The following is a 72,089-nucleotide window of genomic DNA, read 5'->3' on the forward strand; positions in this document are numbered from 1 at the left end:
AGCATCTTTACTTGACCTTTTCGGGTTACCATCTCTCTCTATCTTGTATTATACTTATTTGTGTTCATATTCTATATGCCATTGCTCTCTCCCACCTCCAGTCAAATGTAATCTGCTTTAACACAGGATATGAGTCATTTTGATCAAATCCTCAACACCTAATACCAGTGCCCTACATATAGGTTTCGTTCACAAAAGAATTTTGAAATGCATTAAAGGCCATGTATCTATGACTTTATTTATATATGACCTTTGAGAATAGATAAGATTCTTTTATCTCTTTAACAATTTGAAGTCTCCCTTCTGGAAGCCCTCCACCTTCTGCAATGCAGAGAACACAGATCCTTGGTGCTGGTGACAAGGATAAACGGCACTAACTAAACACATTGAAGGCTTGATTAATTAAAATGTGGTGGTCCTGGTAAATTGGATTGTGATTAACTAAAGTTTAACCAGACAGAAAACTCTCTCTCTCTCTCTCTCTCTCTCTCTCTCTCTCTCTCTCTCTCTCTCTCTCTCTCTCTCTCTCTCTCTTTCTGTCTCTCTCTCTGTCTCTCTCTCTCTCTGTCTCTCTCTCTCTCTGTCTCTGTTTCTCTCTGTCTCTCTGTCTCTGTCTCTCTCTCTCTCACTCTCTCTCTCTCTCTCTCTCTCTCTCTCTCTCTCTCCCTCTCTCCTTTCTCTCTTTAAACTTTGGTTGACAATTCCTCTTAGAAGTATCTGCACAAGGTCCTGTTTAATAATTACAGCTTGCCACATGGAGTTTAATCCTTGATGATTCACTGTCTCTAGGTTATTATTATGGAGCTCAGCGATGATTAAAGGATACAGTACACAGTGTTGGCCCTAGGAAAACTTATGAAGTAGGCAGAGCTTACATTTGGCACCTCACTGGCACCTATCTTGTTACAATCCTGAAGGATCTGGCTTTCAGTTAACAGTTTATGTTGAAAATGGAGTTAGGATAAATGCATTCCTGAGATGGTATTAGCTAGTTGTACCACTTTACGTTATTTAGTACTTCCCTCAGAGATACTTAGATAGCATATACACTCTTGCCCTACTCTTTCAAAACCTTGTTACATCTTCCCCTCAACATTTTTTAGGCACTTGAAGGTTTATTTGGCATGTCTTTTCTCTTTGCTAGTGGATCAAGCCCTTACCAGCTACATTCTTCCCATTTGGTAAGAGTCAGTGACTAGTAGCCTAGTTCTATTTAACTTCTATTGGTTTATACAAATTGATATTTAATTCAAAGACAGGACAAGAAAAAATACAAGCATTTATCCTCATATCTTGAGGTGGGGCGTAATCTATATCACCTTGGCCTGGGAGAAAGAGGTTAGACTGGAAACATAGCCTAGTTCCTATATAGCATTGGTCCTACCAAGTTCTTGTCCAAATGTGACATCACTGATGGTTTCCATTGAGACAAAATCGTTAAGGCCACTCCAGATAAGCTGTTCCAGTAAAGGTATGGGTAAATGAACACTATTGTTGCTTTTGCAGAGTGTTTCTTCTTGATTTTTAAATCATTTTGCTCTGGAGACAAATCTATTACCTGAAGTCAGATCTATCTAGGATAGAAATGCCTAATAGTGTCTTTTATATTAATGCTTTATTGACTACTTTTCTCAGTCTATATTCCTATACTTTCGAATTCCTGTGGTTGTCACTTTCAGACTTCAAAACTCCCAAAGTCAGAGATTCCACTCCCTGCCCCTGGAATAGAAAATAATGAATGAAAAGTCCAAGAAAGTCCCATTTCTCAGGGACCTCTCAGAGGGAAAAAGGAAGCTCCTAGGTCTTCCCCCATACTGCATGGTTTCAGTAGACACCATGTAAAGGAGGTACCTTGCTCCCCCACATATAAATACAGTAAAGAGATGGATGGAACCAGCTCAAACCTTTTTGATATCCATGACAGTTCCAGTGACATGGCTGATGGAAAAAATGTTCCTTTTCACCATGTGGTGAGTCAATTAGAATCAGTTACAGAATGTCCATGCATTCTCCAGTCATCATGATTTTCCTAGAAACAGCTCTTTAGCATTCTCTACATAAAGACACCATCTTAGCAAACTGTTAGAGTCCATATGTTTGCCAGTGTCTAAATTCACTTATTTTTTCATGTAGCATTTATGGAGATAAAACCTTTTCAATACCCAAAGAATGAATCCCTAATTATGGGATGACTGAACTGATATTTGGGAAGGGATATGGGAGTTGGTATCAGAGAGGTCCTAGATACCCTTGGAATCACTTTGTATGTACAATCACTTGATTCCCCTTTCCATAAAACCTGTTCTTATCAGAGATATAAATGAAGGGAGATTTAGGAGATTAGGTAGCATCTCAATTAACTCCAATTTATATCCAGATAACAACTCACTTTCTTGTCATAGGCACACAGATCTAGAGCAAGTAGGGATGGAAAAGGTTATTTATTATAGCTCCTTTATTTTTCAAATGAGGATGATATGGGGAACCAAGTCACTTGCCCAAGGTCATACTTATTGTGAATTTTATTGTGAGATTTCAAACCATACCCTCTGATCCCAGAGCTAATGGTCTATCCAGTGTACCATGGTGGTGTTTACCTTTTTCTCCTCAAAGAAGAATGAAGAAAAATTCCATTTAATTAAATGACCTGATTAAATGTATTAAGACACAATTTCATTCAATATTATTGTCATCATAGAATCATATTTTCAGAGCTGAAAGGGACCTTACCGGAAGTAAGCTTAACCTCTCTCATTTTACAGATAAGTAGACCTAAGCTAAGAAGACAAATGACTAACCCAGGTTCATGTAAGTAGCAAGTGTCTGAGGCAGGATTTGGACCTAGGCCTTCCAAATTTCAAACCTGGCACCTTCTTCAATACATTATGCTTGCTAGAATTTGCTTCCTTACTGGAAAATGTGTTTGACTATAGCTGGAGACAGATACTTAGAAGAGAACTAGAAACATGAATATTGTACCAAAAAGAAGTCTGTCCCTTTTTAAACATTCTATGGAAATTCCAGTTAGGGCCTTCCATTTTGATTTAGGAACAGTGTCTTATTTGTTTTCCCCTTCTAAAATCTCCTTAAAGCCAAATTTGACTAAAAAAGAATGTATTCATCCCATACAAGAGACCTAATGCTAATCTACATTGTCAAGTAAGCTGTATCCTTCAGTAGTAGCCAATGATCTGTGGTATAATGGAAGGCAGCAGGAGTATTTGGACAGAAGAGATTGCAGAAACTAAGCTCTAATTCAAAACTTCTGGACTTTTCTCTCTGTGTGTTTTTCAGGGAGCAGAAGTAGTGGGGGAAATGAACACTATTCATGGTTTCACAGAGTGTTTCTTCTGAATTTTTAAGTCATTTTACCCCACAGACAAATCTATTACTGGCAGATCGATCTGTCTGAGGTAGAAATACCTAATAGTACCTTGGACCCTGTTTCATACATGTAGCACAGAAAAGCTTAAGCCCAGCACTAAACACGGAAAGCTGACCTGAGGAACGGAGAGAGCAGGTGGGCCCTACTACAATGTGTGTATGAAGGTGGGCGTAGGGGCACCTGGGGGAGGGGAAGGAGAGTGACATGACTGACATGACTGCAGCCACAATCCTAATAGATGCTAGTCTCCAGATTCATTTTCCCCTTTTGTAGTTTTATTCGTTGCAATTACCCTGACAGCCATCAGATTGGTGGGGGAGCTGTTGCTCTCTGAAAGAAATGAGAGTCTACATTTCCAATATAATAATCATTTTTTTAAGGCTCTTGCTTTTCTTTCCTGCTGTGATTTTTTTCCCTTTCCCTTTTGCCCTTATGTTTTTGCTCCTAGGGAAGGCCTTTTCTACATTTGGAGCAAGAAATAAGGAGATCTCAAGTTACTGAAAAATAAATGGCATTTATGAATATTAAAAAAAAAAAAAGCCCTGGCTGTGAGCAGAAACTTCAGGTTTTACTTAATCCTTTTATTACTCATTTCACAGACATTCTTTAATTATGAAGGGAATGTCAAGATCTGCATGTGAATACAAACGGGCGATAATGCTAAAGTAATCAGAGCCATTTAATTTTTTTCAAAGCTCCAGGTTTGGCCTTTGCCTTTTTTCTGTCTAGATGACCACTGCAAGGCTTATTGCATGGAATCTTGTGCCATTTTTTAGGAAGGACATAATAAACATGCTGCAGCAACCAGAGTCTAAAGAGGAGGACTAGAAGTCAGGGAGAGTTGAGTTCAAATGTGTTTTCAGATATTCACTTGCTGGGGAATCTTGGGCAAGTCATTTTAACCTTTATGAACTTGTTTCTTTTTTCTCTAAAATGAAGGGACTGGATTTTGATGCCCTCTGAGGTATCTTCTATCTCTAAATCTATGGTCCTTATGACTCAGAGCTACTTTAAATTACAGTGCCAGTCTAAGACCAGTATTACTTCCATATTACAATTTTATCATACTGAATATTATTATATATGGAGATAGGATAATTACTGGACTTGTGATTTCATTTCAATAATGAACTCATTCTTCTTGGACCTAGACTCAAAGATTTTCTCTATCACGCTTCCAAAACCTCTCCATCTTGAAAGCTCCAACCAGCCCTAAAATGTACACATTGTTTGCACCCCCCTAGTTTCTTCCTAGGATTGGACATCTCCTTTCAGAAGTGAATTTGCGGTTTCATGTGCAATTTTTTTATTATTGTACTATGCTATGGAAATGCTTGTTTTACTCCATAATTAATTTTTTTAAAAAAAGAGAGTGCTCAGGCCAACCATATCTCATTCTTCTCCAGGCTTCTCTCTACCATGCCTCTTTTCTCTGCCATGTCAGGTACTTTCTGCTCCACCTTGCCCTTTTCAGTTTCTTTATTTTATTTTATTCTGAGCTTAAGAAATTCAATAAGTATTTCCATAACATAGTAGAATAGAAAAAAAGAGAAGATTGCACATGAAACTACAAATCTCTTATGTACAACTTGCTATTCCTTGTAAATAGATAATAGTTGTTATGTAATTTTTCCCCTTTTTTCTCTTCCTTGCCCCGTCCTAAAAATGGCTACCATTAGATGCCAATATGTATATATAAAGTAAAACTATCCTATACATACTTCTATTTATCAGTTCTTTTTCTGGATGTAAACAGCATCTTCCTTCATATTTCCTTTATAATTAATTTGGGAAACTATAATAGTCAAAATAGCTTCGTCACTCAAAGTTGTTTGCTGTTACTGTATACAACATTCTCTTGGTTTTGCTCATTTCACTCATTTTCACTCTTGGGTTATTTCATGCAATTCTACCTGTATCTTTCTAAGATCATCAAGTTCATCATTTCTTATAGTGTAGTGGTATATGTCACAGTCATCTACAGCTTCTTTTTTCATATTGTTTTCCACATTAGAATGTTAGCTTCTTGAGGGTAGGGTAGGTCTTTCCTTCTGCTTGTACTTGATTCCCAACACTTAGCAGAGTGCTTGATGTTTAGTAAATGCTTAATGAATGTTTGTTAGCTGAATGACTGATGAGGAAACTCCCTTCTACAAGTTAACATCTTCTCTCCAACTTAGAGACAGAGAGATACCTAAAGCATTGAAAGGTCAAGTGACTTTCCCAGGTTCACATAGCCAATATGAGGCCTGGTCTTCCTAACTCCTAACTGATTCCTCATCTACGTAATTTAATTGACAGAAGTCACTTACATATAATAATCATAATCATACTGAAATGGCTCCGTAATTTCACCAGTTTTTAAGTTCCCTCCAATGATCCTGCCATATCCTTCCATAAGTTTGCCATATAGTTTATACATATCATGCTTTAGGGTTTGCTAAGTACTTTATATATCTTACAAGATTTGATCCCCCACAACCCTGTGAGCTAGGTCTCTCTGTGGGATATCATTTTATTGAATAATCAAACGAAGAAGTTAGACTAGAAAATCTCTAAGGTCCTTCCTAAATTGAAACCTATTTTCTAGAAGTAACCAATATTATTATTCCCATTTTGTAGATGAAAATTTTGAGGCTGAGAAAGATTAAGTAATTTTATCCATGACAACCCAGGTATTAAGTGTATGAGGTAAGTTTTAATTCTTGATCTTCCTGTCTTCAATTCTGAAAAGACACAAGGGAAATGAGTTTTAAGTATATACATCTCAATTTATCAGATCATTCCTGAAAATCTATAGTCACTTCCTTCCCTAATCAAGGTCTTGTGATCTTTGGTTTTAGGTACTACCTTTACAAAATCAGGTTTGTGCTTTACAAAACCAGGTTGCAACTCTTTATCACTTAAGTAGAAGAGCTCTTATGGAAAGAAATTCTTTATTCAGTAGTCAAAATGGTGAAGAACCTCTCCAAACTGAGCTAGGTAGGTCCTTGGTAGAAAAACATATAGTCCATCACTGGATGACACTTGAAACTGTTCCAGCTTTGATAGAACCTGCCAAAGCTAATGCTTGTTTGGCACAATCTTTAAAGACCCTGGGTCACCTCCACCCACATTGCAGCATTGGAGTAGGACTTATGTAGGGAATACCCCATTGTGAGGCCAACTTTATACATTAACAAAACTTTTGACAACAGAATCAATTTTGAACTATTATATCCAACAGTCATATAGCTAGCTGCATAGCACATACATCACTATTCATTTAAAATGGTGTGCCTACACTGAAGGGCCAGAAGCAATCTGGATAGTGGATAAAAGCTCTAGTCTTCAAGACAGGTAGATCTGGGTTCAAGTTCTTCTTCTGTGATATCAGGTTACAATAATTAAATCATTTTATTTAAGTCTAGGAATCAATATAATGTCCACTTAGTTCTTCTTAGTTAATAGTTCATAAATACCAAACAGGAGAAGTGGGAGGGGTGTGGGGGAAGAGAAATGTATTCATCTTAAGGAATCATTTGGACTTTTTGCTTATTTTGTTTTTGTTGTTGTTATTTGCGTTAATGTTTGTGCTTTTAGAAAGCCCTCTGCAAAACCAGTTTTAAAACCTTCCTGTAAACTTTCAACATCCAATCCTCCCAGAACTTCAGCTTTAGGTAGTTGGGGTTTTTTTTGTTTTTTTTTATTTTTTTTATGAAAAGTTCTGAGTTCAATCAATTCTACAGAGCCTTAAGTCAGGCAAATTCTAAACATGGAAGTAAAGGTTGGCCTCTCTCCCTTACATTACATATATCTTTTCATATAGTTAACCCCTAGCCTCTTACTGTGAGCAAAATTTCAGTTTACTAAAAATATTTGGGCAAGAAAAGTAGGATTATATTAAAGTGTCTGTGGATAAACTGGCAGTAAAAGGGAAGCTGGGGAAAGAGTTGATTTTTTTCCTGGAAATTCTCTCTGCTTGGATCTTTTGCTCCTATATGCCAGCAGAACCAATGACTCTCCTCATTATCTTGTTTCTTCATCATAGCTTCAATCATCTCTTTTCTCAAGTGTACTGAAACTATGGTGCTTTCTCTCAGATCCAGACCCCAAATTTTTCTCACTGGTTGTAAGTTAACTCCTTCCTTTCCAACAAATTAAGGAATCCTTGGAGGACAACAAGTTTCTCACACAATGACTTTGATTGATTCAAGGAGGTATACAGGCCCTGTTTATTTGATTCATTCCAAAAGATTTTTTTCCTAGTTAAGGGGCTAGAGATGATAAAATAAATTATTTCAACACCACCCTAAGGTACAGTACTTGTGTGTCCATGAGAAAGTCATTTAATCTTTTGATTTCCTGAGGCAACTCCCTAAGTTAGAGGTTAGGTTTTTTTTTGACTGAAGCCCAAACCTCTCAGTCAGGTAGGTGTTAGCAGTTCCACTATTTTTCCCTCTCTCCAATCAAGGAAAAAAAAAAACATGTAAATTTATGTGTATATGCTTATATAATGTTTATATTACACATATGCTTATACAATATTATATTTTTATACATTATATATCATACACAATATGTAATGTATATATACTTATTCAATATATTTATATATTAAAAATAATAAATATTAATATAATTAATTAATTATAATTAATAATAATTATAAATAATTATAAAATAAAAATAATTTCTATAATAAAATCATATTCGTACATATATAGTAAAGATAATTTATCTTTGTACATATTGTTTCATCCACAAGAATGTTAGCTCCTTGAGATAAGGGTCTATTTTTATTTTTGTCTTTGTAATCTCAGCACCTCGCAAAATGTTTTAAAAGAGAGGAAATACTTTTGAAATGCTTGTTTAATTGAATTAAATTGCGTAACTCTTCTTCATTGGAGGTCCAATTTCCTACAACAGTGAAATTACAGGATTGAACTATACTGAATGACAGGAAAACTCCAAATATCTGAAATCAAAGTATATTAGTACTCAGAATGGTTTTACATGAATTCAGGCATGTGAAATGTGATGTAGGAGACCAAACACTGGATTTAGAATCAGAAAACTCACTGGTCACTACTACCTTTGTTAACTTTGCATGTCAGTTGGCCTTCTGTGGTCTTAATACCTCATCTTTAAAACATAAGGGTTGGACAAAAGTGGAACTGAGTTATCAAAATTTATGAATTTTGTTAATTGAGAACAAGTTCTGTCAGGTACTATCAAACCTTGAAACTCTGCATGTCAGCAGATGGATGATATGTTTGTGCTCTGAGGAGAAGTTTGAACTAGATAATTTCTTTTTTTTATAGTATCTCTTCCCCAATTATATGTAAAAAACAATTTTTAGTATTCATTTTAACAAGATTTTGAGTTCTCTCTTCCTAAAACGGCAAGCAATTTGATATAGGTTATACATGTGCAGTCATATAAAACATATTTCTATATTAGTCACAGTTGTGAAAGAGGAAACAGATCGAAAAGAAAAAGCACAAAATATAAGTGAGAAAAGTATGCTTTCATCTTTATTCAGAGTCCATCAGTTGAACTAGATAATTTCTAAGGCACCTTACAATTCTGCTCTTCTGAGATACTTTGTGACCAGCATAGCTCATTTTGGAGAGGATCATCACTACATTGGCTGCCAAGTAATATATTTTTTGATGGCAATAACTCTTAAAGATCATTTGTTAAATAATAAAATTTCGAATGTTTATATAGTGCTTTAAATTTGCCATGGTCTTTGTTTATGTTATTTCAGGTAATTATTTACTAAAATGTAGAGCATTTGTGATTTGTGTGGGTAAAGGGAGTGAGCACTTCAATTGCATTCCGTCTATTTTGTCTCTCTCTCTGATTCTGTCTCTCTGTATCTCTGTCTTCTTTCTGTCTCTCTTCTTTCTGTCTCTCTGTCTCTGTCTGTCTGTCTGTCTGTCTCTCTCTCTCATTTTGTCTTTTTCTATTTATTGATCCCTTCCCTGCTATCTTGAAACATGCCCAAATCATACCTACCCTTCAAAAAAAATTTGACCCTCTGTCTGTCATCTGTCATCCAATATCTTATACCTTCACTCCTTGAAAAAGATGTCTACATTTATTGCCTCTATTTTCTGTCCTGTTTTTGATTCTTCATCTCTTTACAAAAGAATTTATAATATCATTATTTAACTGAAACTACTCTTTCCAAAATTACCAATGACCTCTTAAATTCCAAATCTAGGGTTGCTTTTGCCATGCTTCTTCCTTTTCTAACTAACATTATTTATTTCCCTTTCCTCTTTTTTGTGTTTTAATTTATTTATTTAACTTTTAACATTCATTTTCACAAAATTTTGTGTGCCAAATTTTCTCCCTATTTGTCCCCTCCCCCCACTCCCAAAACACTGAGCATTCTGATTGCCCCTATCACCAATCTGCCCTCTCTTCTATCACCCTCCCTTCCCTTGTCCCCATCTTCTCTTTTGTCCTGTAGGGCCAGATAACTTTCTATACCCCATTATCTGTATTTCCTATTTTCTAGTAGCAAGAACAGTACTCAACAGTTGTTCCTAAAACTTTGAGTTCCAACTTCTCTTCATCCATCCCTCCCCACCCATTCTCTTTGGGAAGGCAAGCAATTCAATATAGGCCATATCTGTGTAGTTTTGCAAATGACTTCCATAATAGTCATGTTGTGTAAGACTAACTATATTTCCCTCCATCCTAACCTGCCCCCCATTGCTTCTATTCTCTCTTTTGATCCTGTCCCTCCCCAAGAGTGTTCACTTCAGATTGCTCCCTCCTTCCATTGCCCTCCCTTCTATCATCACCCCACCCTGCTTATCCCCTTCTCCCCCACTTTCCTGTATTGTAAGATAGGTTTTCATACCAAAATGAGTGTACATTTTATTCCTTCCTTTAGTGGAAGGTGATGAGAGTAAACTTCATGTTTTTCTTTCACCTCCCCTCTTTTTCCCTCCACTAAAAAGTCTTTTGCTTGCCTCTTTTATGAGAGATAATTTGCCCCATTCCATTTCTTCCTTTCTCCTCCCAATATATTTCTCCCTCACCACTTAATTTCACTCTTTTTTAAGATATGATCCCATCCTATTCCATTCACTCTGTGCTCTCTGTCTCTGTGTGTGCGTGCACCCATGCGCGCGTGTGTGTGTGTATGTAATCCCACCAACTACCCAGATACTGAAAAGTTTCAAGAGTTACAAATATTGTCTTTCCATGTAGGAATGTAAACAGTTCAACTTTAGTAAGTCCCTTATGACTTCTCTTTGCTCTTCACCTTTTCATGCTTCTCTTCATTCTTGTGTTTGAAAGTCAAATTTTCTTTTCAGCTCTGGTCTTTTCATCAAGAATGCTTGAAAGTCCTTGATTTCATTGAAAGACCACTTTTTCCCCTGAAGTATTATACTCAGTTTTGCTGGGTAGGTGATTTTTGGTTATAGTCCTAGTTCCTTTGATTTCTGGAATATCATATTCCCTGCCCTTCTATCCCTTAATGTAGAAGCTGCTAGATCTTGTGTTATCCTGATTGTATTCCCACAATACTTGAATTGTTTCTTTCTAGCTGCTTGCAATATTTTCTCCTTGACCTGGGAACTCTGGAATTTGGCCACAATGTTCCTAGGAGTTTCTCTTTTTGGATCTCTTTCAGGAGGGGATCGGTGGATTCTTTCAATATTTATTTTGCCCACTGGTTCTAAAATATCAGGGCAGTTTTCCTTGATAATTTCATGAAAGATGATGTCTAGGCTCTTCTTTTGATCACAGCTTTCAGGTAGTCCCATAATTTTTAAATTGTCTCTCCTGGATCTATTTTCCAGGTCAGTTGTTTTTCCAATGGGATATTTCACATCATCTTCCAGTTTTTCATTCTTTTGGTTTTGTTTTTGTGATTTCTTGGTTTCTCATAAAGTCATTAGCCTCCATCTGTTCCATTCTCATTTTGAAAGAACTATTTTCTTCAGTGAGCTTTGGAACCTCCTTTTCCATTTGGCCAATTCTGCTTTTGAAAGCATTCTTCTCCTCATTGGCTTTTTGAACCTCTTTTGCCAACTGAGTTAGCCTATTTTTCAAGGTGTTATTTTCTTCAGCATTTTTTGGGTCTCCGTTAGCAAGGTGTTGACCTGCTTTTGATGCTTTTCTTGCATCTCTCTCATTTCTCTTCCCAGTTTTTCCTCCACCTCTTTAACTTGATTTTCAAAATCCTTTTTGAAAAAGCTCTTCCATGGCCTGAGCCCATTGAGCATTTATTTTGGATGTTTGGGATACAGAAGCCTTGACTTCTATGTCTTTCCTTCATGGTAAGCCTTGTTCTTCCTCATCTGAAAGGATGGGAGGAGATACCTGTTCACCAAGAAAGTAACCTTCTATGGTCTTATTTTTTTTACCTTTTCTGGGCATTTTTCCAGCCTTCTTGACTTCTGAGTGTCCTGTCCACCCCCACCTCGCCTCCAGATCTGCCCAGCCAGCGCTTGGGGTCTGAGATTCAAATGCTTCTTCCCAGCCTCAGGGTTTTGGGCAGGGGCAGGGCTGCTATTCAGTGGGAGATTAAGTTCAGCTGCTCAGGTGGGGGCAGGGCTGCCACATGGGGATCAGGGGGTTTATGCAGAGACCTCCAATGCCAGACCTAGAGTCCTGTATTGGGCTACCCAAGTCTTTCTTACCTGTCCCAGGTCTTCGGTTAGCCAAACCGGATAAACGTATGAGAGAAAGGACGTTCCAGAGTCGAACAGGGGTTGAGCTTTATTACAGGGTTTCGGTTACAAATGCAGGGGGCTCTTCCTTAGGAAGAAGAGGTGGAGATTTCCTAAGGAGGCTAAGCTTAAGGGATTGGAAGTAGAAGTACAAGCGGGGAGAGAGGGGGAGGGGAGAGAGGAAAGAAAAGAAACGGAGCCCTACTATCCTCTTTGGCTCCACACGTGCTAAGAGAGAGCTTTCTGGCTTCCTCAATCCTACTTAATCTTCAGCCACACAGTTTGCATCTCAATACCGTGCTGTTAGGTAACTAGGTGTGCTCCAATCCGGGACGACCTCGAGGGCAGGGAGACTCCACCCATCACGTATCTCCAGGGGAGAGGCGGAAATACCCGAGCTAGCCGAGCTAGCTCAGTCTGACCTTCTCGAACCCCCACTGTTCATGGAGGGCCTCGTAAGACTCTAAGATTTAGAAGTCCCACTTTTACCCGCCCGAGACCGTCCACACGGAATTGAGCTTCCAATCCCAACATATCCCCTTCTTTGTTATGCGCGGAGCGCACCTGGCTCTAGAGCAAACAGTGGCTGGAGGCTGAGTGGATTAGGAAGGCCTTTAGCATATGAGTACCCTACAACAAGACTTCATTCACACAGAAATCTGCAGCTAGCACAGCTGACAAAGGGAGGCATCAAATAAAACAAAGATGAAACTAAATGGCTGAGTTACAACAGGGGAAGTGCAATCAACTAATCCCAAAGCGTATTTTAAGAGGAGCAGCTGGTGTAGACGCCTTACATCACCACTCCCTTAATCTTGCAAATGGATCTATACAGGTGGAAAATTGGTCACCTCCTCCCCACCCAAGTGTCCTGGGTTTGTGATATCAAAGTCCTCATTCAGCCGCTGAAAAAGATGCCTAGATGGAATGGGCAGCAATGTTGGGATGAGTGCTGCTTCCTCTCTGGGCAACAGGGTTAAAACTATTAGCAGCAGACTCAGGTGGTGCAAGATCCTTCTCCGGGCTCTCCGACATCGGTTCCCACTTACGGATCCTTCTAATGGGAATCCACGTATTCCCTTTTCCTGTGGAGACACAAACATACCCTCGACCCCATATTAGTATCTTAAAATGTCTCATAGCTGGAGTAGTATGTGCGCTCCTTGAGACAGCTGTATCAAGCTCTGATTATATTAGGCCTCTTGATCTTAGCTCTGATTGTATTAGGCCTCTTAATCTTAGCTCTGATTGTATTAGGGGACCTTTTCCCCTTCTTTGTTTAGCGAGGATCGCCTTTAAGGTAAAATTGATAAGAATGCATAGCGGCTGTTTACTTTGGTATAGCAGCTGCCAGGAGCTTACAAATGCTTGATTAACATCTCTAAGGAACCTGAATTTCCCGGATTTTTTCTTTATAACAAACACAGGAGCATTCCAGGGTGCTAATTGCTCCTTAACCAATAGTTGTAGTGCCTGGAGTTTTTCTGGAGTCAGGGGCCACTGCTCCACCCAAATTGGGGTGTCTGACTTCCAATTCAAGGGTGGGGACTCCAGTACAACAACAATGGCCCTTACTAAAAATTTGATAACCTCATCCCGAGGCGGCTAATAGCCATTCCGGCAATCAAGACATAATTGGAGGCTGAGTACTGTAATTGATTTCCTGTAGCCTCAAACTGCCCTGTTCCTGTAAATTGCTGATAAGCCTGGGGGGCCTGAGCCCCTAGCCCACTGGTAGTGCTCTTTACCCTCTGAGAAAATTCTGATACCCAAATCACATTCTGCCCAGGGGTAAGGCAGGCTCTAGCTAAGCTCTTCCAGTCATTAGGAGTCAGAACGAACTGACCACTGAGAGTTTCAAGCATGGCTATGACAAAGGGTGAATTAGGGCCATGCTTGGTACAAGCCTCTTTAAGAGTCGCCACTCTCTTCCACTCTATAGGTATGTGGCTCCTCCGAACCCCACCGGGGACACTGGGGTCCGCTATTTCTAACACAGGAAATGTCCCTACATCTTGTCCATTCTCTATAGCCTTTCTTATTCCTTTTTCCAAACTGGACTGTGGCCCTGAACTGTCTGACCAATGGAGCAGGTTATAAGGAGGCGCGGAGGGAAGGCACAGCGTATTCTCCCCTGCCTCGCCTTTTCCATCCGCTAGATGGAGCTCTGAGTCTATTTTTTCTTTACGCTCCTTAACTTTCCGCTTAACTTTCTGCTTGCCTGGGTCCTCCCCTCCCCTCTCTCCGCTTCCACTCTTATTCCAATCCCGCCCTGGCCTCTCCGGCCCTTCCTTACAAAATTCTCGGAGGTCGTTTAACTCTATTGTGACCCCCGCCTCCCTGCCTTCCCTGTGAAGTGTCTCAGCCCAGACCTCCTGTTCCTCTGGCTTTATTACTGGCAATTGATTCCTCATCCCTGCCCTTTTCCCAGGGGTTTGGGAAGCTTCTCTCCCCTTTCTCTCCTTCCGAATCTAGGATTCGGGACTCGCTTCTTTCACAGCCCCTTCCGGGTGTACCCCAAAAGCACCCAGGATTATGTACACTCCCAATCCCTGTTGGGGCGCCAACTGCCAAGCCTAGAGGCCTGTATTGGGCTACCCGAGTCTTTCTTACCTGTCCCAGGTCTTCGGTTGGCCAAACCGGATAAACGTATGAGAGAAAGGACGTTGCAGAGTCGAACAGGGGTTGAGCTTTATTTCAGGGTCTGGGTTACAAATGCAGGGGGGTCTTCCTTAGGAGGAAGAGGGGGAGATTTCCTAAGGAGGCTAGATCTTAAGGGATTGGAAATAGAAGTACAAGCGGGGAGAGAGGGGGAGGGGAGAGAGGAAAGAAAAGAAGCGGAGCCCTACTATCCTCTTTGGCTCCACACGTGCTAAGAGAGAGCTTTCTGGCTTCCTCAATCCTACTTAATCTTCAGCCACACAGTTTGCATCTCAATACCGTGCTGTTAGGTAACTAGGTGTGCTCCAATCCGGGACGACCTTGAGGGCAGGGAGACTCCACCCATCACGTATCTCCAGGGGAGAGGCGGAAATACCTGAGCTAGCCGAGCTAGCTCAGTCTGACCTTCTCGAACCCCCACTGTTCATGGAGGGCCTCGTAAGACTCTAAGATTTAGAAGTCCCACTTTTACCCGCCCGAGACCATCCACACAGAATTAAGCTTCCAATCCCAACACTCCAACAATGGATCCAAGCTCCTGCCTGCTTTGGGAGCCCCTGTCCCCTGCTACCTCCACTGCTGCCTCCCGAAGGGGCCTGAGTTATGGGAACACTCCACTCCCCTCTCAACCAGCCAAAGAGACCCTCTCACCAACCTTCATCACCTGTGGGTGGAGGGACCTGCTCAGCTGGTGGAGATTCTGTCCCTGGAGCCTGCTGGGATCTGCTCCTCTGGGTGCCGAGTGGCCAAGGCAGGGCTGGGCTCTGCTCCAGGTCCAGGGTGTGATGGACCTTTCGCGTTGATTTTCCAGGTCTCTCTGGAACAGAAATCTCCTCCACTCCGTTGTTCTGTGGCTTTTCTGCTCCTGAATTTGTTGGGAGTTCTTCTTTACAGGTATTTAATGGGCTGTGGGTTTCAGAGCTAGCATATGTGTGTCTTTCTACTCCGCCATCTTGGCTCCTCCCCTCCCTCTCCTCTTAAATAGTCTCTCTTCTATGGCTAAAGTTCTCCTCCTACCTGTATGACCACTCAACTTAGTCTCCTTTACTGAATTGTCATCCATATTATACTCCATTAATGTGGGTGAACTTCATAGCACAGTTCTGGGTACTCGCTACTTGCATTTTTGGTGATTTTATGAGATGGCTTTCATATACCCAACCCACATGTCTCTCCCAGTCTAACACTTCACATTATTAACTATGTATTGAACATGTAACAGAGGTAATAATGACTCCCCCTCCTTCTCCTTTTTACATTTCTACATATAATGTCCTTGGTGATCTAAATTATTTGAGGATAGCTGATTGCCCTTCTATTGCCATTTATCTTTAGTTTGATGTCTATTAACAATTTTATTTTTATCCTTTCTAATTTAAAGATAATTTTCTTTAGAAAGAGCAAAAATATAAGTGGAGACAATATAGTGGTATATTAGGAAGAAATATAGCAAAGTTCCATCCTCCTTCCCACCAACTTCTCCAAACGGATCAAGAAAATGCACCAGAGAGATTTCTAGTTTAAGGAGCTAAGATGGTGGAGTACACAGCCTCACCTGAGTTCTACAACAAATTCCTTCAGATACCTCTAAAAAGAGAATCTGAACAAATTTTAGAGTGGCAGAATTCACTAGGAGAGAGAGTGTGGCAGATTTCCAGTCCAGGTGAGCCCAGAAGGTTGATGAGAAGGATCTGTTACACAGGACTGGGGAAACACAGGCTCCAACAGAGCAAACTTTGCCATACTGGAGTAGAGCAGGAAACACTCAAGTGGACTGAACTAGAAGCAGTAGTGAGGATTCTCAAACATAACAGCCCAGGATGGGAATCCAAGAGAACTGAGTGAGAGAGAAGCTCTGGGCCCTAGGAAATAGCAACAGCCATTCCTGAGAATATCAGTCCACAGATTAAATGTTTGAAAGTCACCTACTTTAACTTCTGGGAGTCAATATGGCGGAGTAAACTGTAAGTGCTCTCACTCTCTCCTTGTGAACCTCAAAAAACCCAGAGCATATTTCCCCAGGAAAAATCCTGGAATAATGGGATCAATAGAAGGGGTACTGCAATCTATCTGTTTTGGAGGCTGAGGAGATCAAAGGGGAGAAGAGTCCCTCTTTCCATGGCTGAAAGAGACTAATGCAGGACTGAAGATGTCCCATACAGTTCCATCTCTGGGAACCAGGAGAACATCCTAAGCCCCAAGGGGGTGGATCCTGTAAGCACCAACACTAGGATGCCAGGTGTGCCTTAGCACAGCCAGGGGAAATAGGCAGAAGGGAGTTCACCAGCCACTGAACCTACCTGTGCTCAGGAGAGGAGGAAACTTCCTGCAGCCAGACCACCCCTCCCCCACATCTCATTCAGTGAGCTTCAGGGTAACCCTGGGGAAACTCAAAAAGACTTCACCTGGCCTCTGCCTTGGCATATACCAGCTAGCTCAGTACCAGGTAAGCTGCTGCATTCTAACTTCTAGTTGAAAGAATCAGAGGCCACAACACACAAAGCCTCAAATTCTCAGCACAAGAAAAGTGAGACAGAGCCCTCTGTAGCCTAGAAGCAGAGGTCCACTTTAAAAGTTAGGAAAAAGGAAATCATCATGAGCAAGAAGCAAATCATAAGAGGAAAGACCATAGAATCTTACTATGGGGACAAAAACCAAAATATGAACTTAGAAGAGGACAACATTGACACTGTACTCATCTTTACAACCTCAAAAGGAAATAAGAAGTGGTCTCAGGCCCAAATAGCATTTTAGAAGAGCTCAAGAAGGATTTTAAAAGGCAAATTAGAGAGGTGGAAGAAAAATTGGCCAGTCGTTTTAAAATACAATTGACAAAATGAAAAAAGAATTCACTGAAGAGAACAGCTCCTTAAAAAGGAAAATTGGGTAAATGGATAGGGAGGTATAAACCTAACTGGAGAAAATAACCCCTTAAAAGGAACAATTGGACAAATGGGAAAGGAGGTACAAAAGTAAACTGAAAAAATAATTTATTAAAAAATAGAATTGGGCAAGTAGAAACTAATGGCTCTATGAGACATCAAGAATCAATCAACAAAATCTAAAGAGTGAAAAAAGAGAAGAAAATGCAAAGAATCTCATTAGAAAAACAACTGACCTGGAAATGAGGTCCAGGAGAAAAAAAATCTAAGAATTATTGCTGTACTGGAAAGCCATAATGAAAAAAAGAGCCTGGACAATATCTTCCAAGAAATCATCAAGGAAAACTACCCTGAGATCTTAGATCCAGAGGGCAAAAGAGTCATCAAAGAATCCACCAATCACCTCCTGAAAGAGATAACAAAATGAAAACATCAAGGAATATTATCAAATTCCAGAACTATCAAGTTAAGGAGAATACACTACAAGCAGTCAGAAAGAAACAATTCAAATACTGAGAGACTACAGTCAGGATTACAAAGGACCTTGCAGCTTCTGCTTTAAAAGATCAGAGGGATTGGAATATGATATTCCATAAAGCATAGGAGTGTAGACTACAAGTAAGCATCAATTACCCAGCAAAATTGAGCATAATATTTCACACAAGGAGATGGACATTCAATGAAATAAGGGATGTCCAGAGCTTCCTAATGAAAAGGTCAGATCGCAATAGAAAATTTATTCTTCAAATACAAGACTGAAGAGAGGGTATAAAAAGGTAAACAGGGGGAAAAAACAAAAAACCCTTGTTATTCAACATGGGCAAACTGTTTACATCCCTATGTGGGAGAAAGATGCTTGCTGATCTTGAGAATTGTATATTTATTATGACATTTAAAAGGGATATACAAAGATAGAGGGCGTGGGTATAAATTAACTAATGTGATGATAAAAAATGTAATTAAAGCATCTGAAGGAATTGTAATGGGATGTAACAGTAAGCATCCTGAAATACACAGAGGGCCTGCTACCACAGGTTCTTTGATCTGCTTTTCTAAAAGGAAAGGCAACTTTTGAGAAGTTAACAATCTCCTTGAATCAAACACATATATCGTTCACCAGCAGAGAAAAATACAAGAAGAGAAATAAAGACCAACAGACAGGTTTCTAACTGTTCGACCACAAGCAATACATATATCACAGATCAACAGACAGGTCCAATTGTCTGACCACAGCTAACAGAGAGGGAAGCACCAACATCTGGGTTTTCAAAGTGGGGGTAACTAATGGCTACCCAGAGTCTCATCTGGCCAAATAACCTTCTTCCAATGAATGAGTCCCAAAGTAAAACCTCACCTCAGAGTATTCATATGTTTTTCAGAGTTAGAGGGCATCACAAGCCTTGAGAACTAATGCCTCATTAACAAAAGGTATAGGCCTTCTTACAAATCTTCTCCAGTCCGTTAATGGGTGGGAAAGATATTATTTAACCTCATTATTCAATCAAAGGCACTTGATTATACTAAAAAAAATCATTATCAACACAGAGAAAAGGAGGAGACAGAAAAAGGTAAATTATATCACAAAAAAGGCACAAAAATATATTATAGAAGAGGGAAAGAGGGAAGATGAGCATTGTTTGACATTTACTTTCATCTGACTTGATTCAAGGAGGGAACAACATACTCAGTTATGTATAGAAATCTAACTTGCCTTACAGGGAGTAGGAAGGGAGAAAGAAAAGGGAGTGGGGGTAAAAAGGAGGAAAGAAGTAGTAAAGGAAGGGGGGAATACAAGGGAGGGGGGCTGATAGAAGTGAGAGAGTATTGAGGGAGGTGGTGGTCAAAAATAAAATTCTATTGAGAAGGGGAAGGGAGAAGGGAGAAATAAAAGCATAAATAGGGGGAAATAAGATGGAGAGAAAGCACAAATAAGAATCATAACTGAATGGGAATGGGATGAACTCTCCCATAAAATGGACATGGATAGCAGAAAGAATTAAAAACCATAATCTTACAATATGAGGTTTACAAGAAACACATTTGAAACAGGGGAATATACACAGGATAAAGGTAAAAGGTTAGAGCAGAATATATTATGATTCAGCTGATATAAAAAAAGCAGGAGTAGTAATTCTAATCTCAGACAAAGCAAAAGAAGAAATAGATATAGTCATAGGAGTTAAGGAAGGAAATGATATTCTACTAAAAGGCATCATAGAAAATGAAGTAATATCATTACTAAACATATATGCACCAAGTGGTGTAGCATCCGAATTCTTAGAGGAGAAGTTAAGGGAATTACAGGAAGAAATAGGCAGAAAAACTATACTAGTGAGAGACCTCAACTTTCCCCCTCTGAACTTCATAAACCTAACCTCACAATTAACAAGAAAGAAGTTAAGAATGTGAATAGAATTCTGGGTAAGGTAGATAGGACAGAACGCTGGAGAAAACTGAATGAGGATAGAAAGGAATATACCTTTTTCTCAGCAGTATGTAGCATATACACAAAAACTGACCATGAACTAGAGCATAAAAACCTCACAATCCAGAGCACAAAAGTAGAGATAGTCAGCGTATCCTTTTCAGAATATAATACAATAAAAATTATTTGAAATAAAGGGCCATGGAAAGATAGATCAGAAATTAATTGCAAACTAAATAATCTAATCCTAAAGAATGAGTGGGTTAAACAACAAATCATAGAAACAATCAGTAATTTCACTCAATAGAATGACAGTAATGAGACAACCTACCAAAACTTAAAGGATGCTGTGAGCAATTCTTAGGGCAAGTTTTATATCATTGAATGCCTACATGAATGAAACAGAGAAAGAAGAGATCAATGAATTGGACATACAACTGAAAAAGCTAGAAAAAAAGCAAATTGAAAATCCCCAAGTAAATACCAAATTAGAAATACTGAAAACCAAAGGAGAGATTAATAAAAATGAAATTAAGAAAACTATTGAACAAATAAATAAAACTAAGAGTTAGTTTTATGAAAAAAAATAAAATTGATAAACTTTTGGTCAATATGATTTTAAAAAAGAGGAAAACCAAGTTACTAATATCAAAAATAAAAAGAGGGAAATCAGCTCCAATGAGGAGGAAATTGAAACAATTATTAGCAATTACTTTTTCCAACTGTATGCCCATAAATTTGACAATCTAAGTGAAATGGATGAATATTTTTAAAAATATAAATTGTCCTGACTAACAGAAGAGAAAGTAAAATACTTAAATAACCCCATCTCAGAAAAATAAATTGAAAAAGTCATCAATGAACTCCCTAGGAAAAAATCTCCAGGGCCAGATGGATTTACAAGTGAATTCTATCAAAGAATTTAAAGATTAATTCCAACACTATATAGACTATTTGGGAAAACTGGTGAAAAAGGAGTCCTACCCAAACTATTTTTATGATACAAATATGATTTGATACCTAAAGCAGGAAGAGCCAAAACAAAGAAAAGAAAATTATAGACCAATTTCCCTAATGAATATAGATGTAAAAATTTTAAATAAAATACTAACAAAAAGATTGCAGCAACTTCTCATGAGAATAATACATTATGATCAGGTATGATTTATACTAGTAAAGCAGGACTGGTTCAGTATTAGGAAAACTTTCAGCATTATTGATTATATCAGCAACAAAACTAAGAGAAACCATATGATTATCTCAATAGATGCAGAAAAAGCTTTTGACAAAATACACCCATTACTGTTGAAAACACTGGAGAGCATAGGAATAAATGAAGTCTTCCTTAAAATAATAAGTAGTATCAGCCTAAAACAATTAGCAAGCATTGTATATAATGGGGATAAGGTAGATACATTTCCAGTAAGAACAGGGGTGAAACAAGGATGTCCATTATCACCACTGTTATTCAATGTGGTACTGGAAATTTCAGCTTTAGCAATAAGAGAAGAAAAGTAAATTTAAAGAATTAGAAGAGGAAAAAAAACTAATCTATTACTCTTTGCAGATGATATGGTGATATACTTTAGAGAATCTCAGAGAATCAATTAAAAAACTCCTTGAAATAATAAACAACTTTGGCAAAGTTGCAGGATACAAAATAAACTTACATAAATCAATTACATGTCTATATGTTACTAACAAAGCAAGAGATAGAAAGAGAATTCCCATTTAAAGTTACAGTAGACACTATAAAATATTTGGGAGTCTACCTGCCAAAACAAACTCAGGGACTATATGAACATAATGATAAAACACTTTTTAACAAATAAACTCAGATCTAAGCAATTGGGAAAACATCTGCTACTCATGGATAGGCTGAGCTAATATAATAAAAATGATAATTCTACCATTTTACTTATTCAGTGTTATACCAATCAAAACCAGTAAATTGCTTTCTAGAGCTAGAAAAAAATCAGAATTCATCTGGAAGAACAAAAGGTCTAGAATATCAAGGGAACTGATAAAAAAGAAATGCTAGGGAAGGTGACCTAGCAATACCAGATCTCAAATTGAAAGGAACAGTCATCAAAACCACTTGGGAATGGGTAAGAAACAGAAGGGTAAATCAGTGGAATAATTTAGGTACTCAAGACACAGTAGTCAATGATTATAGCAGACTACTGTTTGATAAACCCAAGGACTCCAGATTCTGGGATAAAAACTCACTGTTTGACAAAAACTTCTGGGAAAATTGCATAATAGTGTGATGGAAACTGGACACAGATCAATGCTTGACACCATCCATGAGAAAAAAGTCCAAATGGGTACATGAACTAGGAATAAATGATGATACTATATATAAATTAGGGTAGCAAAGGATAGTATATCTGTTAGATTTATGGAAAATGAAGAAATTTATGAAAAAATAAGAAATACAGAACATTATGAAATGCAAAGTGAATAATTTTAATTACATTAAATTGAAAAGTTTTTGCATGAACAAAGCTATTGCAACCAAGATTAGGAGGGAAGAAGAAAATGGAGAATTTTTACAACTAGAGTCTGTGATAAAGACCCCATTTCTAACCTATATAGAGAACTGTGTAAAATTTACAAGAATTCAGTTCATTCCCCAAGTGATAAATCATCAAAGCATATGAATAGGCAGTTTTTTCAGAGGAAGAAATTAAAGCTGTCTACAGTCAATTAAAAAAATGCTTGGGGGCAAAGCCAAGATGGAGAACTAGAAAGACATACTTATGCAGGATCTCCCCAACAGCCCATAAAATACCTGTAGAGAGGGACTATCAACAGATACTGGAGCAGCAGAAGTGGAGAACAACAGAGTGGAGGAGATTTCCAGCCCACGGTGACCTGAAAGGCCCACAGAAACACTGGTTACACCAGACCAGCCTTGTCCACCCAGCATGATGAGACTCTGGGAGGAGGACACCTTGGGGACAGAATCTCCAGTCACAGCAGCAGGTCCTCAGATCCCTCAACCCACAGGCGCCAAAGGGAAGTGACAGGGGTTTATCAGCTGGCCAGGAAGGGAGAAGGGAATTCCCATAGCTTGGGCAGCAGGCAGCAGGCAGCAGCCACAGAAGCTGCACAGCAGCCCATAGACCACCCCATTGTTGGAGTATAAAAACCCCTGGGGGCACTGAAGAGTTGAGTCTTACCTCAACCCTGGTTGGAGGCCCTGGCCGAGTTGGTCTTTCTCTCATGAATGGTGGCCCTGCCCATCCAGCTTATCTGAAAATCAGCCCCAGTGCTGATTTGGCAGAACTGGAGGACAGGTGGCTGTGGAGAGACAATTGCTACGATTCTGGGCATAAAAATCCCTCTCTGAGTCCAGATCAGTACACACTTGATTGTGCCACCTTGGAGGAACTGAGATCTTACAGATTCCCAGAGTATGCTCTACTCTTCACAAAGGATGCAAAAGTCAAGTAACTGGTTGGGAAAATGCCCAAAAAAGGGAAAAAAAATAAGACCATAGAAAGTTACTTTCTTGGTGAACAGATATCTCCTCCCATCCTTTCAGATGAGGAAGAACAATGCTTACCATCAGGGAAAGACATAAAAGTCAAGGCTTCTGTATCCTAAGCATCCAAAATAAATATTCAATGGGCTCAGGCCATGGAAGAGCTCAAAATGGATTTTGAAAATCAAGTTAAAGAGGTGGAGGAAAAACTGGGAAGAGAAATGAGAGAGATGAAAGAAAAGCATAAAAAACAGGTCAACACCTTGCTAAAGGAGACCCCAAAAAATGCTGAAGAAAATAACACCTTGAAAAATAGGCTAACTCAGTTGGCAAAAGAGGTTCAAAAAGCCAATGAGGAGAAGAATGCTTTCAAAAGCAGAATTGGCCAAATGGAAAAGGAGGTTCCAAAGCTCACTGAAGAAAATAGTTCTTTCAAAATGAGAATGGAATAGATGGAGGCTAATGACTTTATGAGAAACCAAGAAATCACAAAAACAAAACCAAAAGAATGAAAAACTGGAAGATGATGTGAAATATCCCATTGGAAAAACAACTGACCTGGAAAATAGATCCAGGAGAGACAATTTAAAAATTATGGGACTACATGAAAGCTGTGATCAAAAGAAGAGCCTAGACATCATCTTTCATGAAATTATCAAGGAAAACTGCCCTGATATTTTAGAACCAGTGGGCAAAATAAATATTGAAAGAATCCACCGATCCCCTCCTGAAAGAGATCCAAAAAGAGAAACTCCTAGGAACATTGTGGCCAAATTCCAGAGTTCCCAGGTCAAGGAGAAAATATTGCAAGCAGCTAGAAAGAAACAATTCAAGTATTTGTAGAAATACAATCAGGATAACAGAAGATCTAGCAGCTTCTACATTAAGGGACTAAAGGATGTGGAATATGATATTCCAGAAGTCAAAGGAACTAGGATTAAAATCAAGAATCACCTACCCAACAAAACTGAGTAAAATACTTCTGGGGAAAAAAGGATCATTTGCAATTCTTGAAACTTTTCTCAATATCTGGGTAGTTGGAGGGATTACACATACACACACACACACACAAGTCACAGAGAGAGAGAAAGAGAGAGAGAGAGAGAGAGAGAGAGAGAGCATAGAGTAAGTTGAATAGGAAGAGATCATATCTTAAAAAAACAAAATTAAGGGGTGAGAGAGGAATATATTGGGAGGAGAAAGGGAGAAATGGAATGGGGCAAATTATCTCTCATAGAATAGTCAAGAAAAAGCTTTTCCAATGGAAGAGGAAAAGGGGAGAGGAGAGAGGGAAAAAGTGAAGCTTACTCTCATCACATTTTGGTCAAGGAAGGAATAACATGCACACTCAATTTGGTATGAAAGTCTATCTTACACTACAAGAAAGGAGGGGAGAAGGGGGGCAGTGATGATGGAAGGGAGGGTAAATGGGAGGAGTGAGCAATTAGAAGTAAACACCCTTGGGGAGGGACAAGGTCAAAAGAGAGAATTGAAGAAATGGGGATCAGGATAGGATGGAGAGAAATGTCTTACACAACATGACTATTATGCCTTCTCAATGGGGATAGATGGGGAGGGAGGGAGAAAGAGAAGTTGAAACTCAAAGTTTTGGGAACAAATGTTGAGAATTGTTTTGTGTAAAACTGGGAAATAAGAAATACAGGTAATGGGGTACAGAAATTTATCTTGCCCTACGGGACAAGAGAGTAAATGGTGATGAGGGAAGAGAGGGGTGTTAGTAGAGATGGCACATTAGTGCAAGGGGTAATCAGAATGCAAGATGTTTCAGGGTGGGGAGAGGGGAGAGATGGGGAGAAAATTGGGGACTTGGAATTTTGTGGAAATGAATGTTAATAACTATAAATAAACAAACAAACAAATAAATAAGTAGATAAATAAATAGGCAAATAAATAAACAAATGAATGAATGAACAAACAAATAAATAAATGAAGGAAAGGAATAAACACATGGAAAGTATAAATTGCACTCAATAGGGAAATGGTATGTAAAGGGAAGTAGGGAGAAGGGGGAGTAAAGGAAGGGCAAAAGAAAGGAGGGAGTAGCTCTAAGCAAAGCAAACTCTAATTGAATATGTATGTGTATGTACATGTATAGGTGTGTGTATATGTATATGTATGTATATATGTGAGTATAACTATATATACATTGTGTACATGTATATGTACACATATACATATATACACATGTGTGTGTATCTGTGAGTGTTCTTTTTGATGGGACAAAGGATTGGAAACTAAGATAGAACTCTGGAATACTATTGTCTTTTGATATGATCAAAGAGATAGTTTCAAAGGAACCTAGAAAGAATTTTATGAACTGATAAAGCATTAAGTGAGAAGAACTAGAAGAATGACTAACACAGTGATAACAATATTATAAAGATAAACAACTTCAAATATTTAGGAATTGTGATTAGTGAAATGATCAACTATGATTCCAGAAGATTACATACCTCCTGAGAGAGGTGAAAATAAAGATATATTTTTTTTTAAAAAAGACAATGCAAGAATTCATTTTGACTATCCAAATTAATAAAGGAAGGTTTGATTTTCTTTCTTTTCATTTTGGGAAAGGAGAAGCAAGAGGGAGAGAAAAGGGATTTTTTTTGTTCACTAAAAAAAATGTAACTTAGAGAAGTAGAGACAAATTGGTAAAACCAGGGACTCACCTGAGCTCTCCCCCAAACCCTTCCAAATGCCTTTAAATAATGACACTAAAATTCTAGAGTGACAGAACCTTCTAAAAGACACAGCGAAATAATTTTCCAGCCCAAGACAACTTAGAAAATTGACAGAAAATGTCTGTTGCATCAGGGGAAGAGAGGAGCACAGTCCAGAGCATGTAGCACCAATGTAGACCAGGCCCCAACAAACAAGGAGCAGGCTTTGGGGCAATTAAATCAGTGGCAGCAGTAGCAGTTTCCAATCCTCACAGACCAGAGCTACCAAAGAAAACTTAGAAGGTCAGCAGGAAAGGTCTGTTGTACCTGGCTGAGAGTGGAACATAGTCTAGGGCACGCTTCACCAACACAGCCCCAGCCCCAACAAAACAGAAGAAGGTTTTGAGAGCCACTGAATCAGCAGTGGCAGCAACTGTTTCTGGAGCTCTCAGTCCCCAGATGGTAAGTGAATCAAACAACAGGTCAGTAGGAATTACAGGGGCTTCTGCTAGCACTGAGGCAGGACTTAGTTGCTTTACCCACACACAAATCTGGGCCATAGTCTTAGGTGGCAGTCCCAGGATGAGGAAGAGCATGAGCACACCAGAGTTTGTAGCCACAATCAGTGGAGTAGGGACTCTCATCAAACTTTCAGGAAAGAAAAGAGTGCTTGTGGTCTTTCACAGACCAGAGCACAGGACAGGAGAGGAATAAACACCTCTCCTTAGATCATATCACCTTGGAAGAACTGAAAACTTCCAGGTCTCTAGAAATATCTCTGAAAACAACTGCATAGAAGTCATGAACCCTGGAAAAGGGTATCCTCTGCTTTGGATGAAGAGCCCTACTTTAACAAAAGTTAAATGTCAAGTAAGAGGCTAGGAAAATGAGCAAACAATGGGAAAAAATTTCTGACTATAGAAAGTTACTATGGTGACAAGGAAGATCAAAACATACACTCAGAAGACAACAAAGTAAAAACTCCTCCATCCAAAGCTTCCAAGAAAAATATGAATTGGTCTCAGGCCATGGAAGAGCTCAAAAAGGGTTTTGAAAATCAAGTAACAGAGGTAGAGGAAAAATTAGGAAGAGAAATGAGTGATGCAATAAAATAATGAAAAATGAATCAAAAGCTTGTTAAAGGAGACACAAAAATGCAGAAGAAAATTACAGAAAATTACTTTAAAAACAGACTAGGTCAAATGGTAAAAGTCCAAAAAGCCAATGAGGAGAAAAATGCATTAAAAAGCAGAATTGGCCAAATGGAAAGAGGAGGTACAAAAGTTCACTGAAGAAAATAATTCCTAATATATTAGAATCGAGAAAATGAAAGCAATGACTTTATTAAAAATCAAGAAGCAATAAAAACAAAACCAAATGAATGAAAAAATAGAAGATAATGTAAAATATCTCATTGGAAAAACAACTGGCCTAGAAAATATATCCAAGAGATAATTGTAAAATTATTGGACTACTTGACAACCATGATCAAGAAAAGACCCTAGACATTATCTTCTAAACAATTATCAAAGAAAATTGTTCCCATATTCTAGAACCAGAGGGTAAAATAGAAATTGAAAGAATCTACTGATTGCCTAAAAGAGATGCCAAAATGAAAATTCCCAGGAATATTATAGCCAAATTCCAGAGTTTCAAGGGCAAGGAGAAAATACTGCAAGCATCCAGAAAGAAACAATTTAAGTATTATGGAGACACAATTAGGATAACACAAGATTTAGTAGCTTCTACATCAAAAAGATCTAAGGACTTGGAATATGATATTACAGAGGGTAAAGAAGCTACAATTGCAACCAAGAATCACCTACTCAAAAAAACTGAGCACAGTCCTTCAGAGGAAAAACTGAATATGCAATAAAATAGAGGATTTTCAAGCATTCTTGATGAAAAGACCAGAGCTGAATAGAAAATTTAACTTTCAAATATAAGACTCAAGGGAAGCATAAAAAGGTAAAGAGGAATGGGAAACCATAAGAGATTTGATAAGGTTAAACTGTTTGCATTCTTACCATGGGAAGATGATACTTGTAACTCACAAGAACTTTCTCATTATTAGGGCAGTTAGAAGGTGTGAGTAGATAGATAGATAGATAGATAGATAGATAGATAGATAGATAGATAGATAGATAGATAGATAGATATAGATAGAAATAAATATATAGACAGAGGACACAGGTGTGAGTTGAATATGAAGGGATGATATAAAAAATAAAATGAAAGGGTGAGAGAGGAATGTACTGGCAGAAAGGAAAAAGGAGAGGCAGAATGGGCTAAATTATTTCATGTAAGAGAGGCAAGATAAAGCTTTTACAGGGGAGGGGAAGAGGGAGGAGATGAAGGGAAAATGAGTGAACCTTACTCTCCTCAGAATTAGTTCAAAAAGGGAATGATCTACATACTCAACTGGGTATAAAAATCTATCTTACTCTACAAGAAAGTCGGAGGGGAAGGGAATAAAGAAGGGAAGGTGTGATAGATGAGAGGGGAGTTTGAGGGACGGGGTAGTCAAAAGCAAAACACTTTGGAGGAGGAACAGGGTGAAAGGAGAAAGAAGAGAGTAAGAAGGGGAGGGAGAGCAAGAAACAGCATAGAGGGAAATACAGTTAGCAATAGTAACTGAAAACAAATTTGAACCAAGTTACCCTGATAAAACCTAATTTCTCTAACATAAAGAGAACTCAATCAAATTTATAAAAATAAGAGCCATTCTACAATTGATAAATGATCAAAATACATGAACAGTTTTAGATGAAATAATCAGTCATCTATAGCTATATGAAAAAAAATACTCTAACTTACTATTGATTAGAGAAATGCAAATTAAAACAATTCTCACACCTGTTAGATTGACTAATAGGACAGAAAAGGTAAATGACAAAAATGTTGGAGGACATTTTGGAAAAATATGAGACATTAATGCACTGTTGGTGCTGTTGCAAACTGATTCAACCATTCTGCAGAGCAATTTGGAATTATGCCCAAAGAGCTATACAACCACACATGCCCTTTGACCTAGGTCTGTACTAATAGTTATGTATCCCAAAAGAGATAAAAAAACAGAAAGGAAAAGGACATATATCTAAAAATTATTGATAACAGCTCTTTTCTGGTGGCAGAGAATTGGAAACTGAGGAGATGTCCATCAACTGGAATATGGCTAAACAAATTGTGGTATGTGACTATGATGGAATACTATTGTGCTGTAAGAAATGATGAGCAAGATGCTCTCAGAAAAACCTGGAAAGACTTACATGAACTGATGCAAAGTGAAATGTATTGTAAACAAAGTAATAGCAATACTGTAAGATCATCACCTGTGAATGACTTAGCTATTCTCGGCAATACAACAATTCAAAACAACTCTGAAGGATTTTTGAAGAAGAATGTTATCCAACCCAAGAGAAAAAAAACTGATGGTGTTGGAATATAAATTGAAGCATACTTTTTTAAAATTTGCTGTATTTTTCTTGAGGGATTTTTCAATCTTATTTTCCTTCATACCATAACTATTATGTAAAAGTTTTGCATGACTACACATGTATAATGTATTAAATTGCTTGCATTCTCAATGTGCAATGGGGAAATGTGAGAGAATTTGAAACTCAAAGTTTTAAAAATTAATGCTAAAATTTGTTTTTACATGTAACTGGGGTAAAAGAAAATATTAAATAAAAATAAATGAGGCAGAAAATAATGAAAAAATAACATTTATTTTTTTTAAAAAAGAGCAAAAGAAATATGAACAGCACAGTTTATTCATAATTCTATATTGCTGTCATCCTTCATGTCTTTCATCAGGCCTATTCTTTTTTTCCTCCTCTTGTTCCCACACCATAGCATCAACATAAACACATGAACAACTTTTCATTATGCTTCACATTTGGCATCAGCTTTCTCCTCTTTCTGAACTTTAGCATTTCTAGCCTTTACTTGTCTAGCCATATTTTTCTAAATTTGAATTGATCAGTAGGCATACTATGTAACCACATTTGTCTCTTTCCCTCTTCCTCATCCTAATCTTTATGCCTGTGTCTACCATTTCACTCTGAGGAAGGTGATATATGACTATAGTAGAGATAGTTCAGAATTAGGAGTTACAGGATGTGGGCTTGAATTTTGCCTCTGCCAATTCCTAGCTGTGCTACCTTGCACATGTTATTTCACTCCATCAAGCTTCAGTTACTTCATCTGTAAAATAATGAGTTTGTCCTTGATGATGTATAAGGTCCCTTTCAGCTCTAAGTCTATTATGCTATGATCTTGAGCCAATTTTCCCATGACAGCTTTGGGCCACTGAGATAGAACACTCTTCCTATACCTTTCTGAACTTTCAAAATCTTATCCAGAGTCTCTGCTTATCTTTCCTCTCTTCCATTGTGAACTGTATGATTGAGTACTTACTTGCCACTGCCCTGCCTCTCTCTAGGTTCTAGTCATTTTGACTTTAGCAACAAGTTCTTTCTGGTTGGAAAAAATCATGTCCAGTATAAACTATTCCTGTTATTGCTTTCTCTGCCTTATGAAGGATGAAATTATCAATAAGGCAAGTCAAAAAAATTATCAACTGGTTTTTTTTGGAGATCTATAGCAGATTTCCAAATACTTGAAGTTACTCACCACTGTAATATCATATCCCCAGGCCAAATGTATGACCCACTTCCCAAATTCCTGATCTAATTCGGTCCTTCTGCATATTATTTTATGTATCACACAGATTCCTCCACATACACATGCACCCTCACAAACAGATGCTGAATTCCCTGGCTTCTCTGTATGTGCTCTTTTTCTGTGGATATAAACTGACAACTGTGTCAACCAGATAACTACATATTGAAATGGATCTTCACAGTCCCCAAAATGATGAATCACTATGTAAGGATTGGTCTTAGGACCGCACGATCTCAGTTTCACTATCTTAATCCAAGCAGGGTGAGTCTGCCCAGATGCACTCTGCCAGGAATCTCAGTCACTACTATGATCCCCAAATGACAGTTTATCCAGGGACAAAACAAACTTTTTGGAATCTCCCCTCAAGGCTTGAATTATACCCTCAAAGTAGCCCTATCCACAAGTCAACACCAAGACATACACTCTGACTTATACCTTAATGAAAAGCACAACGCTGACAGTTCTCAGGTTTCACACAAGATCATTAACTAGTCTTTCTCTGTCTACCTCTCTTTCTCTCTCATTTTCCAAATGCTCAAACTCCACTTAAAATACACTCTATCACATATGCTCAAGGGCTGATTTCCAACTATACCTTCTTCACCAATTACCAGTGTCAAGGAAAAAGACCTGAATGTTCTCTTTATAGCCTAAGGGATAATCAAATATTTTTCTAGGCATCTTTCAATCTCCTTTGCCTCAGTCCAAAGCTGTTTGACTTTCAAATTTGCTATCTCCCTGCACCCTACTCCCTAACACCCTAATGACAATATCACTTCTGTGTCTCTCTCCATTTGGAGCTTCACTGAAATGTTCTCCATTTTTTTTCTCCTTCAGGTTCTTACATTTACTGAGGTGAGTGTATCTTTTTATTATACAATGATATTCCACTTCCCTCTTGTTCTGTTTTCTTTGAATAAGATAATACCTTTCCAGAGCTGAGCACCATTTCATCAACTCTCAGTAATATCAATTAAGTAAAATATCCCTCTTCATATAAGGATTTCTAAATTCATCCTGTGTGTTATCTATTACTTTAACCTTTGTATTTTAACCTGAGGACATTGTTAAATTTTTATTGAATGTTATGTTCTCTGAACCACTGGACCTCTCTTCTACAGTTCTTCCTATACCACACTTGCTGTATCTATGGTAGCAGTTTTGGCTTGTTTCTACACTGGCAATTTTCTTTCTTCTTCTCCCCTTTCTTTTTCAATTTAGAAAACTATTGATCAGATTTGTAACACTCCAAGTAAATAAGTTTTTACCATATGTTGGGTTCACTCTAGCTCTGGCTAAGAGCCCACCATTCCTGCTTTTCAAGCCACAGTCCAGAAATCCAAACCCCATTTCAGACACCATGTCCTTAGCCCTTTCCAGTCTTTTTTTGTTTTTCTGAATCCCTTACCCTCACAGGTGATGAAAACACCACCTGCACAGTTAAAATAATCAAATTTTTGTTTTGTTTGGGGTATTTTTTTGTCCAGAACTTTATAATTTTCATCAGTATTTCTGAGGTTCCTTAGAGCAGCATCATATGTTTTTCTGTGAATTGTCTGAAGTGAATCAAGATCCTCAGTTTTAGCAAGTCTAGAAAAATTTTTGATTCACTGTGTAGCACTGAATTGATATCTCTTACCCAAAAGGTTCCTTCAAAACCCTCAGCAGGGAAGTCATCAGGGACCATTATTTGTCTCTTTTCATATCTAGATCTCTTTCTGGATGGTCCCTATACCACCATACCATAATTTTCTGGAGCAAAAGATGTCAACTCTTCCTGTAATGGTCTAGCTTCTCCTCTCCAAGAAGAGCTTAATGTCCAAGAAGAGCTTAGCTACACATTTTCAGAAGGCATGGCTCCTTTCTTCTCTCTGTTATATCCCTTCATACTACAACGTATAGATACAAGTAAGATTCCACGTCATTTGTTTTTCTTTGTTTTCCTCTGAAGTACTTTAAAGATTCCCTGGAGAGTATATTCCTTTCATTTTCTGCATTAGGACAGAGATTCATTTGCCCTTTCTAGTAAATAGAGGGCCAGATCTAAAGGCAAGAAGACTTCTTCCAGATATGCTTCTAAATGGACTATATGTCCATATATGTCCATATATGGGGGAAGACTCTCTAGAGCAGTGATGTCAAAATCAAATAGAAGCAGCTCCCCTAAAGCATAGATAAGTATCCCTGCTGCCACACATTAACTAAGAAAATCACATGTTAACATCAGTTATCTGGCACACTTGGGAAGTGTTGCCTATTTTGCACTTCTGCTGCAGAAAAGGTAAGCACCACTCTATCCATGCTGCTCTTCTTATTATTTTTGGACTATATAAACATCCTTTGGTTGATGTCTTATTTCATCCTAAAATCAAACCTGAACGAATATGCTTCTTGTATCAGCTCCACCCCTAAAACCCTTGAATAATGGTTATTTGTACAGATGTCTTTTTCATTCTTTTGTTGTACTCAACTGATGAGCAAGGCAAGGTAAGATGCCCCTGTTCTAGGAGTGGGGGAAAACTCCTTCCTCTGTGTGAATATGACTTTCAGTTCTCTCTTCCCTCATCATCGAAGTTAGGGAGGAAAATGGAGATAACTTTCCTTTTCCGGATCCAGTCTATCAAGAATGGTGCTGTTGGTTCAGAAATGAAGCTGATCTTTATGGTGAATCCCTCTCAATCTGCAGTTCTTAGAGAGTTTTGATTTATTTCTAGGAGCAGCTAAACCCCAGCTTTTGACAGTTATGTTCTTTCAATTTGCTACAATATCTCTGAGCCCCCATATCCGCTCTTACTAGTCAAACTTTTGGCTTTCCTCTATAAGAATCATTCATTTCCTCTCTTATGCTTTTCTTTTCAGGTTTTGAGCTTAGCATTTCTTATGATCACTAGATTTTATGGTAGGCAAATGAGATCTTAATTGAAAGCAACAGATAGGGGAAGAGTTGGGAACCTAGCGCATTGGGCTAACCATCAAAGGAAAAAGGTGGGTTTTTTTTTCTCTGAAGCAGAAAATTTTCTCTAATTGCTTTCCAGCTTTAAGGTTGCCTCTTGTAGCTATATATTCCTGTTACAGCCACTCTTGCTGTGACTGTAATCTCAGCACCCTGTCAATAGAGAGCTTCCTAAACTCAGGTCTGCTCTCTAATCCTTTCTTGCTTGCTCAGCTCTCAGTTTCCTCATCCTGATGGATGGTCAAAGTCAGCCCTTCCCCCAAGTCTCTCTGCCCCAAAGGCAGGCTACATTTTTTTTTAAAATATTACTTGCTATTTCACTGATAATGGGAACTCCTGATAAGGAACTTCTGCTACCCACAAAATTTAGCATTACCTCTGCAACTTTTGGACTTAAAGGAGTTGCCTGGGGTACTGAGGGTGTAACTAATCTGTTCTGTACTGTTGCACAGCCAGTATGTATCAGAGGTAGAATATGAACCCAGTTCTTCCCAATTTTGAGGCAAGCTCTTTATTTATTACATCATGCCCTCTTCTCTAATGTCCGCCTTTATTCGAACTATTCTCCACAAGAAAATACAGTCTGTATTAATAAATGAAAACACATTTATCAAGTAATTTTCATGTTCCAGATACCATGTTAGAGATGCAAATTTTACAGTAAGATAGTCCCTCCTTTCTTATTCTTGTGGAGGATGGGGGAAAGAGGGAAAGTCAATCGGGGTTAAGTGAGTTGCTCAGCATCACACAACTAGTAAGTATCTGAGGTTAGATTTGAACTCAAATCATTCTGACTCTGGGGCTCCTGCTCTACTACCTACTACAGTACTACCTAGCTGCTTTCAAAGTTGCTGTCTGCAGTGAGCTCTCAAAGAGCTTACATAATTTATTATGTAACACATATAGAGGAGTATGAAAAGAAGGAAAGTTTTGGTCATTGGTCTTTGGTCTTTGGTCACAAAGATTGTTAGTGGAGCCACAAATCAGTTGATAGTCATACTCAGAGGAAGATAGGGTGAGGGCATACACAGTCAGTGTCAAGGCTAAACTCAAGATGCTTGAGTGAACCATGGCTGGGTGCTATGGGAAGATGTATTGTAACTATTGCCTTACCTTCAGTCTAGTACAGGGCTTTCCTCAAACCTCAAGGATCTGTAATTAGTATTTCCTCTACTGACACAGATCACATCCCCTCTACCATTTAGTAGATAGTCTTTTAAAGTTGCCCAGGCTAAAAGAGTGACCATCCTTCCATAATGTTCAGGTGATGGATCCTTGGACAACTGACATAGTCTTTCACAAGGCCCATAACTAAAGCTTCAGCATTCTGGTAGCAACTATCAGAGCCTTGTGTTCTACTAGCATAATCTTCAAGGACTCAGAGTCACAGGAACATCACAATGGGGCCCTGGAGGAGAACTTTAGTGGAGGGATATTATGTGCATTCCACACAGGAGACTCTTAGAGTTTGTTGAATTGAATAGATGAAATCCATCCTTATGTAGCATTGAGGTCATGGTTAGTATTCAGCAAATATTTTATGATACTAGAGCCTCTCAACCACTTACAAAAGCCAGGAAATACAACCAGTAAGAGAAATGGTAGCTGATAAATCCTGCTTATTCTCAGAGAATGTAGCTCAATTACTTTAAGCCATGCCAGCTGCAAATGCCCATTTATCCACAAGATATGAAGCTTAGTGTAATGGAAAGAACACTGGAGTAGAAGGAAAAGGGCCTCAGTTTCCTCATCTTTCAAATGAGATAACAAGACTATTTCAGATGTAAATAATCCCTAAGGTCCTTTCTATTTTTTAAAATCTATAATTCCACAAATCAGTTACAGTCCTCATGTGACTATCTTATTTCTTTTAATAATATTTTGTGATAAAATCACATTTAAAGTGACTTACACACTGTATTTAAAAAGGTTTGTCTGCATAAGACTGGTATACTGAAAACTGACTTTTGATTTTTTAAAAGTGATAAACCTACAAGGCTACTGTGTTTCACAATATTTCAAGAAACAAGGAATCAAATATTTGAAAAATACTAAGAAATCTCTTTCCTTTGACAGAGTAACTGCCAACCTTTTCTTTCTGAGACCCTAAAATGGATAACCAGCTAGGCTCTGGAGACTTAAGACTTATACAAAAGATGAATAAATGATGCCCTTTCACCTTTAAACTGTAGGTGCCTTTTGAACTCACAGTTTCTAGGAACTTTAGCAAGAAGCAGCCCTTAGGAGTGGTTTTCTGTGAAAAGGAGGAACAGTTCTATTCCATTTATTTTGTACATATTTTGCATTTATTTATCTGCATACATGTCAGTTCCCCCCATATCCTTGAGAAAAATCTGTTTCTCTTTTTATTTTCTTTCTAGCACATGGTATCTCAAATTAAACATGATCAAAATAGAAGTCATTATGTTTTTTCTCCCCCTCTCCACCTCATGTCTCCCTCCTTCTCAACTTTCCTATTGCTATATGAGTTACTACGATCCTGCCAGTCACTCAGCTTTTCAATCGTCTCCCTGATTCAAGTTTCTTTATATTCCAACCCAGCCTCCACACAACTGCCAAAGTGATTTTTCTTAAAGTATAGATCTGACCAGGTTACCTCACTACTCAAGAAACTCCAATGACTCTCTTTTACCTCTTGGACCAAATATAAACCCATTTATTTACTATTTAATGCTCTTCATAATCATTTCCCTACCTACCTTTCTAGTCTTCTTGTATGTCATTTGCTTCCATGCTCTGTATGGCCCAAGCAAACTGGCCAGCTTATACTTCTTGACATATTGCATTCCATCCTCCACTCTGTGCCTTCACCTTAATTGTCTTCCATGCCTGGAGAGCTCTCCCTCTTCATCTATGTCTCCTGGCATCCTTCGTCACTCAGTTCAAATGAAGCCTTATGACTTTAGGAAGGAGGCCTTTCCTGATCCTCTCAGCTGCGGATTCTCATCTCCTCTAGGGTTACTTTATGTCATCTATGCATGTATGTATGCACACATGCATGCATTTATATGTGAGTAACATGCCTGTATATATGTGCATTGCATATGTATATTGTGTATGCAGTTACTTGGGTATGTGTGCCTCTAATTACACATGTTTGTAATTAGGTTATGAGCTAGGCGAGGACTATATTTTGTCTCTTTTTGTATCCCTAGTGCTTAGCACAGGACCTGTCACATAGTGGGCACTTACCAAATGTTGATTGATTGGTTAATGTGTATCTTGTATATACATGAAGAATTTGTATTATGTTGTCTTCTTTATTAGAATACAATCTCCTTGAGAGCAAGAACTGTTGTACTTTTTCTTTGTATCCCCAATACTAAGCACAGTGCCTAGTATATAGTAAAGGTTTAATAAAATAACTTGTTGATTGATTAGTACAGGGACTGGCTTTACTGTCATTGGGGAGGGGAAAGATGGGCTGGGGGAGAGGGTTAGTGCAAGGGAGAGGAAAGGGAAATGCTCCTGGGTTGATTTTCTACATATTAACTTCATTATTTATTAACACCAGCTGGTCAAGTTGCAGTCTTTCCCCTATAAGGTCATTGCCAGTCCTTCCCCTCCCTGAGTCATTTCCCAGCCACCTGGTTGCTGCAATAGGGCATAAAATTCTCATAGCCCCTTCAAAAAGCATAAGATATATTACCCATAGTTTAGGGATGACTGTATTTCACAGGTCCTCCCACCTCTAAGTTCTCAAGGCTATAGTTTAATTTTGTTATTTGTGATTCCAGGTATATAGGTGTGAGCCTGAACCTTAGGTCTTAGAGCTTTTAATTTCTCTACTGATGGTACTTAAGCTCTATTTCTCTAATTAGTTGCTATTCACATCACTGCCATCAATAAGTTGGACAGTTCTCTTGAGTTTTCTCTGAACCTAGTTCAACTATGGCTTGAACCCAAAGGACAGAAAATTGTGAAGAGAAGAGAATTAAGGAAGGAAGACTGATTAAGACAGAGAGAGTTAACCTTTTGTCATGTCAAAAACCCCCTTTGGCAGCCTGGTTAAGTCTCAAGATCCCTTCTCAGAGTCACGTTTATAAAGGTATAAAATAAAATACATAGAATTACAAAGGAAACTATATTGAAATAAAGTTATCTATCTACATACATGCATACATACATATATATGTGTATGTAAGTACATCTACACATATACATTTACATATGTAGATACATATATATGTATATATAAGTTCAAGGACCCCACGTGAAAAACCTCTGTTTCAGGAGGCTACTGGAGTGTTTCAGTGACTGGAGAGGGGAAGAAATATGTTCCAGAAATGCTCATAAAAAAGAAATGACCCCCAATCCATGTAGTAGAGATATTATTCCTTATTTCTAGCTCCTATCTTTCAGTTCTTTCAATGTCTTTCAATTCTGTTCCCAATATCTCCACTACTCCCATATCACAAATATTTATCAAGTGCTTATTTTGTTCCATATACTGTGCTAAATCCTAGGATAAAATGTATGTGTGTGAAGGGGTAGGATTCACCCTTAAGAAGTTCACATTCTAATGGGGAAGACACTATGAAAACAATTCTGTACATACATACATATGTTGGAGGTAGCTTCAGAGAGAAGGCACCAACATTAAGTGGTTCCTTACAGAAGGTATTTTATTTGACTCTTGAAGAAAGCCAGGAAGCAGAAGGCAGAGTTGGTAAGGGGGAACATTCTTAGATAAGCATAGGAGACAACCAACTACACATGGTTGAAAGAAAGAATGAACTATATGAGAAATAGCAAAGAGGCCAACATTACTAGATCACAAAGTATATGGAGGAGACTAAAGTGGAAGATTGGAAAGCTAGGAATGGGCTAGATTCCAAAGGGCATTAAAAGTGAAAGAAATGAGATTACATTTGATCCTAGAGATAATAGGATGTCACAAGTAAGAATGTGACATAATCAGATCTGGAGTGAGGAGATGATCAAAGCAGGTATATCAACCATCTGGCTATTGTAGAAATCAAAATGTGAGGTCCGGTTAGCCTAAACTAAGATGGTGGCAGAGGCAGAGCAGAGAAGGGAGTGTAGATGAGAAATATTGAATGGACTAGTTAACAGTTTGTATATAGAGTGAGGGAGAGTTACAGAGCTGAGGTTGGAAATGAGTGACTGAGATGATCCTTAGATAATAACAGGGATGTTTGGAAAAGGGGAAGATCTGGTAGGGGGAAAGATGAGTTCAGTTTTACATGGACTGAGTTTTATATGGACAATCAAAATGTTTATGGCACATAGTGTTAAAGATGTTCAAGTCAGTTGGAGATTTGAGATAGGAGTTCTTCAAAAGATATTGAGGCTAGATAAATGGATCTGAAAATCATGTGCATAAAGCCAATAATTGAATCTATGGGAGATGATGAGATCAAGTGAAATAGTATAGAGGAAGAAGAGAAGATGTCCCAAGACAGAGCTTTGGTGGACCTCCTTAGTTAGTAGTCAGAATCTAATAAAGATCCAGCAAAGGAGACTGAGAGGGAATGGTCAGATAGGTAGGAGGAAAACCAGGAGAGAGCAATGTCATGAAAACCTAGAATGAAGAGGGTATCAAAGAGTAGAGGGTGACTGATGGTATCAAAGATGTCAGAAAGGATGAGCAATGAGAAAAGAAAGGAAAGTATAAAACAGGCATTGATTAAGTTTATTTGACATGCCAGGCTAAGTGCTTTACAAATATTATCTCATTTGATGCCCTCAACAATGCTTGGAGGTAGATAATATTTTTAATCCACATTTTACAGTGGAAGAAACTAAGGAAGAGATTAAGTGATTTGTCTAGAATCAAACAGGTAGTAAATGTCTGAGGCCATCTTTAAATTCAGGTCTTCCTGACTCCATATGTAGCACTCTGTCCTCCTAATAATAGCTTCTATGAGAGCATTTACTCATTAGTAGTTGTTTTCCTTACTTTACTCATAAGATAAGGCTAGCTTTCCCACCTTTTTTTGGCAATCAGCAACTTCATACCAAAGGCTTAGGTGAAGATCAGTTAAAAATATGGGACTTGTGGGTAAAGTGTATGGTTTCATTCTAAGAAACTAAACAGTAAGAACCTTTGTGTTCTAAGTTAAATTACCCTCAAAATCTATTGGTATTTATACCATGATTCTGAACTCCTGGTTCTCTCTGACTGCCCATTCCCTTACTTCTCCTCCATCAACTAGACTCCAATGTCCCAATCCAGATCTGCTCACCACTCCCCACCCCACCCCTGCACCCTCACTCTCTGGAATGACTGTTCTATAGTTAAGAAGCTTGCTTTCATCCTAAACCTTTGCCTTTCTCATTCCCTCTGTCTTCTTGCCTCACTGAGATCTGGGTCCCTCCTAATAACATGACATCCCTGCCCACTGTTTCCAGCACTGATTGTATATACCCTCCTAATTCAGTGATCATGTAGAAGAGTTCTTTGCTCTCCATTGTTACTTTCAGACTCTCCTACTACCATCTCTCAATAATCTCTCCTTCTTTGAGGGTCATTCAATCCATATTTGTCACTCAATAAAGATTCTAGAAGCTGTTATCTACCAACCTACAAGATTCTTTTCTTCCTCAAAGACTGCAATGCCTAGCTAACAACCTTCCTTTTCTATCTAATTTCTGTCCTCATTCTACTCCCAGGAAGAATGTGATAAAGGAACAATGTGTTTGCTTTCTTTCTTTAAAGCTCACAAATTTAACTTAAATGGCAATGGAGAGGAAATCTCATGGCAGGAGTGACATTCATGAATATCCCTTCCTCTAATGGAATCATAGGGTTATAGGATTTTGTAAGGCACCTTAGATATCTTCTAATCCAATATGCCTAAATGAAAAATCCCTCCTTCTAAGTCACCACATGATGGATGACTTGGGTCTATTTGAATCCAAGTCTAAGTACAGACTTTTATTCTCCGAGGCATTTAGAGGTTCAATAACTTTGCCATCATCATGCAGCCAGTAGGTATTACAGGAAAGACTTGAATCCAGATCTTTCTGTTTTTGAGGGTAACTCTCCATCAACTATTCAAAACTGCCTCCCATAGGCACCAATAACTCATATATAGTAATTAATTATTACTGACAGCAGAAATAGGTGACTATATTTTCTAACAATTCTGAATTCAGTAATATTACTATTAATTGTTTCCACTTAAATGTCAAACTTGCACTTCAAGTTCCATAGTCAAGACAGAGGTTATCATTTCCCCAGTCCCCAAACCATCTTCTGATTATTCCGTTAATGGCTCCCTGTTACCCTGAATTATCCAGGACTTCTCTTATCTCTAGTTCCAAATACATTTCCAGTCACTGTCATAAACAGTTCAGTTCCAAAATATCTCTCCTATTTCTCCCCCAGCACCTAATTCCCATTCTTATACTAGCATATCCTCAAGACTTGCATATCCTCATTACTTGTATGAATTAGTCTTATTATCTCCTAATTGTCCTATCTGCCAGTTTTTCCTATTTTAATCCGTCCCCCACTCTACTGTCAGATAAATCATCCTAAATTACATCTTGTATGTTACTCTACTGTTCAGAAAGCTCCAAGGCTTTCCAATAGCCCACTAATTAAAGTCCAGACACTTTAACCTAGTATAAGGAGGCGTCCCTTTAGGGCTTCAACAAAGCTGAAGGTCTCAAAGGGCAAAAACGGAGATATTGAAATGTAAAGGCAATGAAGTCCTTTCAGATGTAAAGGAAGCATTTCACACCTTAGAAAGGGCCTGGGGCTTGAATAGCTCAACTGCATATGAAAGGCCAACAGAAACAATGAACTTGCCCCTAGGGCACATAATCCCTCCATATCTTTGTCTCTAGACAGTCCTTTGTATGAGACTTCCCAGGGATCTGGGAAGTACTACTTGGGTGGCCATTTTAAGTAAAGGTGGAGTCTCTGTGACACAATATGCTGTATAAAACTAGACATTCTAGGCATCTCTCACCTCCTGCCTCCAGATGATAAACCTCAGATTTATGCAATCAAAAAGGAGAAGCTTCTGACAATCTTAGGCTGAAGGGTCATTGCCCTTACTGAAGGAGTATACTAGAACTATAGCTTAAAAGAACACAATATCACTTCAATTAGAGCACAAAAACACCCATTCAAGTCAGAAGCTGAAGGTGGTGCAGACTTCAAATGCCAATCAAAGAATAAAACTAAAGAGTCAGGAGATTGACCTATCCAATAGAGCCCCTGGCCTCTGTGAAGAGCCACTAGCCTAGTCAGACAGCAGTAGCCCAGGAGGCCAAAGAACCAGTCTAGTCCAGCCCAGCAGCTGCTGAACCCATTGAGGCATTGTCTCCACAGCTGAGTAACCTGCTTGACCCAGAGGAACAAACTGAGCTGTCCATTTGAGACACTGTCTCATCAAGGTGACAGCCCAGCTGAGTAGCAGAAAAACTTGTCAATTAGCATGATTTGTTTCATCTACCAAGAATATATTCCACAAACCCCTGAGCAATTTTTATCAATCCTTCAAAGTCCAGTTGTAATGTCCTTGAGGCTTTCCCTGACTGTGACAAATAAATCCAAATTCTACCATATCATATCTCCCAGAGAACTTTATTTGGCTTCCCACCCAGTCTCTTGTATTAAAGAACTTTAAGTTTGTGGCCTATCTCCTCTCCCCCTTTACCCTCCCCCTCCTCCCCCAAGGTCTTTGATGGAAGGGACTGACTGATCCTAGTCTAATAGCGGGTTGTAAAATGACTGGTTTTCTGGGATCACAGTTCAGACAAACAGTCTCTCAGGCCTGAAAGTGATTTTGCACTACTGAAATCCAATGACTTGAGTCATACTTGGAAGTTTTGAAAAAGATGCACACAGTCTTTGAGAGAACAAACTGAGAGGAAAAACTGGGACTTCATCAACTGAGCAACTGTAGTAGTTGGGAAGACAGTGTAATTGGCTGAGTTGGAGAGAAGTAGTGGTACAAGGGCAATGAGTAAATAGAGAAAAAGAGCTAAAGGTGCGGTGGAGAGGGAGAGATTCAGGTGGATCACAGGCATCTTGGGACAGAGCAAGGGTGAAAGCTCCCCTTTTAATTGCTTCTACAAGGGCTGAGGGAAAGCTCCAAAGGTTCACTTGTCCAACATTGTCTATCCCTTAAACTTGCAGTACTTCTTAAACTGTGGGTTGAGACCCTACATGGGGTCACATAACTGAATGTGGAGGTCACAAAATTTTTGGCAATAGTAAAAGGTTTCTGAATGTGTGATGACCAAAAAAAAATTAATTCAAAATCAAATGCATATGAATCTTAGGTGTTTCTCACAGCACTTGCCAATGTTGCATCTTGTGACTTCACTGCAGCCTGAGTTCTGAACACACAACATGCACACTTTGCATGTTATCACATGTAACACCAATAAATGTTGCCAGAAACACCTTGGCCCAGATGTGAGAGTAGTGTATGTTTTGAATTGCAGTGGTTTTACTATACATTCGAAGTTTTCTGCTCCTACAGAAGCATAATAATTTAATTACAGAAAATATTTTTAATATTTTCCTACCATCATTCTTTAATATTTAAGTATCAAATTAGTTTATATTTGGAATGTATTGTGTTGTAATGTTTGATTTTTAAAATTGCTGTTGTCTCCTTTTTTTTACAGAAACATATTTAATTACAGCAAGTAAAGACAAAAGCCCTTCAATAATATTTTCCACCATCATCACTGCATGTGCATTTAAGTGTAAGCATCAAGTTTTTAAATTAATCACAAACCAATGTAACTTCATATATTGGAGCTAGTATTTATTTGAGAAATTACTAAAAATATTTATCAATATTTTAGGACAAAATATTTTTGGTTGTGGATAAGTGGCTAAATTTAGAATGAAGAGATAAAAATACTGATGACAGTACAGTAGAATCTCTGCTACCAGTTTGTAGTATACCTAAATTGACAAGAAAAACAAAATATTTCAAATCATTTTCGCAATATGGGTATGCTTCACAAAATGATGGTAGTGTGGGAAAATGTCCTTGCTTAATGTGAAATGAAGTAGCTTCAGAGAGCATGAAACCATTTAGCCAAACTAAAATGACATATTAAAGCCAAGTATGTAGCATACTTAAATAAACCAAAGGAATATTGTAATGAGTTTTAAAATCTTCAAATAAATAGAAACAATGTTTTGAGAAATTTGTTACTGTTTATGAAATGTATTGACTTGTGTCTTATGAAATTTATTTAATTGCAAAAACTAGAAAGTTCTGTGTAATAGAAGATCTCATGCTATCTGCTGCTATTAAAATGTCAGAAATAATTCATTGGGAAAAAGTATGGTGATAAAATTCATAATATTCCTTTATCAAATGATACTATGTCCAAAAGAATTTCTGAAATTAGTAATAACCAATTCCAGCAGCTTATTACCAGGCTTAAGTGAAGCCCAAGGTTTGCAATTAAGTTACATGTAACAACTGATGTTTCTAACATGTTATAGTTTTTATTTTATGTAAGATATGTTTATGAAGGAAGCATACATGAAGAATTGTTTTGTAGCCTTTTGGAAGGGCACACAAGAGGGGAAGATATATATCTTAAAGTCAATGAACTTTTCATAAATTAAGGTTTACAATGGAAAAATTGTGTTGGAATCTATACAGGTGGTACTGGAACAACGATGGGTGAGACTATTAGATTTATGACAAAAGTTAAAGCTGGTAGCAATGAACATATCACTTTTACTCACTGCATAGTCCTTCATAAGGGATACATATATATCACCAGAGATAGATGTTGTGCTTTGAAATATACTATCAAAATCATCAACTTCATTAAAGGCCATGACCTTAAAAATTGTTTGTTTTCAAACCTTTGGAATGACATGGATTCCAGTTACAAAAGCTTATTACTACATGCAGAGATAAGGTGGTTCTCAAGACAATGAAGTTTAAATAAACTATTAAAATTAAAAGATGAAGTTGTTATATTTTTGACTGAGCAGATATCTGATGTTGTTAATTTTTTCATAATGATTTATGGCTTTCAAAGCTGTATTATTTGTCAGATATTTTTGAAAAATAATGATTTAAACATGTTGCCTCAAGGAAAAATTGTAACATATTTATGCTAAAAGACAAAACTGAAAGTTTTACTTAAAAAGTTAATATATAGAAAAATAGGGTAGAAAAATGGTTCTTTAGAAATGTTTACATCTACAGATAATTTTATAATTGAAAATAACTATTCCAAAGATTTAATTATAAATTATAATTTATCAACTAAGTTTGGTTCATGAACCTCACTTAACTGAATACCATCAGTCATTTACCATTAAGAGGTCAAGAAGAATTTGCCAAGTTATCAAGCAACACAGGTTTAAAACTTGGGTTTCCTTAAAAATTGTTAAATGAATTTTGGTTTGAGATTACAACCAAACTTCCAACAACTTCTGAAATGGCCCTAAACATACATTTTTTGCCATTTTGCACTAAGTACTTATGGAAAATGACTTTCTCAACATTGATGATTATAAAATCAAAATATCAATCAACTCTGAAAAATGCTTTGTGTTCTGCATTATCAAATATTCCATTAAGATTTAATTCTTTATGTGAAAACAAACAGACCCATCTCATTAGTACGCAAATTTACTTTCATCTTTAATAAACAGTTAAATTATATGTATACTCAAAAATTGTTTTAAAATAAATTTCTTTATGATTTATTACTAGTAAATGTTTTATTTGCATACCTAATTTATATGCCTGTATACCCAGAATCACGTAAAAATTTCTCAGAATAATAGAGATCCCAAGTAGAAAAAGTTTAAGAAACCCTACCTTAAAGGATGTTGTTAAATATTCTTCTTGTAGCTACATACTTATTACATCTTGTCTTTTCTTCATATATACAGAAACACAGGGTCTGTCATGAAGCTTGTATTACACATTTAGTCCATGCTGAGAAAATAGGAGGAGAAGAAGCCAAAAGTTAGCTGGAAATGCACAAAAATTAAATTGGACAAGAGAGCCAGTCCTCTGTGCAAATGTTAGCAATTTTCCTAACTAGAAGTTCTCAGCTATCATTCTTGACTTTTCAGTCTGTATGAACTTCATGTGGCTTTTGTCCTTCATTCTCAAAGAGGACCATAACATCAGGGAGTTGATGATATGACTTGCAACTGACTTTGATTTGAGTGAGGGAGGGTTGTGCAAAGTCACCAGCCTCACTTTTTCCTCCAGAACCACTTGAGTTTAGTGGTCAGATAGCAATCAGTACTACTGGAGACAGTCAAGGATACTATGAAAGAACTTAGCCTTTTTAAGCTAAGGTCTTTTCAAGTTTTCATTTAGAGTGAGGCAACACCCATTCAGTGAATAGGTCTCTTTAAGAAGTGAGTCAAGCAATGGCCCCTTTAATTAAAACAAAAAAATCCAACTGGGAAGGCAAGACCCTCAGGGTTGCTGGTGAAAACAGAAATAGTTAATTTCAGAAAACAGCATCTGGACCTGAGGACCGATATGTTGGATATATTGCCCTTAGGCAAAAAGGAAGCTAAGGGTTGTAACTTGATGTTGCTGATTAATTCCCCAGAGAGAAAGGGGATGAACTGAGAGGAGAAGGCAGGGAACAAAGAAGACACCCTAAGCCACCCTCCAGGGAAGAAATGGGTAAAGTTTGGAAAGTATTGAACTTTACCCATTTCTAGAAGGGAAAAGGGAACAGAAAAAAAACTGCATCTACTGTCCAACTCTACTTTTCTTAAGAATATCCACTGGCATTGCAATAGGAACATAGATTTTGAACTAGAGAAGACCTTAGAGGAGGCATGTACTAGAGTCAACTTATAGACTCCTGAGAGCTGATTGTTAAATTAAATGCTCTGGGCTTAGTAAAATGATGGAGAAAATGTTAGTAATGCAAATTAAATGCAAAAATGTGTCGTACATTTTCTGAGAGACAGTTTTTATGCATTTACTTGCATATCCCTGCCTTAGAGACACTTTTGTCCAACTCTCTCATTTTACTGAAGAAGAAACTTGTCAGAGGTAAGACTTGAACCCCAAACTTTCTGACATCAAAGCTAGTACTCTCTGAACTATAGCTTTAGTGCCTTTCTAAGTCTTTGTCTTTAGAGATGGCTCAAGAGGAGAAAGTGAGGCTGGTGATCTTGCACAGCCCCCTCCCCTAGCCCCACTCAAAACAAAGCCAAGTGCAGGTCTTGTCATCATTTCTCTAATGTCATGGTACTTTTCAAAAATGAAGGATGAACAAAACCTATGAGTAGACTGAGCTGCCTAAAGGAGGGACCTCCTTCCCTTCCCTTTCCTTCCCTTTCTCTTCCCTTCCCTTCTCTTAGCTCATGGATTGAACAGCCAAGGGGCCCTGCCCAACCTCCATTCAATGGCTAGTTTTGAACTCTCCTGGCTTAGAGTGAATGTCAATAGTAACAGCTTTTCTTTCAAACAACAACCCTGAGGCTCTTGCCCCTCCCAGCATGATTTATCTGTTTATTTTTTCTTTTCTATTAAAGGGACCACCCCAATGGGCATTACTTCACTTTACGTAAGTACCTGAAAAGGCCTTAACCTAAAAGGCCAAGGTTTCCCATTGCATCCTGGGTCAAATCCAGTCATCCTGATGAATATCTAGTCACTGGATCCAGATGGCTCAGGAGGAGAAAGTGAGACCTTGCAGAGCCTTCCCTCACTCAACACAAAGGTAAATGCAAGTCGTGTCATCATTTCTCTGATGTCATGGCCTTCTTTGAAAATGAAGGACAAACATAACAACAACAAACAGTTTTACAGTGCTTAAACCCCCTCGTGCCTCCTTCTTCCCCTTTCCCTTTACATTCTAGCTTCTTTTCATATGTTGTCTTACCCCTTTAGACTATAAGTTCCTTGAAGGCAGGGACTATCTTTTTCTAACTTGTATCCCCAATGTTTATCGCCACACAGAGCCTGACACGTAGTTTATTGAATTGAATTAAACTTTAAAAGCAAAGATTTTGAGAACCATTCAGAATCCACTGGTGTATTACTTGAATCAGAATGGCACTTCGCACTAGGGTCTCTCATTTTAGAATGCCTTATTTGGCTAGGGAAGGAAGCCTGGGGAAGCCTGATTAGATTTCTCATGAAATGAAAAAATGGTATAGGAACCCTTCAGCCTACATAGGAGGGTTTTGCTTGCTTGCTTCTTCCAGCCCTAAAGTAGTATTAAAACTTTTGACTATGATCACAAGTGAGAATCTGTGGCCTAATATTGAATATGAAGAATGCTAGCTTTTTGTTGTTTCAAAATTAATTTCAGAACAAAAGTCAGTAGGCTCATTGCTTTGAAAGGAACATGGCAGAAGAAGAAAACTTCCAACAAACAATCATTTCACTGACAATTTCACTAGGACCTCAAATTGTACACAGCTGTCCTTTTGGAACAGATGATACAATAAGTTGCAATGATAGAAGCATTAACTTCTCTTGAATGGTAACAGTTTTCTGAGCAGAGTTACTTTATTCTAGCTCAAGAGAGAAACTCAAAATATACCCTTAATATTATTATGCTTGAGCTTCCCAGGCAAAGAGTCCCTGTGGTTTGAAGACTGGTCATAACACAAAGTTGGTAATTGTAGGCAAAAATGTTGAATTCTCATCTGCTCATAGGGTTTGGGCTATCTCCTTAGAGTGTACCAGGTTAATTTTTATGATGTGAGACTGTAGTTTGGGAACACAAAACCACAGAATCTCAGCTTTGGAAATGACAGCAGAGACCATCAGTTAAAACCACATGAAAAAGTACCATGAGTCTTATAATATCCCCAAGAGGTGGTCTTTGCTTAAAAATTTTAGGGTATATGAGGTATTCAAGAAGGACTACTAGCTCTGGTGTGAGGGCTTGCCAAGCCCTTTTCAGGGATGCTTATCCACTTTTGATGTCTACGTAGCAGTCTACTTTCCTAGTGCCTCCAAGAAGCTCCAGCATGTTCAGTGGTTATACTCCAGTAATTCTTCTTAGCAAACAGGTTAAATCAGGTTGGGGGTTACTGATGAGTGAGTGAGGAGGTGGTAGCCAAGGAAAAGAAGACTTCCCCCAGAATAATGGGTAGATTTTTGTCCCAACAGCAGTGAAGGCAGATGAAGTAAGTGCTGTGGAGTACTTAGAGCTGGATCAGACATTGAAGATGCCATGATCATCCACTGCCTCCTGGGTCATTGCCAGTCTTTTTGACTTTTGTCTTACCTCTAGACTTCAATATCTCTGGAAGACAGAGTGACTCTGTGATCTCTGACTCACTTAAACACAATTCACACATGAGTCAAGACATCACCCATGATGCTACTGCTCTTCTTCAGAAAAGAAATACAAACAACAACAATGATAAATATTTCCAGTGAGGGAGACTTCACTATTTTCTGCCACAGTCCAATCCAGTTTAGATAGTTCCAACCTTTTAGGGTTTTCCCCAGTAGAAAGCTTAATTTCCCCAGTAGAAATTCCCACCCACTATTCCTAGTACTGCCCTCTGGTGCCACAGTAAATTTAATCCATGTTTCTTGTGACAGCTCTTGAAATACTTGAACACAGTTAGCATCACTAACCTAAACTTCCTTTCTTCAGGGTAACTACTCCCAGTTCATATAGCTGAACTCCATAGGCCATAATTTGGGGCCCAAAAAATCAGCTACAACAACAACAAAAAAGCAGCCTCTGAGGCTGAGATGCAATAAAATATAGACTCATTCTCTGCGGATTGTGCTAATTTTGGCCTAACAGTACCAAGAAAAAAAACACAAGTGCTCCACCATGCAGCACCATACCATCTATAAGTGGAACCATTAGCTACAGCAAATAGAGCTTTGAATATTGTGGATAAGTTCATTTACCTTGGTCATATACTTTTTAGGGATGTACATATAAAAGATGAAGTTGACACATGCATTGCCAGAGGTAGCTCAGTGTTTGGGAGGCTCCGAAGTAAAGTGTGGGAGAGAAGAGGTATTATTAGACTGACTGTCAAACTGAAAGTCTCCAGAGCTGTTGTGTTGACCTCATTGTTGGATGCCTGTGAAACACAGACACTCTACTAGCACCATCCCAGGAAACTGATTTGCTTCCATTTGAATTGTCCCAGGAAGACTGTGAAGATCAACTGGCAGGAGAAGGTGCTAGACATTGAGGTCCTTTCTCAAACTAGATTGCCAAGCATTCAAACTCTGCTTCAGACATTGCAGCTCTGATGGACTGTTTGTCTGAATGTTAAACATGTTGTTTGGTTGTTAAACATATTCTTTCCTAAAAGACTATTTTATGAAATACTCACACAAGGCAAGCATTCACATGGTGGTCAGAAGAAGTGATACAAGGACACTCTCAAGGTCTCTATGAAGAACTTTGGAATTGATTGTGTAACATGGGAGAAGCAAAGGTGTTGTGCTCTATGAGCAAAGTAGCTCAAAAGAAATGCAAAATGTGCAAAATTAGAGAATCCACTCCAAATGTTCACATGAATTTTTTTATGCTCAAACTTAGGTAGGGCATTTCAAGCCCATATTGGTCTTATCAACAGGAGTTAGACACACTGTAACTTGACTCTTAACATAGTGATGTTGTTTTGGTCTTCTTAAGAATGAAGTACAACAATCAACCAAACAATCAATTTGGAGGCTTTTCATTCTTCTGGTTCCCCTCTTCGGGATGATTTCCTTCTTCTCAGGATCTTTCCTAAAATGTGGTGCCCAAAATTCAGTGCAACAGTCCAGATGTGATACACCACATTGAAAACTTATGACCTCCCTACACTCATAATTTCTTTGGCTGCCATAGGACACTATTGACTCAAATTGACTTTGCCATTGACTAAAATTCATCAGTCTAATGAAATATTTATGAAGTGTGGATTAGTTGTCAGGTATGGTGTGAGGGGCTGAGGATGCCAATGACATAACTAAAACAATTCCTACTCACAACTTACAACCTAACACTTCTGGGAGGAGATAACAAGAACATATATAAGCTCATGCAAAACAAATATAAAGTGTATAAATGAAAATAAATGCAAACCAGTTCAATGCAAAGTGATTTAAAAGGTAAGGCAATCATGAATAAAGGGATCAGAAAAAGCTTGGTAGAACCTGAGTTGCATTTTGAAAGAAGAGAGGGCTTCTACGAGATGTAGGTGACAAAGGAGTACATTCCTAGAGTGGAGGATAGCTGACGCAGAGGAATGAAGTTGGGACATCAAATGTCACATATAAGGGATAAAGAAAACTAGTTTTATTGAATTTTGAAGTCTGTGAGCACAGTAATGTATATCAAGACTGGAAAGATAGATTGGAGTCAGGTTGTGAATGAAGAAGGGAAAAGGAAGAGAATTATTTAGTAAGGACCAGGTACTGTGCTAAGAACTTTACAAATATTTTCTCATTTGATAATGGTTTTAAAAGATAAAAAAAATTTAATTTTATTCTACAGGCAGTAGGAAGCCACTGGAATTTACTGAATAGGAAAGTGACATGGACCATTCTCTAAGGAAAATCACTCAGCAGTTGAGTGTAGAAAGGAATGGAATGGGGAGAGACTTGAGACACAGAATTTAATTAAAAGGCTATTATCACCTAGATTATGACAATAATCTAGGTGAGAGGGGAGGAGGGTGGACTTAATGCAGGAGATCTGTGTATATAAAGAGGGGGTCAGCTTTAAGAGATGTGAAAGTAGAAATGGCAAGATTTAGCAACTGGTTAGGTATGTGGGGTGAATAATAGTGGGAAGCTGAAGATAACGCCAAGATTCTAGAGCTGGGAAACTGGAAGAATAGTGGTGCCTTCTACAAAAATAAGGAAGTTTAAAAGATGGGACAGTTTGGAAAAATAAAAAATGATTCCTATTTTGGACATGTTGAATTTTAAATGTCTCCAGGATATCAAGCATGACATGCCCAATAGTAACAAGTAACATATCCCATGAGAGTTGATGGAGTCACCGAGAGAGTGAGTACAGAGAGAAAAGAGAGAGGACTCTATTACAGAATACTATGGAGTATCCAGGCTGGAAATATGGCTCTAACACCAGTATTCTCTTAGGCCAAATGCTATACCAGAATGAAATGAAGTGCTCACAAGTCACGAAACATGTAACAAAGATTTACTTTGCCATAACACAGCAAGAATATACAACAAAGATTAAGTGACCCATAGTTTCTCTGGACTGTGGCCCTACTCATCTCCATCTAAAAATGCATCTGGTCAGAAAGTCATCAAGGAATGGTAACTCATGTGATCTCCAGCACTCAGCAAGTCTGAAAGACCCAGACTAGATGTAGTTGGGACTTTTTATGCCTCTAGGAAGTTATGTTTAGGGAAGCTGTGGCTGAAGAAGTTATGTTAGGAAAAATCTGGTCCTATCACAATCTACAATGAAAAAGCAATACAATGATAGGCACAAAGAGAGAACAGCGTCCCAAAGGCCTAGAGAAGAGAGTAAACAGGAAAAGATAGTGATCCATAGTGAGGAATACAACACCTAGGGCAAGTAAGAGGAAGACTGAAAAAGAAATCAGATTTGGCAATGAAGAGATCACTGGTAACTTTAGAAAGAACAGTTTTGGTCAAGTTATGAAGTCAGAAACCATATTTCAAAGGATAGAAGAGTGAGTGAGAGGAGTAGAAGTGGAAAAGGCAGGGAGAGATAGCGTTTTCTAGGTTGCTTAGTGGGGAGAGGGGGGAAATCTAGAAGATGACAGCTTGAGGGTATGGTAAGGTCTAAGGAAGAGGTTTTTTTTCAAGATTGGAAGAGATTTGGGTATGATTGAAGACAATAGGGTAGGAATTAAAAGATAGGGAGAGGTTAAAGTTTAGAGAGAGAAAGAATGGTTGAGGTTACAATTCGCTGAAGAAGAAAGAAGGAGGTGGATTCAAAAGCATATGTGCAGGTTTTGGGCATAAGGCCATTTCATAGTCAGAGACTGGGGGGAAAGAGAAGAAAGTGGGGATATATGTCAGAGGGTTTTGAACTAAACAAAGGAAAAAGAAAGAACTCATCAAATGATCTCAGTTTTCTCTGTAAAGTAAGAGGCTAGGTAGGGGACATGTGCTAGAGGCTTAAGGGGAGAAGAGTTTTGGAAAAGTATTTGTAGGGAATCTGGTTTTTGCTTATTTAGTTGTTTTTTGTTCATGTCTGATTTTTCATTATCCCTTTTGGGGGTGTTCTGGGAAAAGATTCTAGAGTGGTTTGCCATTTTCTTCTCCAGCTTATTTTATAGTTGAGGAAACTGGGGCAGAATTAAGTGACTTGAAGCTGTATTTGAGTGACTGAGGCTGTATTTGAATTCAAGTCATCCTGACTCCAGTCCTGGTGCTTTATTCACTGGACCACTAAGCTGCCACAGCAAGTCAATTAGAAAATTTTAGTTATTCTGGGAAAGAATAAAATTGCTGAAATGAGGGACCAGAGGAAGTTGAGAGGGAGCATGGTATATGGTTAGAGTATTGGACTTGGAGTTAGGAAGACCTGGGTTCAAAATCCTATCTCAGACACTGGTGGCTGCGACCATAAGCAAAACATTTAACTTCTTCTGGACTCAGTTTCCTTCGCTATAAAATGATGGATCTCTATTTGATGATCTCTAAGATTCCTCGTAGCTATAAAGCCATGAACCTATGAAACTGAGTGACATGAATTTATGATGTCCAGTTAGCATTGATTTCTTCCAGCTTTGCATAGTAACATGTGTAGGAATAGAAGAGATAAATGGTGAGAGTAATGTAGGGCTGAGATTTTGTAAGGGACAAGTGGCAACAGGCCATGAGGGCAAGAGATTTGAGAACAGGGATCAGTGTGAAGCTAACTGGCTTACTTAATGTTAATACTAGAAACAGAGAAAAGTAAAGTCAGAGCAGATCCTGAAAAGATACTGAAGGGTAAAGAGATTAGAAGTCTCACTGAGGGTGAAGAATGACTTTAGGAGTGATGAGGCACAGGGAGAGATGAAGCACAAGAAGGTTATGGTCAGACAAAAGAATGCCAGAGCTTTTCATCAGGAAGACAGAGTTAGAGTAGGGAATGGTAAAATCCAGTTTATGTTCGCCTTCATGATTGGTTGAGGTGAAGTGAAAGAAACACATCTGCATACTAAAGAATTGAGAGGTAAGCAATTTTGAGGGAAAATCAATATGGAAATAATGAAGAATGACATGAGCAGAACCAAGAAAATAATTGTATACAATAACTATAATATTGCTTTAAGGTAGTCCTTGAGCAAATAAGTCACTTTGACTATTATAAATACCCAAAGTAATACAAAGGACATATGAAAGAAGATGCTATCTGCATCCAGAGAAAGAACTAATAAATAGAAATATGTATAGAATAATTTTATATATGTGTGTGTGTGTGACTAATGGTAACCCTCTCTTAAGTATGGGGAGGAGGGAATGAAAGGAAAAAAAGGGAAAAAAAGAAGCAAGATAACTTCCTTATATATTTAAAAGAAATAGCAAGTCATACATAGTAGCTTTGAAGTTTCATGTGAGCTTTTGATTATACTACATTATGGAAATGTTTCTTTTATTCCATAAATAGGAAATAAAATACATGTTTTTTTAAAATATGGCTATCAAAATGACCTAATATAAGGGCAGGAGGAGAGAAAAATGCTAAGCACTGTACTGAGTTCCTTGAAAAAGTAGGGAAAATGGAAAGGATTCTGGGAGGATGGTGGAGTAAGTCAGAAAATTCCAAGCTCTCCAGATTTTCCCCATAAACAAGATAAAATAGCACCTCAGGGCTAACACAGAGCAGTTAAAAATAATCAAGCATTGGGGCAGAACAGTAGTTTTTCTGGGACTGGAGGAGATTTGAAGAAAAATCCCAGGATGAGGTTTGGTCCCCTTGAAAAGTAAACACTTCTAAACTAGGTTTGGTTAAAGAGCAAGTGCCAAGCCCTGGGATTAGCTGAGTTGGACTTCAGCATCTTCCCAAGACACAGGGACAATGAGGGGAGTTGGTTGTCTGAGTTGGGAAGATAGAAGAAACCTCTGCTGACAAGGAATGCCAGTCCCAGCTGTGCTGTGAGGATGAAGCCCTAGGTAAGAAGGAACCAGCACAATCCCAGTGAGTGCAGAAGCAGCTAGGTGGGGACTCCTCTGATTGTGGGCATTTACAGGAGGCTGAAGGTCTTGGCTTGGGTTCAAGGTCAAAGGAGAGAATTTGAAGGAGGATTTGAGGACAGAGGCACCATCCCCCATACCTCAGAATTAGAGCTAATTACAAAAATTAAGCCTCTACAAATAAAAAGAAATGAGCAGGCAAAGGAGAAAGAATCCAACCATAGAGAATAGAGAAGGCCAGGATTCATCTTCAGAGGAGGATACTTAAGTAAAGAAACTCTCTTCTACCCCAAAGAGTAATGGCAAATGATCACTTGCCCAAAAATAATTCATAGAAGAACTTTAAAAAGACTTTAAAAATCAAATCAGAGAGATATAGTTTTTCTTAAATTAATAAAATCAAATAAGAACAATCCAAGAACAAAGAGAAGACTATGGAAAGAAAGTAAACCAATTGAAAAAGGAGATCCAGGATCTCAAGAAAACAAGTCCTTGAAAATCAGAATTGAGCAAGGGGAAGCCACCAAAGTTATGAGATCAAGAAATAAAACAATATAGAGAGAATGAAAAAATAGAAGAGAATGTGTTTTTCATAAGAAAAACAACTGATCTGGAGAACAGAAGAAAAAACATAAGAATAATCAGACTCTCTGAAACTCATGATCAAAAAGAAAGCCTAGACATCATCTTTCATGAAATTATTAAGGAAAACTCTCCTGATATTCTAGAACCAGCGGGTAAAATAAATATTGAAAGAATCCATAGATTACCTCCTGAAAGAGATCTGAAAAGAGAAACTACTAGGAATATTGTAGACAAATTCCAGAGTTCCCAGGTCAAGAAGAAAATATTACGAGCAGCTAGAAAGAAACAATTTGAGTACTGTGAAAATACAATCAGGATAACATAAGATCTAGCAGCTTCTACATTAAGGGATCGAAGGGCGTGGAATATGATATTCCAGAAATCAAAAGAACCAGGATTAAAATCAAGAATCACCTACCCAGCAAAACTGAGTATAATACTTCAAGGGGAAAAATGGTCATTCAGTTAAATAGAGGACTTTCAAGCATTCTTGATGAAAAGACCAGAGCTGAATAGAAAATCTGACTTTCAAAAATGAGAATCAAGAGAAGTATGAAAAGGTAAACAGGAAAGAGAATCATAAGGGACTTATTAATGTTGAACTGTTTACATTCCTACATGGAAAGATAACATTTGTAATTCTTGAAACTTTTCTCAGTATTTGGGTAGTTGCAGAGATTATACATACATACATACATACACATACATACACACACATACACACACACACATATATATGTACAAGAGAGCACAGGGTGAGTTGAACAGAAAGGGATGATATCTAAAAATATAAAATCAAGGGATGAGAGAGGAATACATTGGGAGGAGAAAAGGAGAAATGGAATGGGGTGGGATATCTCATGAAAGAGGCAAGAAAAAACTTTTTCAGTGGAGAGGAAAAGAAGGGAGGTGAGAGGGAAAAAGTGAAGCTTACTCTCATCACATTTGACTTAGGGAGGGAGTAACATGCACACTCAGTTTGGTATGAAAATCTATCTAATACTACAGGAAAGTAGGGAAGAAGGGGATAAGTGGGGTGGGGGAATGATAGAAGGGAGGGCAAATGGTAGAAGAGAGTAATTAGAAGTAAACACTTTTGGGGAGAGACAAGGTCAAAAGAAAGAATATAACAAATGGGTGGCAGGATAGGATGGAGGGAGATATAGTTAGTCTCACACAACATGCCTATAATAGAAGTCTTTTGCAAAACTACACATACATAACCTGTATTAAACTGCTTGCTTTCTCAGTGGTGATGGGTGGGGAGGGAAGAAGGGAGAGAAGTTAGAACTCAAAGTTTTAGGAATGAAGGTTGAGATTTGTTTTTGCATGCAATCTGGAAATAAGAAATACAGGTAATGGTGTATAGAAATCTATCTTGCCCTACAAGAAAAGAGAGAAAATGGGGTTAAGGAAAGAGAGGGGTGTGATAGAAGGTAGGGCAGATTTAGGGAAGAAGTAATCAGAATGCATGATGTTTTGGGGTGGGGGAGGGTAGAGATGAGGAGAAAATTTGAACCTCAAGACTCTGTGGAAATGAATGTTGAAAACTAAAATAAATAAATAAAAATTAAAAAAATTATAAAAAAGAACTTAAAGAAAATTGTCCTGAAACATTAGAGTAAGAGGGGAAAAGAGAAACAGAAAAAAAATCCACCAATCACCATGTGAAAACTCTTACAAGGAAAATCCACAGGAATATCACAGTCAAATTCTGAAACCCCCAGTTGAAGGATCAAATATTGTAAGCAACAAGAAAGAAAAAATAATTTAAATATGGCAGTACCACAATTAGTATCACACAAGACATAGCAGCAGACTGCAGATCTTGGAACATTATATATCAAAGAGCAAAAGAACTGGAGTTCTGGTCAAAAATAGCAAGCCCAGCAAAGTTAAGCATAATTCTGATTGTAAAAAAAAAATATGGACATTTAATGAATTGTCCAACTTTCAAGAATTTGCTAAAAAATAAACAAACAAACCTGAATTTAATAGAAAATTGGACTTACAAGAACCTAGAGAAATATAAGGTGCATATCAAAGGCTAATTACAAGAGACTCAATAAGGATTGACCTTTTATAGGAGGAAATGTAAAACATATGTCTAAGATTGTTACTAGTGATTGGGTAGTTCCTAAGAAAGATTGGGGTAGACCTGAGTATCATAAGATTTTTAAAAAGTAAAACATTTATTCAGGAACAGCTAAAAAAAAGTAATTATCTTATACTAATGAGGTACGAGAGGAAGAACCAACATAGAGGAATAAGATGGGGGAGGAGGGCTCTTAGTTCTGGAAACCTGCTTTCCCTGGGAATGGTTCAAGAGAGAACAATACATATATATCTAGAAGAATATAAAAATCTTCTAAATTCAGAAAGAAAGAAATACTAAGGGGATAGGGAGAGGGGAGAGGAGAAGGGAGAGTTTCTTGGAGGTGGGCAGGTTAAGCAATAGGAGGGCAAGGTAGAGGGCAGAAGTAGAGGAGTTAGGAAGCATAGGAAATACTAGATATGCACAGACATAAAATAAAGAACTGGGGCAAAATTTGTTAGAGGAAAAGGAGTAGGGTGGCAAACATCTTGGACAATGTCACTCCAAGTTTACTCAAAAGAAAAAAATAGGGAAACTATACTACATGTCCATTAATGTTGTTTTTGAACTATTTAAAATAACTAGACAGTATAAGGTTGGAAAATTGCTGTGGTGTAGGAAATGATGAGTTGGTAGGCTTGGGAAAGATGTGAACTTATGAAGAAAGAGGTTATCCACACTCAGAGAAGCACAGGAAAAATAAATATATACATATGTGCATATGAATGTGTATATCTATACATGAGTATGATAATAAATATCTAAGTATCTGTATGTGTAAGTGTATGTATGTAAGGGTATGTGTGTGTGTATGTATACATATATAATTATGTATATGTCTATATATATATTATATAAACATATATGTGTGTGTATATGTGTATGTGAGTGTGTGTGTGTATGTATGTCCACACTTAATTGTAGATTTCAGTGAAGGTAGAGGAGGAAGGAGGAAAAAAGAATAGAGTAAAAAGTGCACAGTAGAGAACAAAAGAAAACTTACAAGAAAACAAAAAAAAGATGGACAGCTCTTAACACAACACAGTATTTATTGTATAGGCTTTCTTGAAATGGAAATTTATTGTTGTATATTTTGAATCCTTTCTGGCATTCTGCTGTGTGCATGACAATGATTTTTTTCTTATATTTAAGTTTCAATATTTAACTTTATAATGTTTCTTTTTCTTTTCTTATTGAATATCCAAGCTTTAATATTTAAGTCTAAAATAATTTTTAAAAAAGAAAAAAAAAGAAAAAAGAGAGGAAATGACAACAAGCATTATCTGGATTGGGTAAAAAATTTCGTGAATGTGAACTTCAAAGGTGTCAAGGTGGCTGAGTAATAATGTTAAAGGCAAGGTCTGTAAGTAACTATAAGAAGCAAGAAGTTGTCCAACTCTCCCTCCAGGACCACTGTATCAGGGAAAAGGGGAAGTCAGTGGTGGAAAAAAAGGATAGGGATATAACATCATGGGGAGGGGTCAGATCTCAGTGAGTACTTGCAGATATTAATATGAGAAAAAGAGATTCAGCTAAATTCTGTATTCCTACAGAATAGGAATTCCAGGGGCTTCAGCGGAAGAGATAGGCATAGTTGGATGTCTGATATAAATGATGTAGGGTTGCAGAGAATGGGGATAAGGAGAATGATGATAATTTTCTCCTATGTGACTTGTGGCTGGTATAGAGGGAAAAGGAGAGAAACAGGTGATAGAAAATTGTTAGCCACAGGAGTGGCAGAGGATGGTAGAGGAAAAATCAAAGCCTATAGTCTACAATGAGATTTTTGATGGGCAAAGGCCTAGGGTAGGGGTGGGGATCAATTATAACCTCTAAATAGGGAGGACAGTGTTTCAACCAGATCCTAACCAGCTGACAAAGCATTAGCAACTGCCTTCTGCTGCTGCTGCTACATCTCTAGAGTGACTAGAGGAAATCTTTTTCAGAGAAATTTTCATAAAAATCATACCTCACCCATTTTATACTTATAAAACTGATTTGTTGATCTTGAGTAAAAATTTGCATTTCCCCCACAAAATTTTTCTTCAAATTTGATATGAATCTGTTAATATTTTTGTCAAATAATATTAACTTTATCTTCTAGTTTTATGTTATTTAAAATTTTTGAAAAGCATGCCATATTTGCCTTTATCCAAATTATTTGTAAAATGTCAAATGGCACAGAGCCAAGCTCAATTCCCTTGAAACATTCTCTTACAGATTTTCCTCCAAGTTGACATCAAGTCATTAAGGATTATACCATTTGGGTACAGGCATTAAACTAGTTCCTAAACTTTATAGTAGTGTCACCTTTTAGCCCACATTTGTATTTTTTCCCACAAAAATAATGGAAAAGGCCTTGTTAAATCTTGCTAAAATCTAAGAGATGAGAATTTCAACCTTCAACAATTATTAAAGACCTACTGTGTACAATGCTCTATATGATATGTAGTAGTAAATCTAGTATATTATTAACATATTGAAAAAAATCAAAATTACAAGTAACCCTAAAGAGAATGTTGGGTCAAATATGATCACCATAAACAAACCACAGAATATGGCACATGAGAAGTAGAATTTAAACAGGTAATCAAGAGCATTATTATTGGTAATGAAAGTGGGAAAGCCAGGTAGCAAGAATTAGAGATAACAGTTAGATACTCCAAAGGATGCATTCGGATATTCAAGATATTAAAAGAACCTAAAGGATCCCTTTGGCACATTCAACTTATGAAGCACCTAGGTGGTGTATTGAACAGAGTGCTGGACTTGGTTTCAGGAAAAGCTAGGCTTAAATCTTCTCCCAAATATTTACTAGCTGTGTAACCCTGGGGAAGTCACTTAATGGCTATTACCTCCGTTTCTACATCTATAAAATGAGAATAATAATGCCTCCCAAGGTTGTTCTGAAGATCATATGAGATACTATTTACAAGCCCTTTGCAAACCTTTAAGTATTGTATAATATTAGCTATCATGATGATATTGACAAGGCAAGGAATGTCTTTTGTACTATTGTAGAAAATATTCTCACCAATAAGATTGTAGATCCATCAAAGGCTCCAAGTATGAACAATTGATTGTGCTAGTCATTATATCATACAACAGGGCTACTTCTGGAAAAACTGGTGAGAGGAAAGTATAGCAATATAGGACTTAGCAAGGGAGAAGATTCCCCCGAATTTTGATCACTCGGGGCAAGACCACATTTGGTAGCTTGAGATTGTCATTAATTATTCTCACTAGGTGCTAAACTCTATTGTCTCTATGCTGTCAAAGGGGAGTATCCTTCTAAATTTGGCACCCTAGGGCAAAGTTCTAGTTACCCCTATCTTGCTTATAACATTGATGATTTCTTTATTTTTCAAGACAGACACATGAAATACAATGGCGCAGGCAATGAAAGTAAAGGACAGAGCCAGAACTAGTGTAAGATGGTAGAGACTGTAGATGTCCTGAAGGAGCTGGTCTTTGTCTCGCATTGAATGGCAGCCCTGCCCCCACAGCTTATCTGAAAATCAGCCTGCAGTACTGGCTTAGCAGAACTGGAGGCCAGGTGCCTGTGGAGAGGAAACTCTGCTAAGATTCTGGGCACAAAAATCCCTGCCTGCTCCCAGACCAGTGTATGTGCTTGATTGTGCCACCTAGGAGGAACTGAGATACTACAGGTCCCCAGAGTATAGCCAACTCTTGACAAAGGACCCAAAAGTCAAATAATTGGTTGGGAAAATGCCCCCAAAAGGGAAAAACAATAAGACTATACAAGGTGACTTTCTTGGCAAACAGATATCTTCTCCCAACTTTGTGGATGAGGAAGAACAATGCTTACCATCAGGGAAAGACATAAAAATCAAGGTTTCTGTATCGCAAACATCCAAAATAAGTATTCGATGCTTTCAGGCCATGGAAGAGCTCAAAAACTGGGAAGAGAAATGAGAGAGTTGCACGAAAAGCATGAAAAACAGGTCAACACCTTGCTAAAGGAGTCCCAAAAAAAACGCTGAAGAAAATAACACCTTCAAAAATAGGCTAACTCACTGGCAAAAGAGGTCCAAAATGCCAATGAGAAGAATGCTTTAAAAAGCAGAATTAGCCAAATGGAAATGGAGGTCCAAAAGCTCACTGAAGAAAATAGTTCTTTCAAAATTAGAATGGAACAGATTGACTAATGACTAATGACTTTATGAGAAACCAAGAAATCACAAAACAAAACCAAAAGAATGAAAAACTTGAAGATGATGTGAAATATCTCATGGGAAAATCAACTGACCTGGAGAATAGATCCAGGAGAGACAATTTAAAAATTATGGGCCTACCTGAAAGCCATGATCAAAAAAAGAGCCTAGACATCATCTTTCATGAAATTATCAAGGAAAACTGAGATTCTAGAACCATAGGGAAAAATAAGTATTCAAGGAATCCACAGATCACTGCCTGAAAGAGATCCAAAAAGAGAAACTCCTAGGAACATTGTGGCCAAATTCCAGAGTTCCCTGGTCAAGGAGAAAATATGGTAAGCAGCTAGAAAGAAACAATTCAAGTATTGTGGAAATACAATCAGGATAACATAAGATCTAGCAGCTTCTACATTAAGGGACTGAAGATGTGGAATATGATATTCCAGAAGTCAGAGGAACTAGGACTAAAACCAAGAATCACCTACCCAGCAAAACTGAGTAGAATACTTCAGGGGAAAAAAATGGTCTTTTAATGAAATAGAGGACTTCCAAGTATTCTTGATGAAAAGACCAGAGCTGAAAAGAAAATTTGACTTTCAAACACAAGAATCAAGAGAAGCATGAAAAGGTAAACAGCAAAGAGAAATCATAAGGGACTTACTAAAGTTGAACTATTTACATTCTTACATGGAAAGACAATATTTGTAATTCTTGAAATTTTTTTCAGTATCTGGGTAGTTGGTGGGATTACATACACACACACACACATACATACACATACACATATAGCACAAGGTGAATTGAATAGGATGGGATCATATCTTTAAAAAATGAAAGTAAGGGGTGAGAGAGAAATATATTGGGAGGAGAAAGGGAGAAATGTAATGAGGCAAATTATCTCTCATAAAAGAGGCAAGTAAAAGACTTTTTAGTGGAGGGAAAAAGAGGGGAGGTGAGAGAAAAACATGAAGCTTACTCTCATCACATTTGACTCAAGGAAGAAATAAAATGCACACTCATTTTGATATGAAAACCTATCTTACAATACAGTAAAGTGGGGGAGAAGGGGATAAGCAGGGTTGGGGGGATGATGGAAGGCAGGGCAGTGGGAGGAGGGAGCAATTAGAAGTCAACACTCTTGGGGAGGGACAGGGTCAAAAGAGAGAGCAGAAGAAATGAGGGGCAGGATAGGATGGAGGGAAATATAGTTAGTCTTATACAACATGACTATTATGGAAGTCATTTGCAAAACTACACAGATATGTCCTATATAGAATTTTTTGCCTTCCCAAAGGGGATGGGTGGGGAGGAAGGGAGGAAGAGAAGTTGGAACTCAAAATTTTAGGAACAACTCTTGGGTATAGTTCTTGCATACAACTAGGAAATGAGAAATACAGGTAATGGGGTATAGAAAGTTATCTTACCCTACAGGACAAATGAAAAGATGGGGATAAGGGAAGGGAGGGATGTTGGAAGGGAGGGCAGATTGGTGATAGGGGTAATTAGAATGTTCAGCATTTTGGGGTGGGAGGAGGGGAGAAATGGGGAGAAAAATTGGAACCCAAAATTTTGTGAAAATGAATGTTGAAAACTTAAATAAATAAAGTAAGAAAACAAAGGTAGAGTCAGTACAGACTTCAGACAATGAGATGGTTGTGCACTTAGAATACTCATAAATCATTTCAGATCATAGCTATACCCATTCCATCTCAATGATCCGTGAAGAAATCACTGACATAAAATTCTACTGTGTATGTAAAGTGGACTCATATAGCAGTTTAGACTCTAAGAGAATATAACTTAATTAAACTCATCCTCTTTTTAAAGCTCGGCATTATGTCCTTAATGTACCTATTTGCATACAAAGAAAACAAAAATCTCCTTCTTTGCCCTATTTACATTTGTTCCTTAAATTTGAATCCTAGTGGGTACAGGGACAGAGTTGCAGCTTTCCTGTAAGGCTTTTGAGAACTGAGATAATAAACACTACTTCATGAAATAACTTTGCCTCCCTTATTTCCCCAAAGCCTCTCTTTTCTGAAAATTATTCTCTTTTTTTTTTTAATAAAAACTCTGTAATGAATCACCAGCTTTTTTTCTATCATGCTGTTGTATTTCATCTTATAGGATCACTTGCTGACTTAGCAGTTTTTCTCTACTTGAGTAGAATTCATCATGCTTTGGGGTTTCTTTATTTCACTTTTGTCAGGCATGCTTACCCTTGGTCTGCAAATCTTTGAGTACACAGGGTTGCCAGACATTTTCCACCAAGTTTGAAAATACTGCTCAGTGCTCTAGATTTACCAGGAAGATAATTTTCTGAGATGTTCTACCCAGTCTGGTTAGCTTTGAGGTTAATTCCATATAACAGAAATGGAGTTCTACACTAGTCAAGTCCTGCTGTTCTCACTGTCATCTATAACAATGGTATACTGGTGTAAACTAAAATAGAAATGGATCCCTGTGGGCCACTGTAACAGCAAAGCACCCTGGCACACCCAGGATGACTTGCTAGCACAAGTTTTTGGGTCTGCTTTTCTTAAAGTAAAGCAACTTTTAAGGGGTCAGCAATCTTCTTTATTTACATTTACTAGTTCAGGGGAAAAGTCAGCACCCTGACCATCAAAGAAAAATACAAACAGAAAATACAAAGAAATTAGCATAAAGATCAACAGAGGAGGCTCTGATTGCCTGAATCAAAACAATATTGTTTTACACTTTATATACACCACCGGATAGAGAGAGGCTTTACACCTGAGCATTCAGGGGTTCTGAACACATGGCTACTCAGAGTCTTGACCAGATCACAAAGTCCTTCTCATAAGTGAGCCCCCAAAGCAAAATACCGGCAGAGAGTGCATATACACTTCTCAGAGGTAGAAGGCATCACAACCCTTGTGACTTGCCGCCTAATCAACTTAGTATCAAAAGTTGTGGAAGCCTTCCTACAAGCAAGCCTCCCCCTAAGTAAACTGCTCCTTAAGCAAGTCTCTCCCCTAATGGGATCCACATGAGACCTATTAATGGGCAGGGAAGATCTTATTATCCTATTAACATAATAGCCATGCATTGACTTAGAAAACCACAAATTAACATCTATATCATATTATATATTTATTGATTTTGTTAAACACTTCCCAATTACATTTTAATGTGGTTCTGGCCAATCTCCACAGTGTTTCTTTCCTTCCTGCTGATTACATGGGGCCTGCTTTTGAGTTTGGCACCCCTGACCTAGAGTTTACCCTCAGTTTAATTGTAGACAGTGGAGTCTATCTGATGCAAAGTGAAGTGAGCAGGACTAGGATAACATTGCATTATTGTGGATGATCAACTGTGAATGACATCTATTCTCAGTGATAAAATGATCCAGTAATTCTGTGAGAAGTGTGTTTTCTCTAGAAAGAACCAAGAAAGCTCTCATTTTTTTTTTTTACATTATTGTGAATGGATAACTCCCTAAAGGAGTACCCTTGCTCAGACAAATGTAATTCAGATTTCCCCCTTTGTTGCCATTGGCTAGACGCAGCTTCCTGAACCACCTCTTCCATGTTCTTCTCCTTGATATGATCTCCCTCAAACAGCTCATTAAGCATGAGTACAAGTTTCTGATCTTTTACTTGATCAGAAGTCTGGTTCTGCTAGGTCACAGCCCTGATTAGAACCAGTTACCTCTGACTTTCATCCTGTTATCACTCCTGAAAAGCTGGGAGTAGTATTAATTCTGTGAAAACAGAATTCCTTTCTGTGTTTCTCACAATTCTGAAGGACTCATGGTGAAAAATGCTATTCACATCCATTGAAAGAACCACTGGAGTCTGAATGTAAATCAGAGCGTACTACTTTTCACTTTATTTTTTTTTATGTATTTTTTTCTTTTTCTCCATTTCTTCTTTTATATGTTGTGATTAATATGGAAATATATCTACATGACTGCACATGCATAATTTATATCACATTACTTATCATTTTAGGGAAATAGGAGGTGATGGAGGAAGAAAATTTGGAACTCAAAATTTTTAGAAATCATGAAAATTGTTTTTACATATAATTGGGAAAAAACAAAATCAGGGAAAAAAAGAAAAATACAGGATGTGGAATCAGAGAAGCTGGGTAGTATTCAGTCACTCAATAAGCATTAAGCAACTATTATGAGAGAGAGAGAGAAAGAGAGAGAGAGAGAGAGAGAGAGAGAGAGAGAGAGAGAAAGAGAGAGAGAGAGAAAGCAGAACTCCCAGGCATTTCTCTTTTTTTTTAATTTATTTATTTAACTTTTAACACTCATTTTCACAAAATTTTGTGTGCCAAATTTTCTCCACATTTGTCCCCTCCCCACACCCCAAAACACCAAGCATTCTGATTGCCCCTATCCCCTATCACCAATCTGCCCTCTCTTCTATCATCCCTCCCTTCCCTTGTCCCCATCTTCTCTTTTGTCCTGTAGGTCCAGATAACTTTCTGTACCCCATTAACCTGTATTTCTTATTTCCTAGTAGAAAGAACAGTACTGGACAGTTGTTCCTATAACTTTGAGCTCCAACTTCTCTTCATTCCACCCTCCCCACCCATTCTTTTTGGGAAGGCAAGCAATTCAATATAGGCCATATCTGTGAAGTTTAGCAAATGACTTCCATAATAGTCGTATTGTATAAGACCAACTATATTTCCCTCCATCTTATCCTGCCCCCCATTGCTTCTATTCTCTCTTTTGTTCCTGTCCCTCCCCAAGAGTGTTCACTTCAGATTGCTCCCTCCTCCCATTGCCCTCCCTTCCATCATCCCCTCCACCCTGCTTATCCCCTTCTCCCCCACTTTCCTGTATTGTAAGACAGGTTTTCATACCAAAATGTGTGTGTATTTTGTTCCTTCCTTGAGTCAAGTGTGATGACAGTAAACTTCATGTCTATCTCTCACCTCCCCTCTTTTTCCCTCCACTAAAAAGTCTTTTGCCTGCCTCTTTTATGAGAGATAATTTGCCCCATTACATTTCTCCTTTTCTCCTCCCAATATATTTCTCTCTCACCACTTAATTTCATTTTTTTAAGATATGATCCCATATGTATGTAATCCCACCAACTACCCAGATACTGAAAAGTTTCAAGAGTTACAAATATGTCTTTCCATTTAGGAATGTAAACAGTTCAACTTTAGTAAAGTCCCTTATGACCTCTCTTTGCTGTTTACCTTTTCATGCTTCTCTTCATTCTTGTGTTTGAAAGTCAAATTTTCTTTTCAGCTCTGGTCTTTTTATCAAGAATGCTTGAAAGTCCTTGATTTCATTGAAAGACCATTTTTCCCCTGAAGTATTCTACTCAGTTTTGCTGGGTAGGTGATTCTTGGTTTTAGTCCTAGTTCCTTTGACTTCTGGAATATCATATTCCACACCCTTCGATCCCTTGATGTAGAAGCTGCTAGATCTTGTGTTATCCTGATTATATTTGCACGATACTTGAATTGTTTCTTTCTAACTGCTTGCAATATCTTCTCCTTGACCAGGGAACTCTGGAATTTGGCCACAATGTTCCTAGGAGTTTCTCTTTTTTGGATTACTTTCAGGCAGTGATCTGTGGATTCCTTAGATACTTATTTTGCCCTATGGTTCTAGAATCTCAGTTTTCCTTGATAATTTCATGAAAGATGATGTCTAGGCTCTTCTTTTGATCATGGCTTTCAGGTAGGCCCATAATTTTTAAGTTGTCTCTCCTGGATCTATTTTCCAGGTCAGTTGTTTTTCCAATGAGATATTTCACATTATCTTCAAGCTTTTCATTCTTTTGGTTTTGTTTTGTGATTTCTTGGTTTCTCATCAATTCATTAGCCTCCATCTGTTCCATTCTCATTTTGAAAGAACTATTTTCTTCAGTGAGCTTTGGAACCTCCTTTTCCATTTGGCTATTTCTGCTTTTTAAAGCATTCTTCTCCTCATTGACTCTTTGAACCTCTTTTGCCAATTGAGTTAGCCTATTTTTCAAGGTGTTATTTTCTTCAGCATTTTTTGGGGTCTCCTTTAGCAAGGTGTTGACCTGTTTTTTATGCTTTTCTTTCATCTCTCTCATTTCTCTTCCCAGTTTTTCCTCCACCTCTCTAACTTGATTTTCAAAATCCTTTTTGAGCTCTTCCATGGCCTGAGCCCATTGAGTGGGCTGGGATACAGAAGCCTTGACTTTTATGTCTTTCCCTGATGGTAAGCCTTGTTCTTCATCATCTGAAAGGAAGAGAGGAGATATCTGTTCACCAAGAAAGTAGCCTTCTATAGTCTTTTTTTTTTCCCTTTTCTGGGCATTTTCCCAGCCAGTGACTTGACTTCTGAGTGTCCTGTCCACCCCCACCTCGCCTCCAGATCTGCCCAGCCAGCGCTTGTGGTCTGAGATTCAAATGCTGCTTCCCAGCCTCAGGCCTTTGGGAAGGGGCAGGGCTGCTATTCAGTGCGAGATTAAGTTCAGGTGCTCAGGTCAGGACAGGGCCACCACATGGAGCTCAGTTCCCTCAGGGGGTTTATGCTGAGACCTTCAATAATGGATCCAACCTCCTGACTGCTCTGGAAGCCCAGGTCTGCTACTGCCTCCGCTGCTGCCTCCCGAGGGGGCCTGAGTTATGGGGACACCCCACTCCCCTCTTGACCAGCCAAAGAGATCCTCTCACCAACCTTCAGCAGCTGTGGGTGGAGGGACCTGCATGGCTGCTGGAGATGCTGTCCCTGAAGCCTGCTCAGATCTGCTCCTCTGGGTGCCGAGTGGCCAAGGCAGGGCTGGGCTCTGTTCTGGGTCTGGGGCATGACGGACCTTTGGTGTCTGTTTTCAGGGCTCTCTGGAACAGAAATCTCCTCCATTCCATTGTTCTGTGGCTTCTGTTACTTCCGAATTTGTTGGGAGTTCTTCTTTACAGATATTTTATGGGCTGTGGGTTTCAGAGCTAGCATATGTGTGTCTTTCTACTCTGCCATGTTGGCTCCTCCCCCCAGACGTTTTTTTGAGATGACTGTAAGGCAACATAACTTTCAAAACAACAAATTGCTTCTTTCGGGCAGAAGCTCAGAAATTTTTTAGTATCACAGACTCCTTTGGTAGCCAGGTGAAACCCTATGGATTCTGTCTCAGAATGTGTAGCACAAAATAAAGTACACAGGATTACAAAGAAAATCAATTGTATTGAATTATTTAGGGAAAAAATGTAAATAAGTTCATGAACCCCAGGTTAAGAACTCCTGCTTTGGGACACAAGAAGTTTGCTGACTTATTTAGAGAGTGTCAACCTCTAAGAGTTCAACCTCTAAGAGTTTGGTCTAAGAAGATCAAATGAATTATGTTGCCAGAGTCTATGTTTTATTCTCTTAAGGTGGGTGGGCTTTCATTGCATGGGAACAAACAATTTGGAACTGGGAGTTCAATTTGGAGGTTAGGGAACACAGTTTTTAGGTCCTTCAAAATTTAGGTGTTCTCAAGGGGTGGCAACCAATTCTGATTGGTCAACACACTAGGAGGTGAGCTATATTAAAAAGACTTAGGTCACCTAAATCTTGGTCAGAGAGACATCAACTTGAATACCCCCTGTCTTGACAATAGAGAGAGTCAACATTTTCCCAGACTTGTCTAAGAAATATAATAAGCAGAAATATACCCATTAACCTAAACTCAGAGGGTAAACTTAGAGTCTCTTTTACTGTCTGATTAGATCTTGGCCTAGGTAAGTCATCAAGAAACATTTCTCACACCAGTTGGTTTCTGAATAAAGAAGGAGAAAAGGAGTTAACCTTGGTAAGAATCTTTCTCCACCTAAGCCTGGGGAGAACACAATAGGCCTCTCTACGTTAGATTAAGTTATTTCCACAGTTGGGTTGGGGATTGACCAGGATAAAGAGATTCAATTCAATCTCATAACAGTAATGTCTTTCTGAAATGGAAAGTAAACTTTGGAATGTGAAAAATGATTTTCCTTAGTAATCATTATCTTGTAGACTCAGAACTTTTCCCTTTCTTAGTAAGTTTAGTTTCTTCTTTAGGAGGACATTGGGATCTAATCTAAATGGGTCTATTCCTGTTCATTGAAATACCCACACTGGTCTGAGAGAATGCTGATTCCTCCCTAATATCAAGACAAGTGATATAGAAATTGTCCCTTTGACCAAGATGAAGTGACCTAAATCATGTACCCCAAGACCCTTATTTTAAAATAGCCTACTTCCCAATGTATTGACCAATCTGAGTTGATTGACACCCCTTGAGGACACCTGTTTTTTGAAGGGCATATAACTCTGTAATTCTCTGCAATGGCAAGCAATGCAGAACTTTTTGCTATTTTTTCTGTGTGTGTTATTCAGTTTCCCAATCTCAGTCTTCCATGCTTCTTCACTGAACCTCTCAGATATGTGCAAGCGGACTCTAACCAATCAGATATGCACATAAGGGCTGTAGCCAATCAGAGGCTGAGTAGAACTATATACAAAGAGAGCCAGTGTTGAGAAAACAGACATTAAGAAAGCCAACTTTGAAGGGCCAAGCCAGCATTGACAAGAACAGAAGCAGAGAGGAGACCTCTGAGAGCAGAGAAGAGACTTCTGAGAGTGGAGGAGGCCTCTGAAGAGAGCTTCAGGGCAGAAACCTGTCCATGGTTAGGAGGCTTAGTTTAAGCCCCTTTTGAGAGCTGTTAAAGTGAACTGAGCTGTTATCACAGCTGAATTTTGGAAGTGAATTGAGATGACAATGCTGGTGGTGTGTCAGTATAGTTGCCTTATTGAGTTTTGTTTGCTCAGAGGCAGAAGCTGCAGGCAGGAGCCCTTGGAAGCTGCTGCTGCACAGGAACAAGGAGAGCTTAGAGTGAAGTGGTCCCCATGAACTGAGACATGGAGCAGGAGCACAGAGCTGCCTGCATGTGAATCTCAGAAAGAGTCAGGAGAAGGCAGCCCACAAAGGAAGAGCCATATGACTTGGAAGTCAACCTTGAGGTAGGATGAAAGAGTTCTTTGCTTGAACACTTGGTATTTATTGGGAAGATTATTCTCACTGTAACCTAGAGGTGGACAGTGTAGTATTTTCTACTATTCCATAAGGATGTGTTGTGCTAGGGAAGACCCTAGCCTGAGACCCATCTGATTTGGGGGATGAAATGATATATGCTGTGTAGTGTGATGTTCTTACTGTGACCTAGGGGTGAATGGTGTGATATTTCTGCTTCCCCTTAAGGATGTGTTGTGTCAGGGAAGATCCTAGCCTGGGACTCCCTGATTTTGGAGATACAATGATACATACTGCCTAATATTTTGTGCTGGGTAAGACTGTGACTTGGGACCTCCTGATTTCATAGACAAGTATTTGGGGGAATGCTACTGAATGCAATGATATATGTCATGTGATATAAATACATTATATAAATATCCATATGTATATATATAATGTTGCTATGAATATTATGCTTTACTTTTTTGAACAATGTGTATCTCTGAATAAACAAAGAATTCATTATATTATGTGACTGGACCCTTAGGTTTATTCACAGCAGCAGTTCTCAGGTGTGCTGCCATGGTTGGCATTATACCCTTCCAACACCCAAATTTAGCCATTTCTTGACTGTGCCTGGCCCCTTAGGGTTAGCCTAGTTCTGGACTATAACTCCCATTCAATGCATGTTGCCAGCTTGTGAGAGAAATAAAAACATGGATCTGACTTAATCATTTGCCTCTTTCTCAGAACAAACTTTTTTTGAGGTTTTGGGGACAACAATTAAATGGGGCCAAGTGACTCAAATTTGGACTGGGATTTGGAATTTGGACTCCTCCTCCCACCCTAGCACTGGAACTAAGTGCCCACAGGACCTTCTCCTGAAGTCCCAGCCCTGAAAAGTGGGTGAATCTTTTCCCCAAAATCCCTGCTCCTTATCTGAAATGGACTCCACTGATTTGCTCAATTCCACTTTTCTTTGCAAGCGACTTTGGGGTTAGAGACCATAAGAGAGGTCTCCTGGAACGTAAGAATATCTTATGTAACTTGGCTTTGGGTCAGAGTAAATTGGCATGTGATCTTCTTAAAAAAAACTTAGCCAAAAATGCCAACAGAAAAATTAGATTCACCCATACTCTGTCCTATAATTCTGTCCTGTCTCTGTGTCTCTCTGTGTTTGTAAAATGTTCCAGGTTCATGCTAAAAGTTTTAAGGTATAGCCAGAAAAACTCCTAAGTAACTTCTAAGGTCTTAAATTAGAGAGAATATTGGGAAAGAACTCCCGCTTCAGGCTTGCAGTGGAATATTAAGACTCTTTTTTTGGGGAGGGATCCCAAAATTGGTTAAATTGGGATAGGAGAGTAAAGT

The sequence above is a fragment of the Notamacropus eugenii genome, chromosome 6 (assembly GCF_028372415.1).
Source record: "Notamacropus eugenii isolate mMacEug1 chromosome 6, mMacEug1.pri_v2, whole genome shotgun sequence".
In the NCBI taxonomy this organism is placed as follows: Eukaryota; Metazoa; Chordata; class Mammalia; order Diprotodontia; family Macropodidae; genus Notamacropus; species Notamacropus eugenii.